The 70,301-nt window shown below is 38.4% G+C and overlaps 6 protein-coding genes across 14 annotated transcripts in view; 2 read left to right on the top strand and 4 right to left on the bottom strand.

The window, feature by feature from the left end:
- Window positions 1–1,432, top strand: part of LOC110015733 (uncharacterized) — a 4,089-nt gene extending 2,657 nt beyond the window's left edge. Inside the window, exon 1 of the mRNA XM_020706473.3 lies at window positions 1–1,432. This exon is cut by the window's left edge and continues 2,657 nt beyond it. Within this exon, the coding sequence (XP_020562132.3) occupies window positions 1–1,173 (1,173 nt within the window). The 3' untranslated portion in view covers window positions 1,174–1,432.
- A 24,130-nt stretch (window positions 1,433–25,562) lies between these two features.
- prss23 (serine protease 23) lies at window positions 25,563–28,721 on the top strand. The gene is made up of 2 exons (XM_004073207.5): window positions 25,563–25,803; window positions 26,982–28,721. The coding sequence occupies exon 2, from the start codon at window positions 26,992–26,994 to the stop codon at window positions 28,159–28,161; it is 1,170 nt and encodes a 389-aa protein (XP_004073255.1). The 5' UTR covers window positions 25,563–25,803; window positions 26,982–26,991; the 3' UTR covers window positions 28,162–28,721.
- A 1,654-nt stretch (window positions 28,722–30,375) lies between these two features.
- On the bottom strand, window positions 30,376–34,232 carry cfl1 (cofilin 1). The gene is made up of 4 exons (XM_004073140.5): window positions 34,099–34,232; window positions 31,538–31,848; window positions 31,390–31,466; window positions 30,376–31,307 (listed from the first exon to the last, which is right to left on the bottom strand). The coding sequence occupies exons 1-4, from the start codon at window positions 34,099–34,101 to the stop codon at window positions 31,195–31,197; spliced, it is 504 nt and encodes a 167-aa protein (XP_004073188.1). The 5' UTR covers window positions 34,102–34,232; the 3' UTR covers window positions 30,376–31,194.
- A 2,438-nt stretch (window positions 34,233–36,670) lies between these two features.
- atl3 (atlastin 3) lies at window positions 36,671–49,092 on the bottom strand. 2 transcript variants are annotated; one of them, XM_078954052.1, is made up of 14 exons: window positions 48,960–49,092; window positions 47,348–47,570; window positions 46,664–46,798; window positions 45,405–45,509; window positions 45,267–45,317; window positions 42,292–42,348; window positions 42,114–42,206; window positions 41,887–42,025; window positions 41,677–41,804; window positions 41,548–41,604; window positions 41,402–41,473; window positions 41,123–41,314; window positions 40,773–41,012; window positions 36,671–38,250 (listed from the first exon to the last, which is right to left on the bottom strand). In XM_078954052.1, exons 2-14 carry the CDS (start codon window positions 47,549–47,551, stop codon window positions 38,188–38,190), a joined length of 1,536 nt encoding a protein of 511 aa, XP_078810178.1. In that variant the 5' UTR covers window positions 47,552–47,570; window positions 48,960–49,092; the 3' UTR covers window positions 36,671–38,187. The 2 variants fall into 2 exon arrangements, with proteins under 2 accessions (XP_078810178.1, XP_004073187.2); XM_004073139.5 differs by having other exon boundaries at window positions 48,849–48,983.
- Window positions 49,093–56,293: 7,201 nt separating this feature from the next.
- si:ch211-145o7.3 (forkhead box protein N2) lies at window positions 56,294–60,466 on the bottom strand. Of its 5 annotated transcripts, XM_078954054.1 has the most exons (6): window positions 60,331–60,458; window positions 59,146–59,790; window positions 58,930–59,051; window positions 57,932–57,987; window positions 57,446–57,600; window positions 57,097–57,348 (listed from the first exon to the last, which is right to left on the bottom strand). In XM_078954054.1, exons 2-6 carry the CDS (start codon window positions 59,746–59,748, stop codon window positions 57,238–57,240), a joined length of 1,047 nt encoding a protein of 348 aa, XP_078810180.1. In that variant the 5' UTR covers window positions 59,749–59,790; window positions 60,331–60,458; the 3' UTR covers window positions 57,097–57,237. The 5 variants fall into 5 exon arrangements, with proteins under 5 accessions (XP_011478292.1, XP_004073254.1, XP_011478291.1 ...); XM_011479990.3 differs by having other exon boundaries at window positions 56,294–57,600; window positions 59,146–59,787; window positions 60,331–60,466; XM_004073206.4 differs by having other exon boundaries at window positions 56,294–57,600; window positions 60,331–60,462.
- A 1,206-nt stretch (window positions 60,467–61,672) lies between these two features.
- yif1a (Yip1 interacting factor homolog A (S. cerevisiae)) lies at window positions 61,673–68,178 on the bottom strand. Of its 4 annotated transcripts, none has more exons than XM_004073138.5 (9): window positions 68,039–68,178; window positions 67,592–67,648; window positions 66,477–66,721; window positions 65,590–65,694; window positions 63,914–63,992; window positions 63,770–63,827; window positions 63,517–63,672; window positions 63,206–63,299; window positions 61,673–62,329 (listed from the first exon to the last, which is right to left on the bottom strand). In XM_004073138.5, exons 2-9 carry the CDS (start codon window positions 67,620–67,622, stop codon window positions 62,171–62,173), a joined length of 927 nt encoding a protein of 308 aa, XP_004073186.1. In that variant the 5' UTR covers window positions 67,623–67,648; window positions 68,039–68,178; the 3' UTR covers window positions 61,673–62,170. The 4 variants fall into 4 exon arrangements, with proteins under 4 accessions (XP_004073186.1, XP_011478293.1, XP_078810181.1 ...); XM_011479991.4 differs by having other exon boundaries at window positions 67,592–67,645; XM_078954055.1 differs by having other exon boundaries at window positions 67,963–68,039.
- Window positions 68,179–70,301: the final 2,123 nt, after the last annotated feature.

Here is a 70,301-nt window from a genome sequence, read left to right as displayed (position 1 = left end):
TTCCAAGGAGGCTTAAGACTAGAACTGAGTGGCGTGTTGGCTCAGAAAAAGTCGGTGGAAGAAAATAATTCCAGGCTGAAAAAGAAAATCCAAAAACTTCAAGAGGAACACCAACAGATGATCGAATTAAAAGATGAAGTTGCGGCACAAAGCAAGGCTCTTGATACTGCAAATGCAGAAGAAAAGGAGTTGGAAGAAGAATATAACCGCATCCAGGCTGATATTGTGGCTCTTCAATACAGCAAAAGCCAACTAGCAGTTGAGAAACAGGCCTTATCGGAGAAAATCCAAGAGAAAAATAAGGTTTTGAAAAAGAAGGAGGAGATAGAAGCTGAGCTGTGTGCTCTGAGGAAAGTTAGCAGTTCTCTCCAAGACAGCATAGAACAGATAAAACAGGAGATTGAAAGAGAAAATGCTGAATTTGACTGTATCAGTGAGTCCAGCTCCAATGAGCTTCCTGACACAGTGATCTCAACTTTGTTGAGGAACGTTTCAGAAGAAAAACTTGCTGTTCAAAATTTAGAACAGGAGGCTGATGTTCTGAGGCGCACGCTACAAGACATGCAAGATTCTGTTCAGCAAAAACAAGGCTTAGAAATGGAACTGTATAATTTTTCTGCAGAGAAAAGGTTGGTGCAAGACAGTATTTCCGAGATGAAGCGTAAAATCACGAATCTTCAGAACACACTTGATGAATACAGTGAGATAAATGCTGAAGTTTTGTCAGAAAGCAAGACTCTACGTACTTTGCATCAGCAACAAAGGGAGTTGGAAAAAGAACATGACAGCATCCAGGCTAAGATCTCAGCCTTTCAAGTCAACAATAGCAAACTGGCTGCTGAAAATCAAACCCAGTCACAGAAACCCCAACAAACAAAACAAAAACAACAAAAACGTTTGAAAAAGAAGACAAAGGCAGAAGAACAGCTGCCTCCTCTGAGGATAGTTACCTGTGTGCAGCAAATAAAAGGAAACCAGCCAAACGAGGGGGCTGTAAATATAAAAGACCCATTTATGAAGAAGAGCGTATCACCATCTACCAGTACAGTTTGTTCAAAACTCCCTTCACTGCAAGACGTTGTAATCAGCTCAGATAGCACATCTTATGGCAATTTAACATACAGAGACATTTCAGAGCTTGATAATGACGGTGCTTCCCTCAGTGACTTCTAAATTCAGGAAACTGATGTAAATTTAGATATCATTGCATAATTTGTTAGAAGACTCAGAATTTTTATTTAGTTATCTTATGGGCTGTTTTATTTTTATTTTTACTTGGTAAAAATAAAGTTTTTACTTTTACTTTTTGTCGTATCTTTGATTATGTATTTGTCATTATCTTGAACTAGCAGTAGGTGTTTTAAATTTATTTTATTGTTTTTATGGTAATCCTCTGTTTTATTTCAGGGAAATAATTCAAAGTGGTAAATTCAAATTAGTGAACCATAATGTACTTTGTTTAATAGGTATTAGTATTATTTAGATGTAGGAATATCTGGGAATAATGTTTCAGATGCTTAGATGTAACGGGGGGGGGGGGGGGGGGGTATTTTACTCAAGGGTTTTTTTCTATAGCTGAAATGCACATTTTGAAAATAGAGTAAATGCTCAATAAAGTTTCTTAAACTTATTTAAGCAACATGCAAGCTCAGATCAACCCAGAGGAGAAGGTTCGGCTGGTACTTGTTAAGGCCTCGCCCGTTGTGTTGGCAACTGAAAAAGTCATGGCGGCCTGAAACTTTCAAGCTTTCATGGGTGCTCTCACCTGGCATGAGAATGGATTATGACTGTAGTACCAAACCTGTCTCCAGAAAATGTCAAACAACATATTGAAATTATACAAAATATTCCAAGTGGTATGACCTGTAAAATCTGTCTATTTGTAACATAAAGTAGCTGCTGCAATGTCAATTCAATTCAATTCAATTTTATTTATATAACACGATTTAAAACCAAAATGCTGTGAAGCATTAAACAGGAGAAATTCCTAATAAAACAAAATAAAAACGATCTTAGTACAAATTAATAGAAAACACTAAAGCAGTACAGTAAAAAGTAATAACTACAATTAGAAAACCAATTAAAACAAGATTGTAAAATTGAATATTAAGCACTCAAATCCATAAATATATAAAAATAAAATAAGATTTAAAGCAAATAATATAGCCAATTAAATAAAATTAAAACATTAATCATAGAGGAAATCAATGAGCTAAATTAGTTTGTATTGTGTTGATTAAAATGATTTAAGTTTAGGTGGATTTCTAGTACAATTGAGTTAAATTCTATAATAATTACAATTTTTAAACGAATTCAAGTTAATAGTTTATTGTCAAAGAAGTTGATTAAAATTATATTTAAAATGAAAATGATGGGCTTTTTAAATGTCCTGGCTGGGCTGGGGCCTGCACTCTCCGTGCTCCTGTGCCTCCCTGCTCTTTGGCGTCGGGGGGCTGTGGGACGGTCCTGCTCACTCTGGTCTGGGTGTCTGGCTGGACTGCTCGGCGGGCAGTTTCCCTCTATCTGCCATACCATGCCGGTGTCAGGGGGCCCTGGCTACCTCTGCCGCATTGGCGGGGGCCTTGGTGTGGGGACGGCCAGGCACTCTCCCCCTTTTTGCATTCCGTCATTCACCTCAGTGTGAATGATGATGTGAAGATTTTTTGGGGCCAAAAGCTATGTTTATTACACTTGAGTATGTGTGTGTGGACAGGCCCCGCCCCTTTTGACTAACCTTTACACCAGACAGTAATGAAGATAATCTCCAGCATCTTGTTGCTTTATCATTGCACCCCCCCCCCCCCCACCACCTCTGTAACCATCCTCCTTATCTCCCCTTTCCCCCCTTCCTTGTGCCTTACCGCCTGTCTCCAACTTCCATCCCTTCTTTCCTCTTCTTTTTATCCGTCCCGTCCAACGAAACAACGATACAAATGTAATCGATATAAATAAAGTTTAGCCTAAGTTACAAAAAGGGGTTTATACTAATACACACCTAGTGTGTTAGAAGATCCCAAACCCCTGTTGCAACTGTAAAATATGTCCAACACAAGAGGCTTTTAGCTCCTATCTGTCTGCGCAACTGTTGAACAGGACACGTTTAAAAAAAAATCCATGTGATCAATGTTTTGAATGTTTAGATATGATATATATCGGTTTGTATTTGTATGTGTTTTGAAGTTCTCTATGTATTTTTTTATTAAATCTATGTTCTTAAGATAAAAAAAATAGTTTTATTTTTTTTTTCTTAATGATTTTCCTGAAAAATGATTAGAACCATGATTTATACTCCAAAGCTTTTCGTCTTCAGGCTGTTTTTGTGTTTAATGTTGAACTTTTTCAGCACAGTGTTGGTCTGCTATGCAATAACTAAATAAAAATTGTAAATATCATGACATAATGCAAAAATATAAATAAAAATACATACATGCATTAAAAATAATGTAATACATACATATTAATAATAAATACGTATTTAATAACAAAACAAAAAAAACAAATAAAACATATAACTCTGCCAGAGTGTATCTTTTAGATCACTCTGCCAGTCCCAAGCCTGGAAAAAAAGAGGAGGGTATGTTTTGTTGTTGTTTTCTATTCCATGTCACATCTAAGCACTGCTTTGTTTCCCCTCTGCCAGCTCTGTGTCTGCCAGGTAAATGGGTGATGTAGACCTCCTGTGACTGTCCCTTCAAAGGAAGCAAGCCGAGTGGTTGAAAATTTCTCACTGTTTCTATTGCAGAGTGAGACTCACATTCACAAGTAAGCTTCAAACAGCCTGATCTCAATAAAAGTCAGTGGCGCGAGACTTGTCAATACTGTGGCTCCTCACAGTGAGAAGCCTCGGGTTCAAATCCCAGCTGAGACCTTTCTGTGTGGAGTTTACATGTTCTCCCTGTGCATGTGTGGCTTATCTCCTCACACAGACCAAAGACATGCTTCAGAGGTTGACTTAACACCATAGAGGTTTCCTCTTCTCCCAATCGATTCCAAACGAGATGAAGACAGTCCCTACAGAGGGACTCACCTCACAATGAGCCTTCTTCCTGTTTCAGGCTCTTGAAAACAGATGCTCTTGCAGGATTTTGAGTCTGGCACACAGACTTAGACACACCCCTGGACCCAACAGATGATAGAACAGCTGGCAGCTTCTTCCACGTGAGTCTCAGAACAGCCAAGCTCTCAAAGCCTCTGAACAAAAGAATGTGATGACGATACTGTATGTCAGGTTGGAATAGTACGGTGGCCGAGAGGTGCAGGACACGCTTACATTCAAGATACAACGACAACAAATCCCAGTACAAATGAACAAGTACTGAAACACAACAGCAAATCATGAAACACAACAGAAAATCATGAAACACAACAGAAAATCATTGTTAGGAATGATTAGAAACAGAATAGTTAGAAACTCCCTTTTTACATTTTATTATACTAACTTTTACCTTTTATCACATTAATGAATAATTATTCATTATTTCTGTGTGCAAGAAACTGACGTGGTTACGAACTAATACAATACAGTCCTTTCTAGAGAATAATGAATAATGACTCAGAGACAGTAACTTATCTTTTTTAGGTTTACTCCGCACAAAGACCACAGATTTGTACGCAGGGTTACAGACAGATGAACACGGTGCATTCAAAGTCCGAACAAAGGAGTTCAGAAAAAGGCCTGGCATATATACCTTGCATTTGCATATTCAGAACCTCATTCGATGGATCATGGTGTGAAAAACCCACCCACAGACTGTTGCAGGCTAGATGTTCGAAGGTCAGAGCACCTAAAGTGTCAGATCTCTCTGGGGTTATCACAGACATTTGCCAGAACGCATACACCAGAACACACAAAGATTAAAAGGGAGGATGTTAAAGGAATGTTTGCGAGACAATAGTCTTGGTTGTGCTCTGTCTGGAGTGTAATTTAATTTTGAGATGATAATACATAGTGAATCGAGTTTAAGCTATTAATGTGATAAAAGGTAAAAGTTAGTATAATAAAATGTAAAAAGGGAGTTTGTAACTATTCTGTTTCTTTTTTTTTTTTTTTTTTAGTTTAAAAAAACTATTCTGTTTCTAATCATTCCTAACAATCATGAAACAAATCTCAGAGTCCTGAAACACAAAAGCAAATCCGGTTGCAAATGACCAAATACTGAATGACAAAAAAAACAACCTTGTTACAAATGACCAAATCCAGAAACACAACAATGAAAGTGGAGAGAAAGGTTTCTAACAGAAAGGGACCTAATTTAAAAAAACAATTGTGTATGAATTTTTACTTTTATTCATTACTGTTTTTTTATGTGGACATTATAAATACATGAAACAGTCCAAACGCATTTTTACATTTTTTTACTGCATTAAAAAATACATATTACATACATATTATGCTTTCTGTTAGAAACCTTTCTCTCCGCTTTCATTGTTGTGTTTCTGGATTTGGTCATTTGTAACAAGGTTGTTTTTTTGTTATTCGGTATTTGGTGATTTGCACCCGGATTTGCTTTTGTGTTTCAGGACTCTGTGATTTTTTCTGTGATTTGCTGTTGGTTGTATGTTAAATGTAGATGTGTCTTGCACCTCTTGGCTGCCGTGCTCTACTGTGTGTTCTTAATTTGCCAAAAATGTGGCATGTTAACTATTTTCTGTTTTATTATTTGTTAGATGCATTTGTCATTTCTAAACAGCAGAACTAGAAAACATAATTAAGAAAGTGAAATTAATCAACCTAGAAATAAACAAAAAGGCGCTATATAGTTCATATAAGTTGATGTCAGTGGATTAGGAATGCTGTAGAAGTTTAGAATGAATGGGAAACTGTCTCTGGAGCATTTAAGCTCATGGACAGCAGGTCAGCCTGATAGTCAGTAGGCAACTGTATGTTAACAAATAGATGAGTTGCTATTTTATAAAATTATCCAATGGGTTGTGTCGTAAAAAAAGAAAAAAAAAACTTTCCACCAAGTTTCATTTTGGATCTATAATACAATGAAATAAAAAAAACTGAACTACCAACATGAGGTATGAGGGGATAAGTTTGTACTGTCAGCTTGTTTTTGTACTGTGAGTGACGCCACATGTAAACAATGTTTAGAACTCGCTTACAATAAACAGTTTTTCTAGGGATAGCAGGTTAAACTTCGTCCAAGCAGGTAAGAAAAAATAATGACGTATTTGTTTGCGATTGGCCATATTTTTGTGGGCGTTTTCTCACGTTATTCTGATTCACAGTAACTGGGAAATTACAGAAGTGACAAGAATAATTCCCACAGTCCATTGCTTTTTACAGTAAATTCCCACAATTCATTGCTGTTTACAGTAAGATACCATAAAGTCTTTGTACAGTAACTTAGTGCTGACATTGCAGTAAAATACTTCCTAATTTACTGAATACCGTTACAGTGTAAGTAATAAGATTGTAAATCATACGCTGCTTGTACATCTTTTGTTTATTTGCTTTAAATAGAACTATATCTTCAATGTATTTTATGTCTGCAAGTTTGTAACACAAAATACAGTTGACTCTTTATCTATTGACTCTTAAATTTAAAATATCATCTGAATAGAAGATGCTGGAATTTGAACAATATCAGAGATCACACCACGCTGCCATCTAAAGAAACATGAGCAGAGACGAGAAACAAAGACACAGATATCGATCAGCCCACTGCAAGAGGGCCTGTCCATAAATGAAGAAAACCTGGAGCTGTGGGGAAGATTCATGGGAAGTGGTCATCTGACCGAAATTACTCCCTCCTAAAGGGATCATTACTGAACCAGAACCACAAGGGAGAAGTTGCAGGCTTCATCTGACTTTAATTTTAATCAAGTGACTTTTCAACAAAATAATTATTGATAACAGATTTACAGATTTATATTGGGGACAATGTGGGGTCAGCTGTTTTTCTCAAGAGCACAATGACCGTGCAGCCTGGAATTTGAACCTAAAACCAGACAACAGTCAACAACAATCCCAATGAGCATTAGGCATAAAATGTGTGTCCAAAAGAGAAAGAAATTGGTGACCAAATGGCCCCCAAAGACTTTTCTCATCTTCAAGTAAAAACTTAACTCATCCTTAAAACCTTTGGACAAATATTCTGCAAGATAATTAGATAAAGGGGAAAAAATGAAAGAAAACTCTAACATTATAAAAAAAAAAGTGCAAAATCCAGCTTCATACATGGTAATGGCAGTGTGATGGTTTAGGTTTGTACAGCAGTGTCAGGACCTCAGCAAGGGCTACAATGAATTCAGTCCATGGAATGTGTTTTATTCCAGAAAATGCGGGAGAGTGTCTGGTCCTGTTTGTGGCCTCAAACTCAAGAAACTTGGGTTTTGAAGCAGAACAACAATGCAAACACAACAGCAAGTCCATTTCCTTTAAGAGGGGAAATTTAGCAAACGTTTCTAGCAGCCTAATAAAGTGTGGATTTGAAGTGGCGTGACTTTGATCCGGCTGAAAAACCCTCCAAATGTGTCTGGACTCAAACAAATCTTCAAAGAAGGGTGCGGCAGAGTCTTCCACAAACAAGTCGGGGAACAGATGCCAGTAAACACAAAGACTACGACAGATTCTGCCAAAGTTTGGAAAAACCTTCATTAAGTTTATGGAGTAATTACTTTTCCCACAAGCCAACGCAGGTCCAATCTGCTTTCTCCAGTAATAGTTTAAATTGGCCAATAAAAATTGCATTTTGTTTTTGTTTGATCTGTTTTTATGTAATATTGATCTTTTTTAAATTTAGTTTAATATGAGAGGAATAGCAAATCTAAAGGAAGTAGAGGGGAATTCTTCATCACATCACACAATGACAGTCGGATGTCGGTATTTTAGCATTAACATTCAAGGATCTTTCTTTTTAGTGCATACAGACCCTTTCCCAAAAATCAGAACACCGTGAAAACGTGTATTAATTCCCCTAATTCCATTCAGAAATTTTACTGTCATAGAGTATAGATTAAAGGCCCACTGTTAAATTAAGTATTTATTATGTGTTTATCTCACATAAATTGGGGTTCCAGCTCATAAAACACACAAAAAACAGATTTTCAATTTCAACTACAATACTGTGTCCACAGTTTTTCAGAACATGAATGTTTTAAATCAAGTTTCCCCAAATAATGATCTGCTAAACTTAAAGCGCAGCTTTCCAAAATGTCATTAAATTGGTTCAGTTTGGTCAAATATTGGGAAGACTTCAGACTTGACAACTGTGCAGAAGACCAACTTTGAGACCCTCCATAGTCTGGGTAAGGCACTAAAGCTCATACCTAAGGAGGCTGCTACAGAAATTTCAGAAATCTTGTTTTCCTGGGTTTCATGAGCTGGAACCCCAATTTATGTAAAAAATAAATAAAGACTTGAAATCAATTTAACAGTGGGCCCTGCATCTAAACTCTGTGAAAGTTTCACTTTTTGAACAGAATTATGGAAATGAATACACTTTTCCATGATATTCTCTTTTCATTTTTATATTGGAAAGGGTCTATATGATGGAAGTCAGCCAGACTCCACCATTAACGTGTCTCATGATCAGAGTTATTGTTTTATCATTATTTGTAAGCTAAGAATTTTGTGTTTTGTAGAAAAAATCTTGGCATTTGTAATCTGGATCTCAGGGATGATCAAACGTCAGGACACACAGCTCCTGCCCAGCCACCTCTGCAGAGGTCCGGACCTCTACCACCCATGTGTTCCTCCAGTTTTCTCCATCAGCGGTCACGCTGACCCATGTCTGTCCTGCCCAGCTCCCCCATGTAACCATAGAAAAAACATTCAGTGATTGCAACATGCAATGCGGTTTATGAAACACCTCTAGATCACTTGATCTATGATTTGCCTTAATTTGCTTTTAGTCTTTGTTTCATTCCTGTCCTTCAGCTAATCTCTGATGTTTCTCCAAATTTTCTTAGGTTTTGTAGGATTTTTGGATCTACTTTATTAATAACAGGCCAACACATGAGAAGCACTTGTGACAATTGCAAATTTGCTGGCGCTTGTGTCCTCTGAGCTTTGTGTTCATATGGTTGTGGGTCATGCTTTGGTGAGCTCATAACGAGGCAGTTGTCGCTGGAGTGTTTTGTCATGGCTCTGTCTTTTGTGTTGCACTACATCTCTCCTTTCATCAGTTGGTGGATGAAATCCAGCTCAAATACTAAAAGCTTCAGCTGAGTGCAAAAATGCACCATTCTGGAATGTAGTTATGAGCTTCACAGGGCTGCAGCTGAATTAGAGACGAAAACCTGTGGCTGATACACACAGGGAAGGCTCTCCTCTGGAAAAAAAGCAGCACAGCTTTCATGTTTCTGCATGAAAGCAATGTTTGTGTATAATATGAAGAGTTTGACAGGGACATTTGGTAAATGTAGTCCTCATTTCATGAGGTCACCCTGTCCGACCTGCAGCTAATTTATGTTTCAGTCTCGTAAGGAAATAATTTGCAGTCCCGTACTATTTTCCAGTGAAGGAAAATGGAAAAAGAAATTTTTAGAAAAATGCAGGACAAAAACCTCAGTGGATTCCTGATGAAGGAAAGAATGCAGCTAAAGAAGGTTTTTTTCTTCTTTTGGCTTCTCAGTGCTTTCAGTCAGTCAAAGCCAAAAGCATAAAAGTGCCAGAAGCAGTTATTGAAGAAGCAAGGTGAGCAGTGAAAACATGTTTTAGCAATTAAACACATCAAATAAACTGTAGTTTGATTGCTGAAAAGTATACACATAGCCGTAAATTAGAAGCTTGTTTTAGTTTTCCAACATCTTGCTTTGGAAATGTTGTTTTATTGATCCTGACTGTGAATATTCAGACTGATGTTGTGTTTCCTGTTGAAAAAGTGTCTCCAAATGAATCCTGCATGTATCTGTGATGATTAGCAGCTGCAAAGACGAGCAAACACTGCACATCTGGCACTTTCACAGCACTGTTTGTCATCCGGATTGCACTGCCAAAGACCCGGCTGAACAGTTTGGTTTTTTATTTAGTAGACTAATCAAAGTCAATTTTGATAGACATGTTTGATTAAACTGTAATGAACAATACTTCTAGAACAATACTTTTTCTTTTTTAAATAACATCCAACTAAAGACTTGCATTAAGCAAGATTTAAAGAAACTTGAAAGACTAAATCCCATATTTTCCCCCCAAAAATATGAAAAATGTAAAGGTTCAGAACAACAAATAGTTTGTAAGTAATTTAGAGAAATAAAATCACCAATACCAAAAAGTCGTAATCAAACATTTGCTCTACCTTCCTGGTTACCTAGCAACCACTTGTGGGCGTGTCCTGAGTGTTGGCTGAACATTCCTCTGAGGACTCAGGTGTCCCAGTCTGCTGTAACCAACAAAAGCAGCAGGCGTCTGAGGAGTCTGTACGTTTGCCTTTGAAACCTTGTCTCTCTGTTTATGATGTCACTGGGCTGGAACTGAGACAAGCAAATAAATGTTGGAACAAAACAAATGCTGTTAGTAACAAGTTTATGAGCGGGAGAGCAGAGCCAACCCCAAAGAAATGATGCAGAGCTTCTGCAAGATGTTAAATATAATATGTTTTACTGATTTTATGAAAACAAAACAAGATCTAGTTTAAATGCATAATATTTAGTGAATTTTTAAGAATTATCTTATTTTTTTTAATCTTTCTCTATTTGGGTATCTGATTTGTTTTTACATGTAATGATGAAGTTATAATATACCTACTGTCATTTAGTTTCTTTTTGCTGTTGTATTGAAGGTCAAATCATTATACTCCCACTCCCGTGTTCCACTGTAGAACAGAGTTGTGGTAGTTTCTGTACTAAATCATGTTTTTGCAAACTGAAGGAGTTCATGTTCAGGCCTATTAAACTGAAGAGTAAACTTAAAAAAACTGGTTTCCATTGTTGAAACTTTTGTTAATAAACTGCAGTCTGATGATGATGTTTTAAGCTTTTCATGTGGAATGAATCTTTGTGTTGTGAATTACCTGAAGAGGCTAATCTCAGATGTCTTTATTGTAAACAAATAGCTGAGCATCGCTTTTATAGCAAAAATAATATTTGTGGTTCATGTTTAAGGAAAAGAGTACCGGTTAGTTTCTTGAAGAATAAAACTTTTGTCTTTAGAGTTTCAAAGGAGGGGGAAGTTAGGTTGAACTCTTGATGCAGGTTTGGAGCTGACACGGGTGAAGTGAGGACATTCAAGTCATCAGAGCTGTTTGCCTGCAGGAGACGTTCACACACAGGAGTGACGGCAGGAATTTTCCCTCTGAGGCTGTAAATATTTGAACCTGTTTACTGAGTTCTTTACACTGGATTTGTTCCTTCGGTCAGCCGTCCTGAACGTTTTCAGCCTCTGTTTCCTCCATGGAAACAGCTTTGGGAATGTGATCCATCTGATGGTTAGTAGACACCCTCAGTCTGCTTCCACAGCAGCCTGTTCCGATGAGCTCTCTGTATTTAAACCATATTAAAGTCATAAAAGCTCAGCAGACAGCCACATGTTTTTCTTTTCCACACTGTGTAGCATCTTGGTTCTTCCCATATTAATGACAACTGCAGCGATGATTGTGGATTGTTTCGGTTCCCTAATATCTATAAAGATTCCCAGGATTTCATTTTATGCTTCTTGCATAATTTAATCAAACACCTAAGACATATTATCTGTTATCCTCGAGTTCTCATGTTTTGGTATAGATGCTTTAATCTACAACGGTAATTAAAAAACAACAACCATAAACCTTTATTTAGTTTTGTTTCGCTACTTGATTTTTGGGCCTTTCGAGAGGTGTAATAGAAATAATATAAAGAAGAAGTTTGGTAAAACCCTTTATTTAATTCCTAGAGATCCACATGAAAAACTGATGTGATCTGCCTAATCTAACTGGCAATTATCCCTTGTGCTATCCTAGCCACTTTAACGTTGGGAGTTGGGTCATCTAGACCCCACTAGACAGTGCTCTGAACCATTTTTCTTCAATGATTTGTGATCTTCACTGGTGTCCATGGATTACATGAAATCTTTCCACCTTTATCCACCTTTGTCATGGTAGGAATAACACGTCAATGTAAGGGTGGGGTCATCTAAGATAGCACAAGGGTTAACCTGAAACTTCTCATTTCAAAGTTCTACTCTGATCCTCTTTTGTATGTTAAAAGTGTTCCCAGTTGTCGTTCAGTTACTATTATGCCGTTTTATCCAAAATAAGAAAGCCTATGTCGTTTTCTAGGACATAGTTTCTGCAGAACGGAATGAATGAAATGAAGACGTTTATGGATCTAAATTTGTCTGCAAGTGGATGAATTGGAATGGAGCAGAGCAGGGAGCTAATGGCCGGATGATTTTAGGTTCTAGATCACTGGTATAATCTTTTTCCAACAGCATTTTTTCATCAGCTCCTGATTCACGACGATTTGAATAAAAAAATACTCAGAAATGCTATTTTAAGCTTAATTTTCTTTATATATGTCCTCCATCATGATAAAAATATCACAAAAACATGTTAAACACACAGTTTTCATTGGAGAGGGCCTTTAACGTGTTATTAAAAAGCAATAGAAAGGACTGTTGCAACCTTTGCATCACTCAAGCAGATGCTCTTCTCTTCGTTTCCACCACACGATTTTGTGGGATTGCTGTTAAAAGAAAGCCAAAAGACAGCACACTGTATGGAAGACTTCCAGGCTCGGCAGCAGATTCCCTCCCACACTCCAGCCAGGCTGGGCAAAGATATGAAACGCGCTCTCCATCTCTTTCCTGAAGGGTTTCATCGCAGTCGGTTTGCATTCCTGAGTTCATGTTTTTGCTAACTGCCTTTTTCCTTTGTTTTCTTTTCCTTTGGCAGCTCGTGCAGCCAAACCTAAATGACATCATGCTGAGGGGAAGTCAAGCTGAACACGTGCCCACGAGGCCCTGCAGGAGAACCAGGGACCAAAGGCAGATCTGGATGATCAAGTATTTATCAGAGAGGGAAAGAAGACCTAAGTCCTGGCACAAATGACATTTTTTTGGTTCTGTTTATTCCCCTATGAGAAACTGAGAACAAGTGAATGGTGTTTAAAGGCTTTGAAGAAAAATGAAGGAGCAAAGAAATGATTAATCTAGATGAAAATAGAGGCATAAAGCGCTGAGGAGCAGCCTGCAGAGGAGAAAAGAGGCATTCTTTGAGTCTTCAAGGAGCTGTTTCTGAATAGGCCACAGTGATTCAGGTGGCAAACAGGTCCAGCTGAGAGTGGAGTTGAGCCAAACCAGATTCATATCAGACGTTCATTTGACTGTTTTGGCTTGCTTGAATTTCAAGCCAATTATAAGCTTAAAAATCCAAAGGGGGGCCTCGTGGTAATAAATCCCCAAACTGCTTAGAGAAACTGTCTTCTTCTCCTTCACAGCAGGTCAGGTCACACAAACTAGGTTTGACAGCCCAACAAGGCGGCAGCATCAACATCTGTTAAATGCAGTTTTTATATGTGGACACATGCATAACGTAAAAGTCTGTTGTACCACTGGCCTTTTACAGGCTCAACTCAGTGCTGTCTTGCAGCATTACCTGCATAAAAAATGAGCTAAACGTACTCAGTGTGAACTTGCCCATCTGGACTTCAGCTGCCAGCACGGAGACTTTTCATAAACAAGTCAATTCAGACAAAGAATTATTGTGACCAGCTTTCCAAATTTATTTTCCTGCCCAAACTCCCCCTTTTTATTATCCAGACCAATAACAAAGCTGGGGAGAGAAGTGTTCAGAAGCTAATGAACATGACAGCTGGATCTCCAGAAGCTGAAAAAGCATGTAGCGTGTTTTCCTCAATGAATCATCTCGGAAAGTCTGAGCATGAGACCAGCAGTGAGCTGTTGGGAGCTGGAAAGGTGGCTGACCCCTGAACGTGAATGTTTAATGATAGAGCCACCAAAGCCAGACTGATATAATTCAAAGAGGTTACTGTTAGCTTTTTTATTATTAAAAGGTGAGATTTTTTTCCAGTTGATTCTTTGAATCTTTTTTTTCTTTTCATGAGCCACTGCCTTCAGCTGTGCTTTCTTATTCAACACTTTTATTACTTCAGAACTTTTAGCTGTTTCTAATATATTGGTTTAGCTGACGAGTTAGATGTGTTTTCTCCAAATAAAAAAAGTAAGAAAATAAAGGATGTGGTCTTTAAAACCGCGATGGCGTTTCACAGTAATCTTCCCCTCGTTTTCACGAAGCAACCTCAAATACCATTTTATTCTGGAGTGCAGCGTCTAACGTGCCTGCTTTACGGTCCTTTCTGGGTGGAGTTTGAACGCCGTTCACGTACCCACAGCAGCTTCCACAGCGTGCTCACACTGCAGTTTACTTTGGGATTCAAGACGGTGTATTTCTTCTATGTGGAACAGCCACCAGGAATTTGCTGCTGCTTTCATATTAAAAGATGAAAAATGTGTTCCGCAATAACACACAACAGCTCACCTCTCTGTTTTCTTTATTTATTTTCTGTTCATCTAAAGCTTGGTTGGTGAAATTCCTAGTATTGAAATCAGTTGTTTAGTATGCCTTATTTTTTTACTTTTGTATCAATACAAAAACACATTTTTAAGAGTAGAAAATGTTCATGTGATACATGCATCTGTTGACATTTTTGTCAGTATACCCCATACTAGAAAAAAGCATTTGTTTTTTTTGTAACCTTTGAATTTGACTTAAAATATTACTCAAAAGTTGTCAGAAAAATAAATAAAATATGTGTTAGTTAGATCATTTGCTTATAACAATATAAAAAAAGAAATGTGTCATTCTTTTCTTTTTAAATTGCGCCAAAGTTTTCGGAAAGGTACTTCTGTGGGATGACATGGCATCTCTCCTGATGCCGTACAGATTACATTTCTGTTGACTCGTCTGAACTTCTAGTACCTCCAGGTGTTGATGACCAGGTACCTTGTTGGAATTTAGTCATCTTCAGCAAAGCTGCAGTACAGGCTTGCTGCACGATTTGGCCGACTGCTCAAACAATCCAGAACCAAATTTTCCATCTCTCAGTTCTGCCAGTAGACCCGCCTCTGCTGCCAGGCCCGTTTGTGCTAAATGTTCTGAGTCCAGAATGCATAGAGGATGGAGGGAACATGAAAACACTAACTTCTCATCTTTTGGTGATGTGGAATTGTTTGCAATTGTCCCAACTATTCATTTACTGTACCAGATTAATGTATTAAGTTCAGATGGCTTTTAAAAAAAACCTTACACTCTCTTAAAAGGGAATTAGTTTTTTCAGCTCAACTTTTTAGTTCTGCTGCTGAGTTAATTAGATCTTGTTTCAATGACAACCGTGTTAAATGAAAGAGGAGCCTGAAGTTCTTCTGAAACAGTCTGACTACTTGTCACATGTCATCTTTTGCAAGGCCTGATAAAGTCTCATTTAAGTAAACTTCAAATTAAAAGTTTCTGCACTATGACAGATAAAACCCAGTCTGATCCTGAGTGTAAGAATCAAGTTAATCAAATAAAAATTGTTCATACCTTTTAAATCAAAGTGAAGTCTCATCATGTGAAGTTTATAAAGCTCAAATAGGAACCTCGGGTCCAAGTCGGTATTTCTGAAATCCTTCTACATACAAATACCAGCATGATCCCAATCAGTGTGGGGTGTAGTTTACCACTTTTTTCAACGTTTTTATATGAGCAGACTCTTTTTGAGCTCAGACAGGCTCCTGCTTACCCGGCACTTTTTGAGCTGTAAATTTTCATCTCATTGGTGGCTGGCAGGAGGAATAATTAAACCCAGCAAGGACATGTCAGCACCAGATGAAAGAAAATTCCAGAACTGAGGATTCACTTCATGACACACTGCTTCTTCTGTTTTTCCCCTGTTCTCCACACATTAGGAAGCCCATTTCACTGAACTCTGCTCAGTCCTGTGGAAACACCAGGTAAAGCCATCATTTTGTTGCCTCCTGCCTCTTTGCTGGATCAACAGAGCAATTTTCTGGTTCTTCAGAAGAGCCGCTGTAGACAGGAAAGCACTTTGAACTTTAGATTTTGTCTAAACGTTTTATTTAGTTTTTGCTTGTTGTGCCGTTCTGTCAGTATAAAAAAATGGGCATGCTTTCTATCACTTTCTAAAACCTTTGAGGAGATTTTGTGTGGGATTTATGAACCTTATAAAGAAAGACGACTTGTGTCTGCACAGTTCGTTGGATGATGTCAAACAAAAAAACAAAAACAGAGTATGCTATTTGGCTGTAGCCTAGTGGATTCCCAAGCTAACCCAATTTTTTTCCCTGAATTAAAAAATAAAATAAGAAGAAAGTACATGTACTGTAAGTCTCTTTGAATAAAGTTCTGTTATGTGTGGTAAACAAGTCACACAAAAAAAACAACAAAAAAAACAGCAGGGTTCCCAGGAAATAAAACAGAACAGGAAAATGAGAAAATAAAATAGTAAAACCATGAAGCTTTACATAGGTGAAAAGAGCTTTTTGGAAATTTAGGGAGACCCCCAAGAAGAATTAGAACCCCAAGCTATCTGGCACTGGGCCAAGATCAACAACAAGGGAGAAGCTGAGGGAGAAGTGCACATCGGTCATGACCGTCCAGTATTTTACGTCGCTCAGACATTCAATGAGGGGCTTCAGAGAAAATATGTTCAATGAAATCAGACATGACTGTTTCTCATTTGCACGACAAATGACTGTGGCCGATGGAAGCATTTATAGAGAAAACATGATTGATCCAAGAACAGAACCTTGTGTGGCACCGAAATCCAGGATCTCTCTTTTTATACGCGATTACAGGATCCAATACAGGTAAGAAATCTGGAAGCGAGAGGAAAGCAAAATTACCTGAATCAGAGACTCAACTGTTTATTGAAAGCTTTGAAGAGTAAAATACCAGAAGCATGTAAAATGGCTTGGACAAAAAAGAAGGTTTAAAAATCAGTCAACAACAAACACACTGAAGTATTGTATTTCCTCAATTTTTAGAACTATAGTTGTATGCTATGCTGATCTGACACATGCTTACGTTTTCGATTTATGGCTTGTGAGGGAGCAAACGTATATAATCCCATCCCTGTCAGGCTTTACTTAACTTATATTTAAATATGGGTATCATAATCCAGTTCATAACATTTCGTTTGAGTTATTTATACTTTACCAGTCTGAGTTCATTATGAGCAAAACTTTTTCTAAATAAAGCCATTTTCAAAAAGGGGAATAACAAAAAATAAAATGTAAGTTGCTGAGTGCCAAACTCACACGCACAAACACACAAAAGTAATTTTTCACTGAGATAGCACTGAACTGAACATGCTCCTGTTCACACCCCTTTCATCCCTTTCACTCTACATTCCTTCTCAACCACAAAGATTTTCCTCTTCATCTCCGAGGGGATATACCTTACACTTAATGTCTCACTGAAGCTTTTATCAGAGGGTTCAGGAGCAGGTTGGGTGGGTTTTCTCTCTTGGATGACACTGGGGACATTGTGCTGACAGCCTGACTTGTGTTCTTGTTGGGAAATTCAACAACATTCTTGAAAGCACTGTCGCTGTGACTGGGAACTCTGTGTTCAGCACCCATGGAGCTCAGAGAAGCACGGAGGACTGTCGGTGCCATGTTCTAAATTCCACACGTTGACAGATCAGAAAAACCTTTAAGAAATCAAGGTCAAAGGATGACATGAACACTTCAGCCAACACGTCCCAACAGCCTTTTGCCTGCAGGATACAACCTTTACTTTGTGTTCACTCAAATCTATGAAAGCTCTTGGCACCAGTGATAAACGGTGTGCAGCTCTTACAGAAACAAGATTTATCTTGATAGTGTGTAGCTGTTGGCTACATTCAGACAGAACCGATAGGCTGCTGTATAGAAACAGAACTGGACTGTGAGGAGTTATTAGAATCATTTATTATTGACTGAAGAACCATGTAATTAAACCAAACAAAATTCAGTTCAAGTAAGAAAAAAATAAGAGATCAAGCAGCAAAAGCAGGGCTGTCTAGTGGTTAATTTTTATACAATCAGCTTGATTGAGTATTGTTCCTCCATAACCTTTGCAAGAGCACTTGGTGCTTGACATTCTCACCATCTTGCTTTGTCTGAGCGTAACTTCAAACACCAGCCGAGCAAGGAGGGAGGCAGATTATGTTCACTCCTACAGGGTTTTTCTTTGCTCGTTAAAAGGCAAATACTGCACCCAGGAATGGAATTTGTAATTTTCTCCTTTCTCTTGATGTTGTTACTGCTATTTTTAAGACCTCTAATTTAACTACATTAAGGAGACAAGGTTACTTCAAAGATGTGAGCATGTTTTCTTTTTGTAAAAAATAGCAAAGATGCACGAACACTTGTGTTTGCACAAAGAAGCAGCTGACAGAAATATTTAAGCATCCTTATCTTAAGAATTTCCACTGTTCTGTTTAAAATATGGATCAAAACTTGTATTCAGAAGACACTGCAGCAAAGTTACAAGATTGACTATGTAACCATCATTCGCCTCACAAAGATTGTGAAATAGTGTCAAATAAGATGATTAAGATAAATTATAATTATGCTGTTTTTAGCCAAATTCAAAAAACATGTGTCAAGGACATCGTTTCTGCAGAACAGTTGGAGTTCATTAAAAATTTGCCTCCAAGTTGTGGGTGAGGTTGTTGGCGTGGAGCGAATCCACCCCCACATCCCATCACCCATCTGTTTACACACTCTCCCACTAGCTTACAGTCCCACATACCACCAACCGAAAGTTATCGGAGCAACAAAAATGTCAAGCAGTATTGGAGCTATCCAGCCGTTCAGTTTTGAGCCGGATGCCAGCATGGACGAGGAAAACAAAGTCGCCTACAAGTGGATGCATCAGAATGGCGCAGAGCAGGGAGCTTGTGGCCCGCCCAGCGTATTTTCTGTCACAGCTACAGGCTATTTGTGTCTACCACTGATTCACCACAATTAAAAAAAAACTCAGAAATGCAATACAGAGCTTAATTGTTTTTGTACAAATGTACTCCATCACTACAAAATGCCAAAAGAACTTGTCAAAAACACCCAAAACAATGTTCATCGGAGTGGGTCTAGGGATAAGTCCTTTCTTTCAGTGAGTTTGAAGACCGCAGAGTTTAAGCTTTGCCTTGACAAGCTGATTGTGTTTCTGTACACCGCAATCACACAATCATCATTATGTGTGATTATATTCAGCCCGTCAGATCCTGTCAAATACAGCCGGTCCCTCAGTATATCACTATTAAAAACACATCTTTCGATGGTTTGGTTCAGCACCATCTTCGTTGTGAATCACCTCAGACAAGCTGAATTCATAACTTCTCGAAAAATGATCAAACAAAAGATGAAAAACGGGAGCTTTCAATACAGGAAGACGGAAGATTACACATCCCTGAGTGTAAAGGACGGATCTGTTTGTGTGGAGACAGCACGGTAATGAAACAATATTACACAGGAAGAGACTATGAAATAAAACACCATAACAAGTGTACGGACGTAAGGACTTTGTAAAGCAAAGCTTCAAAAGGTAAAGGAGATGAAAAAACTCCTGCGTCTGAAAAAAAAATCTGCGTCTCTGAGTCAGCTTTACTGTGGCATAATTTGTTAAAAGCACTTGGTCAAAATTTGCCTAGATAAAAACGCACAAGTTATCAATCCGCAAAAACAGTTGATAGACAGACATACTCTCCTGCTGTGGATGAGAGCAGTGACACTTCTGATACTGCCCAGCAATCAATCTTTATTTATGGTGGGGTTTCAAACCTGTGCATGGCTTTTATGAATGAATTTAATACACACACAAGAAAGGAAGCTTCATTTAGGTATTCAAAAAATTCAATTAAATGAGCCTGCCTTGGGACTGACAAGAAATGGTGCTCCCCTGATGTAGAGTCAGGTGAGTGATCTGGTGTGCAGGATTCAGGTGACGATCTAGATGCAGATGAGCTCCAGTTTATCCCATCATAAAACAAGAGGTGTTAAGCAACCGTAAGAATGGAGCATATTACAAGCTCCATTAAATGAGTGCTTTACTTCATGAGAAGTTTGAATCACTCCCAGTCTTTTCTGGAGGAAAGATTCTGAATAAATGTTTTGCAATGGGAAGGCAAAAAAACAAAAACAACAACAACAGAGCTCCAGGATAGAAAGTTTCCTTGTGAGCTGAAATTTCTGTGCAACTTACTGAGCTGCAACCTGCAGAGTCAGGGGCGGAGCCACGTCATCACAGAGATGTACGTGGAAGTGAGGCCAATCAAAACCAGGTTGTGCTTGTGGGAGACTCAGATGCCGCAACTAAACTTGGTGCATTGCCCGTGCTGCCAAACCACAAAATAACAGATCTGTCCCGAACTCAACATCAAATTTAACCAGCAGATTTGCTGAGTTTGAAGCTGGGAAATACAGATTTGAACTGCTGGGAAATTCATTTGGGGTTGGCGTGGAAATTGCACCAACCACCTCAATATATGGCTGATTAAAATCTAGTATAGGCGCAAACTCAAGTTGAAGTAGGACTCTATGAATCTCTGTGTCTGTTTACACACGTGTAAAAAAAAAAAGAAATCTCTTGATACTTGTTTTTAGCTCACATTTCTTATCTTTTATAATAGTAGCCTTGTTGGTTCCAGATTCCTTATTTTCTCAAAAGGTAAGTTAGTTTCCATGCAAAAACGTTCATCATGGCCTGTGTGACCATACAAGGTGGTAGAGTGTTCTAATAATGTTCCCTTTGGATTATTTTGATGTGGAAAAAAATCAATGTGCTGAATGTGAATGGATTTGTCATTCATTCTTGTTTACTTGTTTGTTTGCACACAAGTGTATTTAACACTTGATTATCTTGTGAGAAATACAAGGAATCTGTAAAACTTCACCTGCACTGTTCAGTACCAGTTGATCCTTTTTTTTCAAACATGTTAGTTGTTTTTGGCATATTTGCATTTTTCTTGCAAAGTTGAAAATATAAATATATACTGTATATAACTATATTATTTACTGTCATTAATATTATTCCAGCCGGGGATGTATGTGCCTGACTCTTTTTCTCATCATTCATGTCATATATGATTGATTACATGGGCTTTTATCTTAAGAATTTCTGAGGAAGTTGATTAAGAAGCTCCAGGTTTTACTGTATCTTTGTTGATCTTCTTTCTCTTTCGGCTTTTCCCATCAGGGGTCGCCACAGCGAATCATCCTTTTCCACCTCACTCTATCATGGACATCTTCTACCCTAACATTAGCCAACTTCATGTCCTCTGTTAAGACATCCATGTATCTCCTCTTTGGCCGTCCTCTTGCCCTCCTGCCAGGCAGCTCCATCTCCAACATCCTTCTACCAATATATCCACTATCCCTCCTCTGAACATGTCCAAACCATCTCAGTCTGGCTTCTCTGACTTTGTCGCTGACACAGGCAACATGAGCCGTCCCTCTGATGTACTCGTTCCTTATCCTGTCTAACCTGGTCACTCCTAAGGAGAACCTCAACATCTTCATCTCCGCTACCTCCATCTCAGCCTCTTGTCTCTGTCTCACTGCTACCGTCTCTAACCCATAGAGCAGAGCTGGTCTCACCACTGTCTTGTACACCTTTCCTTTGAGTCTTGCTGGCACTCTTCTGTCACACAACACTCCTGACACTTTCCTCCAACCACTCCAACCTGCCTGCACTCGCCTCTTCACCTCTTTTCCACAATCCCCATCACACTGAACTGTTGACCCCAAGTACTTAAACTCCTGCACCTTCTTCACCTCAGTCCCCTGTAACCTAACGCTTCTACCTTGATCCCTCTCGTTCAGACACATGTATTCTGTCTTACTACGACTGACCTTCATACCTCTTCTTTCCAGAGCAAACCTCCACCTCTCTAGCTGTTCCTCCACCTGCTCTCTACTCTCACTGCAAATTACAATGTCATCCGCAAACATCATTGTCCAGGGAGATTCCTGTCTTACCTCGTCTGTCAGCCTGTCCATCAGCATAGCAAACAAAAAAGGACTCAAAGCTGATCCTTGGTGTAGTCCCACCTCCACCTTGAACTCCTCTGTCTGACCTACAGCACATCTCACCACCGTCATACTTCTCTCATACATGTCCTGAACTACTCTGACATACTTTTCTGCCACTCCAGACGACCTCATACAGTACCACAGCTCCTCCCTCGGCACCCTGTCATACGCCTTCTCTAAATCTACGAACACACAATGCAGCTCCTTCTGACCTTCTCTGTACTTTTCCATCAACATTCTCAAAGCAAAAATGGCATCAGTGGTGCTCTTACGGGGCATGAAACCATACTGCTGCTCACAAATCTCCACCTTCTTCCTAAGCCTGGCTTCCACTACTCTTTCCCACAGCTTCATTGTGTGGCTCATCAACTTTATTCCTCTATAGTTGCTGCAGTTCTGCGTGTCACCCTTGTTCTTAAAGATTGGGACTAGAACGCTTCTCCTCCATTCCTCAGGCATCTTCTCACTCTCTAAAATCCTATTGAACAACCTTGTTAGAAATTCCACTGCTGTCTCTCCTAGGCACTTCCATACCTCCACAGGTACGTCATCAGGACCAACGGCCTTTCCGCTCTTCATCCTTTTCAGAGCCTTCCTAACCTCATCCTTTCCAATCTCTGCTACTTCCTGCTCCACAACAACCACATCTTCCTCCCTTCTTTCCCTGTCATTTTCCTCGTTCATCAGCTCCTCAAAATACTCCTTCCATCTTTTCTGTACACTCTCTTGGGTTGTTAGCACCTTTCCATCTCTGTCCTTAATCACCCTTATCTGTTGCACGTCCTTCCCATCTCTGTCTCTCTGTCTGGCTAGCCTGTACAAGTCCTTCTCTCCTTCCTTTGTGTCTAACCTGTCATATAGCTCATCGTAAGCTTTCTGTTTGGCCTTTGCCACCTCTCTCTTCACTTTACGCTGCGCTTCCTTGTACTCCTGTCTACCTTCCTCAGTCCTTTCTACATCCCACTTCCTTTTAGCCAACCTCTTCCTCTGGACGCATTCCTGTACTTCCTCATTCCACCACCAAGTCTCTTTACCGTCTTTCCTCTTTCCAGATGACACACCTAGCACCTTCCTACCTGTTTCCCTGATAATCTCTGCTGTAGTTTCCCAGTCCTCTGGAAGCTCATCCTGACCACCCAGGACCTGCCTCAACTTCTGCCTAAATTCCTCACAAGTTTCTTCATTCTGTAGCTTCCACCACTTGGTCTTCTTTTCTGTTTTCCCTCTCTTCTTCTTCCTGACCTCCAGAGTCATCTTACACACCACCATGCGGTGCTGTCTGGCTACACTCTCTCCTACCACCACTTTGCAGTCATTAACCTCTCTCAAATGACCTCGTCTACATAGGATGTAGTCCACCTGAGTACTCCTACCTCCACTTCTGTATGTCACTCTATGTTCCTCTCTCTTCTGGAAGTAAGTGTTGACTACAGCCATTTCCATCCTCTTCGCAAAGTCCACCACCATCTGTCCCTCCAGATTCCTTTCCTTCACACCAAACCTGCCCATCACCTCCTCATCACCTCTGTTGCCCTCACCAACATGCCCATTAAAGTCTGCTCCAATAACAACTCTCTCTCCTCTGGGAAAACTCTCTATGACCTCATCCAACTCACTCCAGAATCTCTCCTTCACTTCTAACTCACAGCCAACCTGTGGCGCATACCCACTGACTACATTCACCATCACCCCTTCAATTTCTAACTTTAGGCTCATCATCCTGTCTGAGACTCTTTTCACCTCTAGAACACTGTTTACAAACTCCCCCTTCAGAATCACTCCTACCCCGTTTCTCTTCCTATCAACACCATGATAGAACAGTTTGTATCCTCCAATACTACGTGCCTTGCTGCCCTTCCACCTTGTCTCCTGCACACACAGTACATCTACCTTCCTTCTCTCCATCATGTCTGCCAGCTCTCTGCCTTTCCCTGTCATTGTGCCAACGTTAAGAGTCCCTATTCTCAAACCTATGTTCCTGCCTTTTCCCTTCTCTCTCTGGCCACGGACCCTTCTGCCTCCCCTCTTTCTTCCACCAACAGTAGTCAAATTTCCACCGACACCCTGTAGGTTAACAGCATCGGTGGCGGTCGTTGTTAACCCGGGCCTCGACCGATCCGGTATGTCTAAAGTGTTGTGGATGATTCGCATGGTTATTTTGGCAATTTTTTACGCCGGATGCCCTTCCTGACGCAACCCTCTCTATTTATCCGGGCTTGGGACCGGCACAGAAGTTACTGGCTTGCAACCCCTGTGGCTAGATTTACTGTATCTGTATATTTACTGTACTAGATTTACTGTATCTTTGTTGATACTTCTTAATAAATGTTGAGATTCGCAGACAAAGTGAGCATTGAATGGTTTAACTCTGAATCTTTCCATTTGACTGAATAGTGTAAATTAGAGCCGTACATGCTGGACTTTTACTGGACCATGGAAAGATTATCCTCATTATTCAAAAGTGAAAGAAAGCTCTCCCTTATCTCTAGTCCTCAGCTTGTGAAGTCATCTTTTTTCAGGCCTCAAAGTTCAAGTATTTAACCATAACTGTTTAATAACAAGAGGATTTACAGTCAGACTTGCCGTGTGAGTAGTACTGGTGTTTTTTAAAATTTCTTTTCCCTATAGTATAAACAACAACCATTAATGTATGACACTTTAAACTAAAATCGATTCCATCAAAGCCTGTACTTAACCCTTGTGCTATCCTAGGCACTTCAACATTGGGAGTTGGGTCATCTAGACCCACTAGACAGTGCTCTGAACCTTTTTTCTTCAATGATTTGTGATTTTCACTGGTGTCCATGGATTACATGAAATCTTTCCACCTTTATCCACCTTTGTCATGGTAGGAATAATACGTCAATGTAAGGGTGGGGTCATCTAAGAAAGCACAAGGGTTAAAGTCCAACTCCAATCGTGTTTTGATCTATTTTAAAAGCTTTCCCAGTTGTCTTTTAATTACAATCATGCCATTTTGGGCTAAATAAAAAAACCCAAAACACTGTTTTTTTTTACATAGAGTTCATTAATAATTTCCCTTTGAGTTGTGGACAGGATCATTGACGCAGAGTAAGCCCACCCCCATTTCCCATCATGCCTTTGTTTACACTCTCTTCCACTAGCTTACAGCCCTTCAGAACCCAAAGCTAATCTTAGTGTTGCAACAAAAACGGCGAACAATAAGGGCGTCATCCAGCCGTACAGTTTTGAGCCAGATACCAGCTCAGACCAGGAAAACAGAGACGTACACAGATCTATCTGTTTTCTAGTGGGTGCAGTGGATCAGAATAGAGCAAAATAGCTTGCTGTAGTAGCTTCCATGTCACACAAACTTTTTCCAGCATCACTTTTTTTGTCTGCTCCTGATTCACAATGATTTAAATAAGAAAACACTTAGAAATACAATTTTAAGGTAAATTTTATTTATATACGTTCTTCATTGTGAGAAAAATGCTACAAGAACGTGTTAAAAAACATTACTTTCATTGGAGTGGGTCTTTCAGCAGGTGCAGCCCCCCATTACAGAAACCTGGGCGGCGCTAGGACCGTGGGAAGGAGCTCATGACGGGGAGAAAACGCTTCTTTTCAGTCCCGGTGCTGCATTTACGGTCCTGCGCCTGACCTGAGCAGCTCACCGAGGAAACTTCAAGTGCTCCTCTCATTTATGCAGCCTGTAAACGTGCAGGCAAACGGGTCCCTCTGTGGAGAAACAAGGGGAGAAAAGTGCATGTGTCTGGAGATGATGAGGGGAATCTGGAGAAATGATCCTGCAGGACTCAAATGATGCGGAGGACAACTTGACTGGGATGTAAACAAGGACAACAATCTCTAAACAACATGTAAGGTGTTCAGTTTTCAGGTTTAGAGGAGACAAATGAACATGTTCTGGTTAGAATTTTGGTTCAAACGAAGGAAAACATTTTATCCACAACCCAAGAATAACCATAAAAAACTCGAATGAGGATGCATTTTATGCAGAAATGCAGGTTATTATTGAAAGGAACTTTTTTGGTTATTGTTGCCAGTTTTGTAAATTGAACAAAATATTTGAGTTTGTCATTAAAATCTGAGCAAATAATCTTCTTTTTACTTCTCTGCATGGAAAAAAATCAATAATGCCCTTATGAATTTTTTCATTTGAAAGATTAATGTTACCACAGTCATATAAAAACTTTGGGAAACTTACTTTATTACATTTTCTTCCTGGCTCTTCTATTTAACACATTTATAAATAAGTCAGAGTCCTTTTTATTGATGTTGGAAAGCGAACAGTGAAGCTCATTTTGAATCCTGTTTTTTAATAGACAGTTGGCATAAAAACAAAAAAATGCATCAAAGATCTAAAATATTTCATTATTATTGCTAATTAGATATAAATGATATAAAATGTTGTTTTTGACCCCCCGATTTCTGTCAAACACAGAAATGAAGCTCTTTTCTTTTCTTTTCTTTTCTTTTCTTTTCTTTTCTTTTCTTTTCTTTTCTTTTCTGTAACACTGTCTACTCATAGGTGTTTGAACAGGCCACACCTTGTGTTTTAATAGTTAGAAACTGTGCTTTGTGTTTTGCCTCAACTTGCTGGCTTTTGGTATTCTTACACACCTGCTGTAGTCGTGCCATCAGAGCCCAGGGACCCACGCTTTATAGAGTGGATCAAATGTCTCATTGTTACTGCTAATCTGCTCTGAAAAGCCTCATATGTGAGGATATACATCTCTTTATTTTTTTCTTTAGTTCACTCAAACGATTGTTTGCCTCCTTAAAGCTGAAAGAAAATGCGGGAACAGAAGTTCTTTTGTTATGAAGCTACAGCAGATAAAGTTCAGTTCTGCGCTGCAGTATTAAAAGTTTGTAAGCAGCCCAATCTCTCTCAGGCACAGGATTTACAATCAGCAGTAAAAGATTTATGAGGGATTATAATGTATGTGCTGTGGGGCTGCCTGTTTGGGAAGGCTTTGCCCAATTGTCTGCTTAGAACATGGAGCCATTTTCCTCATCTCTGTGATTTTTTTTCCAGAGTTTCCGTGATGATGATGCCTCGTAAGATCTCCCTCCTAACTCACCTGCTCCTGCTTTTCCAGCATCTTTTACCTCTCACCCTTTCCCTCCTTCATCCTCCCCACCATCCACCCATCCACGTCCCCGCGCTGGTCCATCACACGCCAAAGCCTCTCACCCGCTCCAGCTTCAGCGCCCACACTCAGCTGGACTTCAACACTCACTGCAACTCCAGCTGTTTCCACAGAGGAGAGCAGGACGACTGGCGGAAGCAGCTGACGGAGAAGCTGGCCTTTGAGACGCTGTACGCAGACGGCTCCCGTACCCTCACCACGGTGGACGTGGAGGGTGACGATCACGACTTGGAGGAAGATGCTGGCTTCACGCCAAACATGCTATCTTGGAGGGGTTCGGCTGTAAAGCTCAGACACAGACGCATAAGGCGGCAGATCTACGGAGCAGACGGACGATTTAACATCAGAGGAGACAACTTCCTGTTGGATTATCCTTTCTCCACGGCGGTGCGCATCTCCACTGGCTGCACCGGTGTGCTGGTGTCTCAGCAGCACGTCCTAACCGCTGCCCACTGTGTGCATGATGGGAAAGATTATGTTAAAGGCGCACAAAGGCTCAGAGTGGGCTTCCTGATTCCCCCATCTATCAACAGCACTCAAGCTGACTTAAATTTGGCAGTAAAGCCTCTGGTTCGCTGGGTGCGGGTGAGACGTACACGTGTGCCAAAGGGCTGGATTCAGGGCCCTCAAGAGGTGAGCATGGACTTTGATTATGCGCTGCTGGAGCTGCGATGGCCTCACCGACGTCCCTTCATGCGCCTCTCAGTGGCTCCTTCCTTAGATGATCTGGCAGGGAACCGCATTCACTTCTCTGGCTTTGACAGCGACAGGCCTGGTGAGCTGGTGTACAGATTTTGTGCAGTGGAAGAAGAGTCCAGCGACTTGATATATCAGCACTGCGACGCCCGCCCCGGAGCCAGTGGCTCTGGAGTTTACGGACGTGTGTGGGACAACAGCTTGGAGCGCTGGGAAAGGAAAGTTATTGGCATTTTTTCTGGCCACCAGTGGCTGGAGATAGATGGAGAAAACAGGGATTACAATGTGGCGGTGCGCATCACCCCGCTAAAGTTTGCCCAGATCTGCTACTGGCTGCATGGAAACAGGGTAGACTGTAGCCACGACTAGAAGGGTGTATAAAATACAAGAAAGCACAAAGTCACTTAGAGAACAGGGGAAATGTCCCAATCTCTCTGGGTTGAATCCAAACAGAGCTCTTGTCTGCACCAGTTAAACAGATGTTCTTCCCTTCTGTGATGACTTTTACTCTCTATAATGCACCTTTTAATGACTCTCCCTGTGAGATCATCTAAATGACATCTTTTACTCACATTCAGCTTTAAAACACTCGCTACATTTTCACAGTTGTAGTCAAACTTTTACATGTTTTCTTCTTTTTTATGTCAAGACTTTTAGATTATGGTCCTCTGTGAGTTACTGTAATCTACTGAAAACACGCTCATCTTTTTTCTTCTCTTTTCAAGGAATCATTTGGTATTTTTAAGGGTTTTCAATGATAATCAACTGCTTCTCTACAGAACTGATCTAATTGTAGTTTATGAACATCTTTTAACATTGAGATTTTGGTCTAAAATGTGCTATTCTCATGGTGGATTGGGGAAAAATACTTGTTATTTTATTTTGATAAGAAAATCTTTGATATATTTTAATAAACAGATTTATGTGTTTGTGCTGAGCCTTTTATTTTTATTTTTGGAGGAGTTCTACTGTCACCTTGTGGTTTAGACAAATACTGCAGCTCTACGTATGTGTTGCCAGGTAAACGAGAAGAAAATATTACATTTCAACTCTGCGACAAACAAATGCTACTAGACACGTTTAAAAAGCACTAGAACACAAAAATTCCAAATTCTACACATTTTTGCTCCAGCGTCAAAAAAGTGTAGTCGCCAGTGGCTGCAGGTGTGTTTACCTGGACTGACTGATGGTTTGAGGGAGTGATGTTTAGTCATGTGGTAAAAAAAGAAGAGACAAAATTAGTACAACAAAAAAAAAAGACACTCTAAAAGGAGCAATAAAGAACACAATAAAATAGCAAAAACGTTACAAGTTCAATTATTATTGTAACATCCAAAGACGACGTGAAGCTGTTTATTGAAATAAAAGAAAGGTGTCAAAAATCCTTAAGTGACTGCAAGGTTTGGTGTCACCAGACACCCAGGTTTCAGTTTCAGTGAGGCCACTGAGAAACCACACAAATGGGATCCAAAGCTCCAGGAAAAAAAAAAAAACTTGAACACTTAATGTCCAATTATTTTTTATTCTCTTTTTATTAGGTTAATTATTATATTTCAACACTTTTCAATCTATTTATTTCACTTTTAATGTGTGCTTTGATCTACAGTGTGTGCGATCTGATGGGTGTGAGGAGCAATAAACTGCCAAGTAATTGCTCAGGGATAAATAATGTATTAACCTTGTGCTATCTTAGACGACCCCCACCCTACACTGACGTGTTCTTCCTACCATGACAAAGATGGATAAAGGTGGAAAGATTTCATGTCATCAATGGACACCAGTGAAGATCACAAATCATTGAAGAAAAAAGGTTCAGTGCACTGTCTAGTGGGTCTAGATGACCCAACTCCCAATGTTGAATTGCCTAGGGTAGCACAATGGTTAAAAACAAAACTTCTGCTGGGACTTTACGATGTTTATGAATAAATAAATGAATATGTTTAGGAATAAAGGTGGGCGATGACTCTGTCTGAAAATAAGGTTGAATGGTCAAAACAACCAAAGATGCTCACAGACAAACTATGAACACTCATCACAAAAAACGCCAGAGTTCTCTCAATTCCAATATTTCCTCACAAAGAACACAGGCTAACTTTTTCAAACTGGTTTAAATGTATTTTAAACTGAAGGAGGATTGTGTTTCTGGATGAAAGCCTGCATCTGAATTTCCCATCATGCTTTGGGGATTGAAGAAATACTTGCAAAAGATGTCCAACCATATAGGATAGGGAATATTTGCCTGTCTGGGTAAATTGCTTCCTCATTGATTTGCATTAGACTGGAAAACAAAAAGCAATTGTGCAGCAGATAACTGTTGTGCACAACCTGATGGGACAAAGTGTGAAGGGTGCTGTTCATAAATCAGATGATCTGCAGAATGTTAGTTTTTATCAGAATTCAAAGTAAAACTTTCTTTCTCTGTCACCAGTTTTAAAGAGAATGTCTGGATTATAAACAGGAATAATGCAATGAAAAATATTTTAACCTTCTTTTGACATTCAATTAAAACTCCACTAAATGAACTCCAAATGACTTCTGATCAAAAAAGTTCCATAATTTCTAGCGAAAAGAAGTTACAGAAAGTCAACCATAAGTGCTTTATTTATTAGAGATAAGCAGACAATACAAAACATCAACCACTCATTATTTAGGCTTAATTCTGATCATTGGTCCTCCGTATTCTCATCAACAGTCGTCTTCACATCATCAACGTCACATCATCAACGTTCTCAATCTGAGGAGGTTCTGGTTTTAACAAAAGTGAGGAATGTCATTGGTTTACTTCTTTTGAGGCCAGATTTTCTGACCCACAACCGGGAAAAGAGAGGTTTTGGAAATAAGTTCAAAAAGAGAAAACACGTAATGATAACAAGAAAAAGAAACAAAAGAGAAAAATGATAAATGTAAGATATGGGTTATATCGGTGTTCATACATATTAATTCAAATTACACCGAGTCACACTTACAAACGTAACCATTAGTTTGGCAAAACAAAATTAAATAAAATTAAATAATTGGAGCATATAAATCAGGAATCAGTGTCTGCATAACTAAAAGGTTTCTGCCTGTCCCTGTCTCAGCAATCATTCAAATTGTACTTGGAATAAGCAAAACTGCGTCTAAACATGGTAATTTTGTGTATTTCAATGATTTTTTCCTTCAGCAATTTTCTCAATGATTTCCCTTCTGTGCATGTAGTTCATCTTCTAGAACTGTAATGACCCCCCCCCAACAGCTTATCTTTTTTTTATTTGTTCCCAAACCCACACATCACATCCTCCCCAAAAAGTCCCACAAATGACGCCGGTTCTTCATTAGCCCCCCCTTATCCTGCCAAACTGGAATGACTCAACTGAACTGATGTGTCTGACGGGCCTCGGCTGAGGAGCAGTGCACTTTCATTTATAAAGGGGATCCTTCCAGGGTGACTACTGATGAGCCCCCAAGCTTTTCTGCAAGGGTGTGTCGGTCCTTCAGGTCCTCCAAACCGTTCACCTGCCACTCGTGCTTAATGCCTGAAGGAAAACGGGAACACCAAGAGGTTTTCATTGTTTAAAAAGATTAAATAGTTGTGTAGAATAAATAAAGATGACTCACCCTCAAACTTTCTCTTGATAGCATCTTTTGAGCTAGCGTAGATCATCTTGCTCTTCAGAGGAGCGCTATCTGGAGCCCTAGAAAAAGAGGCAGAAATAATTACCTGATGTCAGTCAAAGATATTCATGAGACGAATGGGCTCACTCACCAGAAGATAAAAACCAAGTCCTCCTTCTTGGTTTCTTTGGTCTCATAGGTGGCGTCGTACAGAGCGTAGCGGCAGTCGTCCGGAGGCAGCATCTTCACAAAGTGCTGGTACGGGTCCTGAACGGTGGTACCCAGGTCCCCCTGGAGGATCTCTTTGCCATCGTCCAGAACAATGTTCTTGAGGTCTGAGCTCAAGCAGAAGAGAACGGCCTTCTTCCTCCTCCTCTTCTCATCTTCATTCGCCTGAGCTTTACGCACCTTCATGTCGTTGAAGATTGCGATAACTTCATCTGTGACTTTAACGCCAGAGGCCTGGAGAGAGAACAGTCGCTTTACCGACAGGCTTAGGCCAAAGTGTATTTTTCGGATCCACTAAAACATTATTTGATTCTGCATCTGTTTTGGGACTTTGATTACGTCTGAAGATAATTTTGTAAAACATTTATCAGCAGCTCTTTAACACTTTCTTGTCTAACCTGCTGTAGGTTTATATAGACCAGCAGCGACTATGAAAGCAGACTAAATGCAGATATGAGAGCTGCAGAAAGGCTTGCAGGCTTACATGCAACACTTCTAAGAATCCGTCTTGGCAGGACAAATCACTAGTGGGTCTAAACATTTTTAGCTGTGTTCAAAAATCATAATTAAAAAAATAGAACCAGTGGAACTATTAGTCATCTTTGGCATCAGGCTAAAGACATGCAAAACAAAAGTAGGGAACATAATCCACCTTTCTTCTTTAAAATCCTTTATCAACATTAGAAATAAAATGACGGCCTACCCATCTTATAGATTTTGCAAGTTTTAATTATGCTGTCTGTCCATGACCTAAACCACACGGGTGGAGTTAGAAGTTAAGCATTACGGCATGTGGTTCAGTCCAAAAACAATGGCACGTCTGTTCAAGTGCAAATGAGTCACTTTGCAAAGTCATGGCTGCTGTCTCTAATAGTGTTTGGAATTTTTTAGGAGAATCTCTCATATTATGAAGTCTCGAGAATAAAAACCGTCAGCACTTTTAATGGAAGATAAAGAGAGCATAGTGAGGCAAAAACCAGAAAAGTCAGTGAATCCCCAAAGCACCACCTGCAGACATTGCATGTTTGCTCAGAGAAAGATAACAAGAATTATTTAACCAAATAACAATGGAGACAACATTTTGAATCGATTCTTTTTTTCTTGACATAATACCTCCACAGCTCAGTTCAAATGTTCCAACTTTCAAATATGGACTCCATCTATTTCTCACGTGTGCATCAATAAAAACAAGTGATAAGATTTTTAAAAATGGAAACGTAAAAGTTCTCATTTGTAGGTTTTCAATTTTACCTTTGGCCTAAAATACATCAAACAGGTTTGTTTGTAACAAAAGATAACATTTTTGTTGTGTAATAACCAGTCTGCTCTGCTCTCATTCAAAAAGTATTCAACAGTTTTACAGGTTTCCAGCTTTATTGTCCTCTATAAGCCTGTAATTCCACAATAACAAGCAAAAGAGAAATAAAAAAAATGAATAAATGTGTCCATTTCTTAAAAAAAATATGTCAGCTGTTTGGTTGGCAGGCAGGAGACAAAACAAACGTTTGTGTTTTTATGTGTTGCATTGATCCACAACAACGCAAATAATACCACACTGAGCATCCCTCGCACAATAAAAAAAAATAGCATTAGGCTTCCATTGGAGCCTTTAGCAAGAGTTACGTAATGCTGGCAAAGCCAACAAAAGCTTTCTATAAACTTACAAATTGGAAGAAAAACAATAAAATGCTCAAAATCAGCTGTGAATTGAGCAAATGACTTCAGACAGAAATCAACAACAACACCTTTGCACCAATTTAGGGTGGGGCCATGAATGCAGCACGCTCACATGAGCGCTAGCCTGCTATAAAAGGAAATCAGCCCCAGCAGACCAGCGGTTCACGGGTCTCTTCTAGCGGCGAAGTGTTAGCCTTAAAATATGCGGTGGATAAATGTTACATTATGGCTTGTTCATGTAGCGTTTTAGACTGTAGTAAATAACAAAGCACGGAAAAGATAAATTATAAAATCTCAGCTAATAGCAGCAACAATGAGCGTCTTTAGCCGGCGTTAGCTAGTTTAGCTAACTGTAGCAGCTGCACCTCACAGTACTGCGCAGTTCAGACTGGAGGCATCATCAAGCCTCGCTCCAGTATTGTCATGGCAACCGGTCTTTCACCTCTTTTTTGCCTTTTCCAATGAAGCACGAAGATGAACGAAATGGCGCCAGTGTTCTTTGAGAGGGCTGCTGGTTTCTCTGCCTTTATTATAAGCTTCTGGTTTTATTGAAATTATAAAACATGATGCAGCAGCGCCCACTGTTAAAATAGTAGATATCTAACTTCAGAGCAGATAGCCATAGCGTCCGTAACCAGAATGAGACTCCTGCGGCACACTACTGGCTTTCCTTATGTCACGATTAATTAATAAACAAAAAAACTTAATAAAAATAAAAATAGCAAAGCAAACCCAAGTAAAAGCAGGGGGAAACTGTGCCTCAAACCAGCAGGCTATTTAAAACAGACTCAACTACGTGAAACTCACCATTGTCGGAGCTGTGAATAGATCTGCGTCTGGTAGAAATTGAATGGGGTGATGCTGAATTCTGTTACGCTCACTCACTGAGCGGGAGCGCGCATCGAAGCGCGTGCGCTCCTGGTTAGAGCAAGGTGCACGAGAGAAATTGTTTCTATGTAATCTTGTTTTGTCAAAAACACGTGTCTTAGGTTATGCAAGAAAAAAAAGTTTTTTATTTGTAAAACTGGAAAAAGTAATAAAAATAAACGATTATGCTTGCAAAAAGTGATGTATATTTGTGTATATTTTATTTAATACTTTTTATTAAAAATATAAAGGGAAAAATTCTACATATTTTTAAACTCAATTTTCTTTGTTATGGATGCAGCAAAAACAATCGTTAGGAGCTTTGTGGGAAAATTAGTTTTAAATTGTTTTAAAGCGTAGCATATATTGTAGGTTCACTGTAAACTTGCAAATATTAAATATGCCGTTTTAAGTGAATACGTGCGGGAACATTTGATATTTAGACGTAAGACGTAAGAAAGGTTTTTGGGACGGCTGGAAGCTCTCCAATCCCGCCTCTCCGCGTGCGGCCACGCCCCTTTGTTCCATTTTTGTTGAACTCACTTCCAAATATGGAAGCGAACTGTGCGCAGCGGCGGCCAGTGAACGCGCCTCGCTAGCAGCGGGAGGAGGTGGGCAAGCGACGCTGATCACCATAAAAGGAAACAAGAGCCACGAAATTCACCGTGAAAGACTTTTATTCAGCGCGGCGTGGCGGGTAGAGACCCAAGCGGCGGAAGAATGAGAGGCTGAGGAGAGGAAGGAGGGACAAGATGAGCGGACAGAATAATGGGTCACTCATTTGTACCGAGGAGACAAAGACGAATGTTTTTGAGACATGGCTGTGAACAGAGCCGTATGTCTGCCGCTGCTAAAGGCAGGGGTTGATAGCGTAGTGCTTTATTTAGTGTAGCACTATTTAAGGCAGTGTATACATCACCACAAAATTTGATATGTGGTTATCAGATTTAGCAGTTTACATCAGGTTTACATGCACAACCAGACAAAAAAATCTCTGGTTTACATGTCTCAGTCCATTATTGGAGTTTTTGGTGAACGCAGAGGTCCAAGATTCAATGTTTGTTGATTTTATTGTTCAATCTGGTCATTCCTGCAGAATCACAAAGCCTACACCTCTCTACAGAGCTAGTAGGCTTTCTATTCTTTGTTTATACATCCATCCCACAAAAAGCCAAAGTTGGTTTTATTTGCTTTACGGATCATCCATCCATCCCTTGACCTCTTATCCCTTTCCGGGTCAAGCTTGCTGGTGTCCTTCCCGTTAGGTGAAAGCTGGGTAAACACATATGGGGCCCACACACATAGGACAGGTTGCCGCTTTGGTAACCCTTTTGCTATCCTAGGCACTTTACCATTGGGAGTTGGGTCATCTAGACCCACTAGACAGTGCTCTGAACCTTTTTTCTTCAATGATTTGTGATCTTCACTGGTGTCCATGGATTACATGAAATCTTTCCCCCTTTATCCACCTTTGTCATTGTAGGAATAACACGTCAATGGAAGGGTGGGGGGGGGTCATCTAAGATAGCACAAGGGTTAAAGCGCCACAAAACCACTTCCAGGAATGGTCAATTAAACTATCACACAGGGTTTTGGACTGTAGGAGGTAACCAGAGAGCCTGGAGAAAACCCGCACATGCACGAAAACTCCAGAAAGGTCCCAGCCGGGAGTCAACCGGGGCCTTCTCACTGTGAGGCGAGAGCGCTAACCTCTATACCACGTGCAGTGGGTGGAATGTAGGATGCTTCCATTCAAGGATCATTTCAAGTGCAAAAGAGCAACAAAAGTGACTAATTTTGAATAAATACATGTAAAACATAGAAAAATAAATGAAGAAAGATCCCCTTCATCACAGCAGTCATACTGGAACCTGACAACATTTATAGTTAATGGTTGAAGTTTTTTGGGTCTTTGGTACATTTTGTTTTTGTTTTGAAAGTCGACTAAGCATGCCAATAAAAAAAAGACTATTTGAAAAGTTACACCACAGAGACAAACCAATTAGTGTGATATAAAATAGCTCAAATTTGACTTAAGATAGCAACCAAAAAAAAAAAAAAAAAAAAAAGCCTGGCCTTAAATGGCTTCAAAGAAGTAAAAGCAGCTCCCTGTAGGTTATGTTATAGTGTGTGTTGAAGACCTGAAATGTTAGGAGGTGACACACGTTTAGGGGATACATTTATACTCAATCTATTGACCTCTCAACCCCCTTTCCCATCTGTTTCCTGTTTCACAATAACCATGTGGTTTAAAAAAGTTCATTTACTGTTGTTACTTTAATCAATTCTAACCACAATCATATTTTTAACACATATAGAAAGATTTGTTCTTATAAAAAAATACTCTAAATAAATGTTTACATTTAAAAATGTGGCATACAGCATTTTTCGAATACTACAAAAGTTGTTATTCATTCACTCTTGGTTCATGTCATTGCTAAAAGCAAATGTATTTATTGCTGAAATAATGGACCAACGTTAATTTTCCTGGGAAAAAGAAGATCCATCTCCATTTACCAGTGCCAAGCTTTATTTATTCAGTATAAAACAGCATTTATCACTGCTACAGCAGTCTGCATGAGATGATTACAATGGCAGTTACAGCCACACTGCATGCCTGTATGACTTTTGAAAAGGGCTATGTGCAAAAAGCACCAAAGAGGAGAGGAAGTGCAGTTTGAACTGACATCCTGAAGGTTTCTCCTCTTGTGGAAAGAGAAAAGTGCATCATGATGGTCGAACATTTTGATTTCTACAAACATATTTTTGGCCCGGTTTCAGAATCAATACCACAACAATGCAGCAGATGCAGGAAGAAAGCTTTGTAAATCTGCATTCCAGCTTTGTGTCTGAGCGCTTAAAGTTAAAGGATAATTGGTGCAAATAACCATAATCTTTTTATATTCCAACATGCTTCATTGCGAGTATAGAACATGTCACATGACCAAAAACCCGCAGCTGATTGGTCCACTGACTTATGTGTTCGAAGAATGAGGGCAGCCGAACAAAACTTTTGTTTTATTTACAATTTTATGTTGGCCAGTTGGTAAACATTGTTTACTTCTTTTACTAATTCAATTTGAACAAAGTGACCTATACTATATAGAATATTCTTTGTAATAGTTTAAAATAATCTGTAATCAGAACATCAAAGTGTATTTGAATGTAATCAAAAACATTGCAGTTTTCTAAAAAGCACCATGACGCAGCTGTGGTTTCATGCACAGCAGAAATGCATGCTGGGTTCTTATTTATCTAAATATCATGTTTGTCATTTGTTTTTTTTCAGGTTTTATAATTGTTACTGCAGTAAAGGTCAGGGTTACATTTCACAGCTGAGGCGTTAAGGCATTAACTGCAGAAGACAACAGAAACATATCTAAAGCTTACTCTTTGGTTCGGTCATTAGCTTAACTTTGTAAAAACCTTTTTTAAGAGTGACGTTTTTACAGCAATTTCAGTTTTATTTCATATTAAAACTGAAATTTGTCGCAGAAGATTTCCTAAACCTGCAGTGCTGCTGAACACAAGTTTTTGGTCGTCAAAAGCATGAATGCTCATTGTTTTAGTAGATGCTTTTTATTTAGAGCAAATTAAGAGGAATGTTTTAAATTCAAGAAATAAAGTATTTATGTTGATGCTTTAAAGCAGTTTAAAGGACGACCTTTGAAGTTTCAAAAGGCACCCTGACCATTCATCTCTCACCACACATCCAGCTAAGGACGATGAATTGACCTGAAAAAGAAAACAAGGCGTTTTCCTTTTTTTGACATATACATGTAAACACTGACTCGTCCTTTGAGATGAAGAGTAAAGTTCTAGAATAAGGGCAGTTTGTTCTGCAGACATGAACCGACACGCTGAAGTCCCTTAAACAGGATTCTGAAGCTGCATAATAGAGATGCTGGTGACCTGGCGTTGTGCTTCTACCGATGTAGTTGATGCATGATAAGGCTTTAGTGTTGAAAGTGTGCTTGTGTAGTGTGCTGCTTGAATGAGCCCCCACACTGATGTCTGAGGGGGGGGCTTCTAGTTGGATTTCTTCAGGTTTATTGCGTTTGCTCCTCTTGACTTGTTCAACACCACAGTGGCCTGAAAAAACAAAACACAAATACAAAATCTTGCATCAAGTTTTATAACCTCTTTTTATGTTAAAGTTAAATATAAAGATACGATTCTCCCCCAGGAACACTAACACACACAACACAAAGCAGTGTTCATTCATGCTACCTATCATAAGCCGTCTGACTTACTGCCCGCCATGTAAATGAGGGCACAACTGTTACTCACCGTGTAAAAAAACCAACACTAGTGCTGAAAAAACACATGCAGATCATCTCAAAACCTAACGCATGACGACTGTTTGAACCAGTTTTAGCTCTGTCAGTTTCACAGCATGGCTGAAAAGAAAAACTATGCAAACTGCAGAGAAAAAACAGGGGAAAATGGCAAACTAGCTTTACCCTTTTCAGTGAAAATGAGTACTAACATAAGAAAAATGAATGAATAAATAAACTGCTAATTTGTTATTCATCTTATTGTATCCTTATTTGACAGTGTTAATGTTTATTTTTCTTTAGCATTAACAGAAGACCTGCGGCTTTATTTTTGTTTCATAAACATGCAAACGTGAGCTGGTGTTGGCTAAAAGCAGTCCAAAACAGAGGTGTTTTATTCCAGCAGCTTTACACAAAGCCATAAATTGAAAACCTACTTTCATCTTTAAATATTAAGGCTATAGCAAAGGTAACAGATTCATTTGTTTGCATTGTTCACCCATTATCTCCAACAGGTCAAAAGGTTTTGTTTTACCAGCGATCTTCTCCAAATCGCTTCCATACTTTTTACTATAAGAAAAAAAAATGCTTATTCTGTTTGTAAATTAGGAACTAAACATAAAAATGTCTACAACCAGACAAGAAAGAGGCTTTTGTAACATCCAAACTGGAACAGTACTTCAGAATCTATGGTCCCTGAACTCACCGGTGCGTTTTCCAGCTACACCAGCTGTTTACCACGGCTGTTTCCATTAAAACTTTTTGAAACCTTCGATTTCAAAAAGTTTTAAGCTTTTGACATTTTTGGTTTTAAAAAAAAACAGAACCAGAGTTATGACACATAATCATGTTTTCCATTGGAATTAATCCTGAGAGCTTATCAGTGGAGCTTTGCCTGCTTTTGTAGCAATTTTCACATTGTTTTGACCTTGTATTTGTTTTGGATTTGAACATTTTCATTTTGTCTCTATATGTTTGAACTTTTGTTATAAAACATAAAAATGTTTGTGATTTTTTTTTCAGTAAAAAAGACAAAAGTTACCACTAAGAAGAGTTACGTGTTCAATATAAAATTATTGTTTATTGTAATCAAACACATATCTGTAAAAATGAAGTTGGGGTCGTACTAAAAAGATGAATATCAAGCATTGCCACAAAATAATGTTTTAAAGATGAATTAATAGAGCAAAATGTAAAGTTTAAAAAATACATTAAGGTACTAGACTACTAAGGGTTAAAAAAAAACCCAGAGTGAACTTTTAGACTCCTCCCTTTTTTTTATACGCTTTTAAAAGTGTGACACTTTTCACCGATTCCTTCAACTGCATGGGCAGCTCTCTTTCCTAAACCATTATTTAAATCAGTGTTTTTCAACCTTTTTTGAGCCACGGCACACTTTAACCTTGACAAAAATCCCGCGGCACACCAGCATCCAAAAAAATAGATAAATGAAAAAAAAAAAAAAAAGCTCAGTCTGTATTGATCTACAGCCGCTCTGCAATCTCACATGCATTTTTGTGATAATTGTTGCAGAAAACGCTGGAAGCTGCAGCTGTTTTTTCTAAAAGATGTATTAAAAATTAAGTCAAAAGATTCAAAAACTGTTTGATGTGTGTTCGTTGTTTTAAGACGTTAAGAGGAGAGACTCATTGTGCGCTAAAACAGTCACTTTACTGCATCATGGGAGATGTAGTGCCCGTAATCCGCCGACCGTAGAAAGACTTGCGTCTTTGAGCTTCATGGTTTTGTTCACTTGTTCCAGTCTGATACCAGATTCTGTGGAAAGCTACGCCGCTAAAGACGAGCTTTACTTGGTATTTTTGTTAGAACAGAGAGACTTTTTTGCGCTAAATCGAAACAAGGAAGTGAATACTTTAACCACTTCTGATTGGTCAGACTGATGACATGTGATTTAGCCTTCAAGAATAATTGGTGGAGACAGTTAAAGGGGCGGGACTTTTCCTTACACACTTATAGCTGCAGCTAAATCGCGGTATCCCGTTATTCTAATCAAAATGTCTTTAATAGAATCATATAAACACAAAGAAAAAATAATTTTATGATATTTCACATTCTTAACTTCTCAGTGTTTTATCAGGGTCTGTTTGGATGAACAAAGAGCTGATTTCCTGGAGATGGAAAATGTTTTTAGATCAGTTAATGAGGGCAATTTCTCACGGCACACTTGACCATCTCCCACGGCACACTGGTTGAAAAACACTGATTTAAATCAATCATACGTTGGAGTTTTTAAGCACCAATTGCTCCCTCTAGTGGATTTAAAAGGCACATAACAGTGACGACAGCAAAACAAGCGGCCAGCCCGTTTCTTCCTACCTGCTCCAGAACAACACCTGCAGCTTGGTCGATGGCCACACCCACACCCCGGTACTGGCCAGAATAGCGGATGAAGGCCCAAGTCAGCATGGCAATCATGATCAAGCCCAAACTGTAGTCACACGCCAGGGCGAAAGTGGACAGGCCGACAAAGAGCAAGACGCCCGACAGCACGTAGAGGAGGCAGACCAGGACGAAGAGCACGGCAGGAGTCCGGAAGGCGCTGAAGATGTTTTTAGACTACGAGAGAAAACAGAGCTGATGCCGGAGACCAATCAAGGGAAAATGGGAGCAAATCATATTTTTGTTTCATTATCTCCACATAAAATAATCCAAACGAAAAAAAAAACCTCATTGTGCTTGCTCAAGGACTGCCACATTTCTTCCAGCTCTTTTTGTAGCTGCGCTTGGTAACGGTCGCAAAACTCCTGCCCGCCCATCTTCTTTGTGGATGAAAAGGCGTGAATAGCCTCTTTAAAGAAGAAGCTATGTTTCTCCCGCAGTGACTCAGGAGCCACGTATGGGAGGTCGCCCCCACACACCTGTTACAAATGACACATGTAGCCCAAGAGTGAGCTGAAAGCCAGTTCATCATCAGATTATAATGTGTGTAAGGTGTATAAAGTCACCTTCTCCATGTTCTTCTGATACTGATCTTTAGCTGCTGCCACTGCTGCCAGGTTGTTGGCCTCCGCTGTAGCCTTGAGGGTTAAACATACATGTTTACATTGGGGTAAAAAACATACAACCTATTCAAATGGGATACTGTTCATACCATAAGCATCGTTTTTGGTTGAGGCAGGTCTTCTCCCTGATAGATCTTTATGTACGCCTGGTTACACAGAAATGAAAGCACATGACAATCGGGTTCTGCATCAGCAGATTTGCGAAGGGGATTATTTACCTTGAAGAACTCGAGCAGGCCTCGACACGTGACTTTGTTTCCGTTTATCTCTTTCTCAGTCAGCCAATCTGGATGCAGCAGTTTAGGAATCAGACTCTGCAGCTGCTCTTTGAATTCTGGGGACACATCTGTTGAGAGAAAAAAAAACCTCCAATCACTGCTCTGCACTGTATTCTGAATATTAGAAATGAGGTCACTTTAGGATTTTACCACAAAGTTGTCCCTTAAAAGCAGGGCTGGTGGCAACCTTCAACCCCGGATGAGGCAGCAAAAAGCAGGAGATGTTGGTGAAGCAGGAATGGATGTGCTCCCTGACTGTCTGCAGCTCTTCGTGTTGGGTCTCCTTCACCTATGAGAGGAAACATTTTCAACCCTCATTTTACCAGGGAGAAAACTATCAGTGTGGAGAAAACTGGTAGTTTGAGAAAGAATGGAACCTGTAATCGCTTATCCAGGAAATCGTTTCCACCCTTGAAGCCGTACTTGTACTCATACGGAAAACTCCAGTCTCTCACCAGAAACATCAAGGACTGGAGGGACAGAGGAGCAGCACTGATGACCAAACGTTCATTGAAAACAATGAAAAAGTGTAACCTGACATGATCTCTCCTGTACCTGGAAGGGTTTCTGAAATATCTCGTCCAAGGCAAGACGCCCATACTCTGTGAAAAGCTGGAAGCAGACAGTAGCCATAAGCAAAATAAAAGTAAAAAATGAGTGAAATTGCTCACTAAAGTCTGTAATTATCAGTCTAGACTTTTGATTTTAGATTGGACAATAAAAAACTTTTGATTCATACAATTAATGATAGTTCCTCATAATCAGAAGAAGGCTAGAAATGACTTGTAGAACTTTTTCCCCCATTTAAAATACATCAAACAAATCTCCCTATAGTAGCAATTATAAAACACATACACCTATTCTGAGCACATGCCTTGTGGGAAATTTGACACATTTATTATTTCAGGGTGACATAAGATCATCTGGTTTCTCTAATATAAAAGCACAAGGTTGGTGTTTTCTAATAGTGTTTTTCATGCAATGGGATCCCATAGATCACTATTGTTTTAATTGGCATAGAATTTCATAAAAAATAAATTGTTTAGGATTTCTCACCTGAAATAAGCCATGCAATTCTGCATTTTTAATAGATCATATATACATGTACTTTATTTGATTTTACATTAAATTATCAAAAATGGTTTGCAGTTTTCTGCAACAGTCTTTACACCAGTGATGCAAACCTCACCTGGATCTGACAGTCAGACCATGATGACCATTAACACAATAACAGTCAGTCACATCTAGATAAAAGCCACTGATTTCTGCAGAATTCTGCAGAGATGACTTTGAATTAAACAAAATGTGCTCATTTTTCATTTATAATCCCGAAATTACCAATGCTGCTGTTTAACAGAATCTCTTAAAGCTTTCACATATTTTCTGCAAACACATTAATTCCTCTCGTGTGAGGAATTGCAAAAGAAAGAGTCATAAAGTCACGCCCTGTCTACTTTTCTACAACATAAACGGAATAGTAGCGGGTCACTGGTCTGATGCTACAGTCACAGACCGCTCAGTCAGAAATGACTTAACTGTGCAGACCAACGTGTGTGGAAACAGGTAAAATAATATAAAGAAATGAATTAAAGCGAAAACAAAAACGTGATCTGGATCACATTTATCCCTCATCACTGTGGGAGTTACGTTCTAAAAATAACCAGTAGTCATTCTTTATTTTTTACAATAGTTATAGATGTTTTAAGGATGTAAAACCCCTCACTTCACATTTTATACTCTTTTCTCTGATAGAATGTATTTGACATATGACATATCTGACAGATATGAACATTTTTATATTTTCTTTCCTCTCAAACTCAAAGTTTAAACCTTCATGGAAAAAAGTGTAGTATAGACTGAAAACAAAGATAATCTTTTCTAGCTAAACACATCCTATACAGTACAGCCAATCAGGACGCAGAACACAATGCACTAGAAGAAACACAAACATGCTAAATTTCACAGGGACCAGTGTATAACATTTTAGGTTGTATTTTATATGTATAACAATTTAGGTTTATGGAGAATCTATTCATCAGATTAAATCTTTACTGTAGATTAAATTACAGTAGTAATTTATCCCAACTGACAGCAGCTTTTTTTTTAATAACACAGATATCTTGGACACAGAGTTAGAAAATCTACATTAAAGACCCACTTCAATGAAAATCGTGTTTTTAACATGTTCTTGTAGGTTTTTTCTCATGATGGAGGACATATATAAAGACAATTATTTCATTTCTGAGTTTTCCTCATTCAAATCATTATAAATCAGGAGCAGATAAAAAAAAATGTTTAAAAAAGCTTCTAGTTGTTACATATAAAATACAGTTGTACAATCAACTCCTTGCTCCGCTCCATTCAGATGCATTCACTTGCAGACAACTAGATTCCGTGGACATCTTTGTTTTGCTCATCCGTGCTGGTATCTGACTCAAAACTGTACGCCTGGATAGCTCCAATATTGGTCGCCATTTTTGTTGCACTGCTAATGTTAGGTTAGGGTTGTGAGGGGCTGTAAGCTAGCAGGAGAACATGTAAACAGATGGATGACGGGATGCAGGGGCAGGCTTACTCTGCACCAACGGCCTGCTCACATTTCTAATGAACTATGTCCTAGAAAACGACAAATTTTCTTATTTTGGCTAGAAACAGCATAATCATAAATAAAATACCACTGGGAACCATTAGAAAATAGATCAAAAAAAGATCTCAGCTATTTCAATTAATGGTTGCTTTTGTTTTAAATAACAAAAGACAGATGCACACGGAGAAATGCAACAATGTACCGGTATGTAGGTGAATATTTTGGCTTCAGTGCTGAAAAAAATCCCAGCCTCTCATTACATAAATCTGTCTATTTACGAGTACCAGACAAACAGGTACAGCAGTGCAGCCACAGACGAGTTTGTAAACCATTTTAGACGGGAAGTGTTCTTGGAAATGGCGAGTCATTCTTGAAGCATCCCTGCTCCTGTTCTATGATGACTCACTTGTCCAAGGTGGAACCAGCTGCACCCTAAGACAGCAAAAGTTCCTCCTCTAAACCTGTCAAAAGGTGAGGACTGCACCGATAAATGTGCAGCATATTTTCTTTGTTTTGTTTTATTTTAAATTTCTCTAAACTCTGATATATTTACAATTTAATTATGACTGCTGGTGTTTCAAAAAGATTCAGATGAAGCTGGAGCGACAGGAAAATGCAGCCTCTGCAGGATGTGGCACTAATCCATCAGCTTTTCCTTTAGATGACTGAAGCCAGCCCATCGAGCTTTTGATGTCAATTCAAAAAAGAGTGAGGTGACACAATACCTTGATGTACAAAAAGGAGCAGTTGTTGCGTCATTCTCAATATTTTAATTGTGCCCAAGCTATAATTCTGCACAACCCATTTCTGATTTAAATGAGGAATTTATGAAGGAAAATGTACATAAAACCTGAAATCCCATAATAAAAAGCAAAAAAATACACAATTTTGTAATATGAAGAAAATACAAACTAGTGAATTTTATTTTTGCCATAGAGCGTACCTGCAGCTGCTGCAAATCGTCCTCTTGAACATTTTGCGAGAGATTATAGATCTGCAAATGAAACCCACACATAAATTCAGGCAACAGCAGCAGACAGGAAAGCTTTAGCATTAATAGCAATCAAAGCACATCCTCCACCTGTATTGAACTGGTCATGGTGCTGAGGGCAAAGATGGTGGCACAGTCCCTCACGGTGGACTGGTCATCAAACGCTCCCTGAGTATCCATCAGGACAACAGCCACCTGCAGCAGACACAAGAAAGCACACCCACAATGCTTTGTGTCATCAACAACAGCTGGATGGATGTGCTTCTTTTGACACTTAAGTGAAACTGCACTTAAAAAAAAAAACAGAAGGTATGTCACAAACAAAACAAGTTCCAAGGGTTTGACTGATTTGCTTTTTTCAGAATAAAGTTACAGTTTGGATTAGTGCTGCACAATATGAGGAAAACTCGAGATTTTCAAGATTAATTAATTTTGCGATGATGACATAACTTATGAAACATAAACAAATAGCAAAACAATCAAAAACATCATTTCCATTTCACCCCAACAGTGTGATTTAAATAAGAGTCAACACAACTTAATTTTTTCTCCAAATGAGCCTCGTCTACATAGGAGCCGAGCATCTAACATAAAGGATTCCATCCGATTGGTCAAATGGATACAGGGATTTATTTGATTAGTTGAAAACTTCAAGCTGTCATGAGATTGTTTTACCACATTTAAGGTAACCATTTAGCGCAATTTTCGGCGTCTTTTGCGATATGTGTATTGGACAGCTTGATATCGTGATAACGATAATTTGGTGATTTATTGTGCAGGCCTAGTTTGTATTAAGAATTGGCAATGTGTTTAGGGACTAAAATTTTATCCAGAATATATTCATTATAGAGCTCCAGTTTACAAAAGTTTGAGTAAAGAAAAAAAAAAGAGAATTAGTTATAAATTACTTCAGTAGAAACCTTCCAGATCATTAGAAACAGATTGTTCCAAAAGGCCAGGATGAATAGAATGCAGAAAATTCATAGCAAAATCCAGAATACTGTGTTTATTCAAATATGGCGTTCATACTAGTTTAGTTAGTTAGTTAGTCTGTCAGTTCCTAACTTTGTTCTACCCATTTTAACAAATAAACCCTGTTTTTTTCTTTTTAAATCGGTAGGTAAACATATTGCAACATTTTAACATGCTAACAGATGTAATAGACACTAAGTTTTAAAACAGCAGCCTTTTCTCAGTAATAAATACATCTGAGTCTAGTGAGCATTTTCCTTCTGTGCTAAATTTAACATTCTAAACTAAAATGCATAAAAGGTTGTAGTGCAGTTTAGCTTTTTAAATGAAGCTTTCATATGAAACTGCCACTGTGCTAAATACACATGCAGCAGTACCTCTGTTCCATCACTTTTTTGAACCACAAAGACCTCACTCCAGAGCTGAATGCCTGTCGTTTCTGGTTCTGAACCACCTCGCCATGAAAAACCAGTCAGGGGCTCATCATCCCGACCCAGCCAGTTCTTGTCCTCCTGTGGAACCACAGATGACTATCAACATCTGTCATGTCAAAGTCACAACTACTTAAGAAGTTAAAAAAAAAAAAACAACACATATTTTTGTCCTCTCACAGTGTCACTGTAGCAATACCAAACAACACATTTTATTAGCCTCGCTGACTCCATGCCAGCCTAGGTCACCATTTCCCAGCAAATAGGTTGACTGAGAATAGAAACCATAATAACAGATTAGTCCAAATTTTATCTCTTTTCAGTTAGGACACTCCTTCAGAGGCATCAAATTAAATCTCTGTTCGTCAATTTAGGCAAGCAAGTTTGTTTGCATGTTACAGTGAGGATGGGCCATGCATGTGCATGTGTTTTCATTCCACAGACGTGTTCAGCGACTTCCAAACTAAGAATACCTCTGACATCACAGGAGGAGTTTTTCACTATAATTCTTCTGCACCAAAACACCTGTTCATTAATCGTAGAATTTCCCAGCATGCGTTAATACAAAAAACATTTTTTGGGGGGGAAACATGAAGAGTATGACGTCAGAAATAATGGACACTGGCTCACCTTTCTGTGCATGTACCGAATCATGAAATCAAGCAGGAAGCTTTTTCCCTTCCTGAAAGCTCCAGCCACCGACAGAACGACCACGTGTTTGTCCCTGACCTCTGGAGCCAGCAGAATCTGGGACAGAGCTTCTGTGTTCAACTCGAAGGAGTGATCATCCTTGGATACGGTGATGATCTGGACAGGGCCAGGTTTGATTCCCATTCTGCTAAAGGCTTGGTCCCTGCAAAGTTAGAAAAACCATTCGCGTTTTTTTGTTTTTTTTCCAACTCCCTCAGGTTCATTCTTTTAAAAGAATGAGTTAAAAAAAAGTTCCAGTAATGTTAAATAATTTGAAGAATTTACTTAGGATCTCTGAAAACAAAACCATTTTTTCAGTTCGTTTTAATCATATCAAAAGAAAACACACATCTAGTGTAATAAGTAAGAGAAAACTGCTGATGTCAAATAGAACAAGAAAAAACCCCAGCATAACTGTGGTTCAGAAAACTGTCTTTGCCCATAAAAACACTGAAACAGAGCAAAGCTTTTTAGCACAAGTTCATGCAAAGATGTGAATAATCGCACTTAAAAAGCTCTTTACTCTGTGAATATAATTTTGTCTGTGGCAGCTAATAGTTTGAGAAGCACTGATCAGACAATTACATTCATCTATGTGAAACTACTAGCTGCAAGCAGATGGGTGTCATGCTGCACCGCCTGCAGCAAATGATTCACCATGCTGTGGAGAAGTTTGTCTCATTTGAGATGGGATCAAATCTCAACTGTTGGTTTCCAAAGAAATTTTTTATTTTCAGAGGAAGACTTTATACTTAAAAAGTGTTCAGCTACAAAAACACTGAAACGTAAAGTTTGCTTTGATTAAAGATTCTGGGTTCTAAACTAAAAATCTGCCGCATTTGACACTAACTAAGTGTAGGTCCCATTGGCAAAAGACTATTACATAGTATAAAAACTATCATTTTACGAATTTTATGAGCAAAAAAAACAAACAAAGTTGAAGTCGACAGAATCTGATTGAAATTCACCAAATCTTTCACATTTCCGTTCTAAACTCAGTATTGTTTAGTCATAAGTAACTGTTCACAAAGCCAATGATTTCCACTGACTAATAAAAACAGCACTTTCGTTAAGAAAGTTTTTGTGTTTACATTTGTATTTGTTATTTTTGCTAAAAAAAGCTAGTACAAGCTGTGTCAGCCAATAAAAGTTAAGACGTTGCGTAAAGACTAGTTTTGACTAAAAATCTTTTTTCGAATGGGTTTAATGCACAAACTACAGCCGTTTACGTAGATTTTGAGCATAAATGCAGAGCTAATTGTCAAAAGTAAGAAATAAAGCTAACACTAGTGCACAGCAACGTACTCAGACCAAAACTAAGCGCTAACTTCCCTTAAAAGTTATAACCGCTAAATAAAAACTTAGTAAAATATTTTGATGTTTAAACATCGTATGAATATACCACACTCTGCTAGCTTAAGTTGTATTTGACACACTTTACCTTGGCTGCTTCAACACGAGTTCATGGAAGTCTGGAAACGATTGAATTTTTTTCGGTGACACAACTACAACCATGAGAACTTTTCTCCACCTCAAAACGCTGAGCTCTCACCTTTGACCGCACGCAAGCTGTGATGGGAAATGCAGTTTCCATGAAAGCTCGTTCTTCTGCTTTGACCTCTCAATAAACTACATAACCCACATTATTGTCCCTACACCTTCTTGGGAAATGAAGTTTAATTGCGGAACGATGACAACGGAACCACCTCACAGGGTTTGCAAAACAGGGGCTGGGTGTTTGCGTTTATACAAATCATATTCACGATTCTTTTATGCATGAAACGCACTTTGTAGCTTAGCAACTGCTTTGTGTTTGAGGGTGTGGAGTAAAAATAAAATTTGCGTACAGCACCATCTAATGGTGAAAGATACATAAACCCTTACCCAAAAGGAACATAAAGTAGCGGTCCTCTACACCCAAAAAACAAACAAATAAACCAAAAAAAAACAAACAAAAAAACATAAAAATATAGCCAAAACACCATAGGAAAAAGTAAAAGTTTATTTCAAATGTAAGTAATAAGACATTTAATTTCAAGAGGAACTGAAACTTAAAATTGAAAATGATTGTCCTTTATTCAAAGATGATAATTAAGGCTGAAAAGTGAAATTAAATGTTTATATTGTAAACTCTACATATAATTGTTATAAAATTTAGATAACTACATATTTGATGAATTAATGGCAGAGAACTATAATTTTTTAAATGGAGGAGAAATCTTACAAGAAATATTCAGAACAGTGTGTGTCTGTGTGTGTGTGTGTGTGTGGGGGGGGGGGTGTTCATGGAAGACTGAAGTCTGTTATTAAAATAATCAACAATATAATCACAGGGTGCATACGAAATCTGAGTGGGAGTTTGTTTAAAAATATCAATAAAACTTTCTGCCACTTCAGGAGTTATACAGGACTTATGTGCCATTTCCTCACAGTTCTCACTGAGACTTCCTGCTGGATTTCACTGGTGACATTAAAAAACACACAGTAATGGTCTGATATGGCCTAGTCAATAACAGAGGACACGACGGACAGGCCGTAGGTAATGCCAAGGTGCAGAGTGTGTCCTCTGGTTGTGTGACATGTTGTTGAAATTCCATCAGGCATAGATATCACCATTTTTGTCAACATGTAAATTAAAATCACCAGTTATTAAAATCCTATTGTATCTGATGTTAAGTGATGATAAAAATAAAGAAAAATCTTCACTAAAACAAGAAGGAGGTTTTTAGGAGAGACCACAGCACTGAGACAGGCTTTGTTAAAATAGTAAATGATGTTAGATGTAACCTGGACTGTCGGAAACTCTCAGTCCTGGTACTATGGATACATGCTCCTCAAAGGTCTTTGAAACCAATTGTGGGTCCCCCAAGGTTTAATTTTAGGCCCACTACTTGTGGACAGGTGTCTTTTATGCAGATAAGCGTTTCAAACAGACTTTAATACTTATTAAGCAGTGGAAAATAGAAGAGCTTCTTAGAGAAATAGCAACTGGTCTGTGAAGAACAGAATTCTTGATTGTTTGTTGGAGCAAAATAATTATTTTCTGCACTGTTATGTAAATAAAGTGTTTTAAACTTTCATTCAATGTGAATTCCTAGATTTGTTTTTTACATTGTGTCTCTCTCATCTTTTCACTTCACATGAGAAAATTTGCAATATCAGTGACTGATCAATTGTATCTTGACAAATTCTTGTGCCAGCAGTAATCATTATTTGGTGGAGTTTTGTAAATAGATACTTCGTCGTGGTTTTAAAATTTTTCAAATCATATCCTTGTTTGATCGTATGATTTAATGCTCTAAATCTAAATCAGTATTTTTGTGCATTTACTAGCACAAGTTGATTTGACACATGGTCTGTAACACTGTATTCTTTATGTCCAGCTGGTAAATAATCTATATTTGTTGCCACTTGGGGACGTCATCAGGAGGCATGGGGATTTTTTTCATAGCTATGCTAATGACACTCATCTCTACATCGCTTTGTCTCCTGATGACGAAGAGTCAGTCAACATACTCTTAAAATGCATTTTAGACATTAGGTCATGGATGGCAGAGCACTTCCTACAGCTCCACCAGGACAAAACAGAGGCTTTAGTGATCTGTGCTGAAGACAAGAGAGAGATTGTTTTATCTAAACTAAAAAATTATAAAACTTCTCAGTGTGTGAAAAAATGAGCGTTATTTTTGACTCTGAGATGATTTTGTTCCAGAAATTAAAAATTTAACAAAAACAGGATTTTATCATCTTAAAAATATTGTCATTTCACTCTCTTGCCAGCACAGAGGTGCTAATGAATGCTTTTATTTCCAGCAGATTAGATTATTGTAATGCCCTGCTCTCTGGTCGTCCCATGAGAAAGATATTGAACCTTTAACTGCTGCGAAATTCAGCCGGACCGCAGGCATGCAGACGAGGACCAGGGGGCGGGAACACATTTCTTTATTTTTCATTTCTTTATTCACATTTACCATTTTATACCTGTCTAATAAGGTTTATTTATGTACTTATTTGTTCATAATTCTATTTTAATTTTTTTAGTCTTTTTACATTTTAGTTGTAACTCCAGTGTTTTCCTCAGAGGGATCCTCCACATCAGTGACTGACCCTTCTCAGTGAACGGGGTCACTGCAATGGGATCTCCCAGGTCTGGCTCTTTGTTTAGCTCTGGGGGCTCCTGTGCTTGTATATTCTGAGAAATTGAGTTGGGGGTCACTGATGTGGATATGTCCCCAATATATCGTTTCCCCACTTCAGTACAAAGCCACATTTCTACATTGCATCATTTTAACATTTTTCTTATCAATGGATGTGTCTGTATGTGTGTGTTGGGGGGGGGGGGTGGCCATGTGTGTGTTTTAAACAAAATATTTGTGTAATGTCTTGTCCTATTGTTTTTAACTTTGATTATGTTATTATGTAAAGCCTGTTGAGTAGGTTGCGTTGTAAAACTGCTACACAATAGAATTTGATTTGATTAATGCGATTAACACTTAAAGAGGTCTAAAATTATTTAATTCTCACAGGTTAGCCCACATCAGCCTGCTGCCTCCCAATATGAGCACCTCAATAATAATAGGAAGTCCAACCCCTCTAGAGGTCTTGAGTTTCAGTGTCTGGACTGTGCATAGACATGAGCCCAACTCTGTGTCCCTGGTTCCTCTCAACCTCCTGCTCAGGCCTTCAACTGATGCCTAAACCAGTTTGCAGCAGCACCTTCTGAGCTCTCCTGGTGTTGAGCTTCTCTTTTGTCTTTCTACATTTCAGGTTCATTTTGGTTTGCTCTTGTTTGTGTGATATTTCACTTTTGTTTTTGAAATAGCCAGGCTCCCTTATTTTGTTATTTACAAATCCCCCTTCATTTGTGTCCATGTTTTATTATCCCTGTTTGTTGGTGCAATACTTGCAATAAATGGCCTAGCTGCCATTTATTGCTGATCCCTCACAGGTATTTTTTTTTTCTTCATGTTACACATTCATCCCTTTTTACGTAGGCAGCATAGATTGAAAGGGATGAAGGATCTTTGAACCGCTCTTGGTCTGGCTCGTCACTTAGGACCTGTCTGCTATGGGTGACTACAGCAGGGGCATTAGCCCCAGACATCTTTGCTCTTAGGACCACTCAAGCTCCAAGACCCCTCCACACCTTTAAAGTTGGTTTACTGAAGGCTCTGTATATATATTTGTATGTTTGTCTATAAATCTCTTTTCAAATTTTGTTTGACAACTTAATCTCTCTATGTATTTTTGATATTTCACGTGTCACTATATTTCTCTGTAAAGCAATCTCTGTATGTAGATATATTTATGAGTCTATATTTTTATTTGTTTTGCCAAAGACAAAATATCCTAACATATTTGTATATACACTGACCGAAAATATAAACGCAACACTTTTGTTATTGCTCCCATTTTTTATGGTATGAACTCAAAGATGTGAAACATTTTCCACATAAACAAAACAACCAGTTCTCTTAAATATTGTTCACAAATCTGTCTAAATCTGTGATAGTGAGCACTTCTCCTTTGCCAAGACAATCCATCCCACCTCACAGGTGTGCCATATCAAGATGCTGATTAGACAGCATGATTATTGCACAGGCGTGCCTTATACTGGCCACAAGAAAAGGCTACTCTGAAATCTTCAGTTTTGTTTTATTGAGGGGGTCAGGGAACTCAGACAACCAGTCAGTATCTGGTGTGACCACCATTTGCCTCATGAAGTGCAATACATCTCCTTGGCATAGAGTTGATCAGGTTGTCTATTGTGGCCTGTGGAATGTTGGTCCACTCTTCTTCAATGGCTGTGCGAAGTTGCTGGATATTGGCAGGAACTGGAACACGCTGTCGTATACGCCGATCCAGAGCATCCCAAACATGCTCAATGGGTGACATGTCCGGTGAGTCTGCTGGCCATGCAAGAACTGGGATGTTTTCAGCTTCCAAGAATTGTGTACAGATCCTTGCAACATGGGGCCGTGCATTATCATTCTGCAACATGAGGTGATGTTGTTGGATGTACGGCACAACAATGGGCCCCAGGATCTCGTCACGGTATCTCTGTGCATTCAAAATGCCATCAATGAAATGCACCTGTGTTCGTCACCCATACCATATGCCTGCCCATACCATAACCCCACCACCACCATGGGCTACTCGGTCCACAACATTGACATTAGAAAATCGCTCACCCACACGAGGCCACACACGCTGTCTGCCATCTGCCCTGAACAGTGTAAACCGGGATTCATCCATGAAGAGAACACCTCTCCAACGTGCCAGACGCCATCGCATGTGAGCATTTGCCCACTCAAGTCGGTTACGACGACGAACTGGAGTGAGGTCAAGACCTCGATGAGGACGACGAGCATGCAGATGAGCTTCCCTGAGACGGTTTCTGACAGTTTGTGCAGACATTCTGTGGTTATGCAAACCGATTGTTTCAGCAGCTGTCCGAGTGGCTGGTCTCAGACGATCTTGGAGGTGGACATGCTGGATGTGGAGGTCTAGGGCTGGTGTGGTTACACGTAGTCTGCGGTTGTGAGGCCAGTTGGATGTGCTGCCAAATTCGCGGAAACGCCTTTGGAGACGGCTTATGGGGAGAAATGGACATTCAATTCCCTAGCAACAGCTCTGGTGGATATTCCTGCTATCAGCATGCCAATTGCACGCTCCCTCAAAACTTGCGACATCTGTGGCATTGTGCTGTGTGATACAACTGAAGATTTCAGAGTGGCCTTTTCTTGTGGCCAGTCTAAGGCACACCTGTGCAATAATCATGCTATCTAATCAGCATCTTGCGAGGTGGGATGGATTGTCTTGGCAAAGGAGAAGTGCTCACTATCACAAATTTAGACAGATTTGTGAACAATATTTCAGAGAGCTGGTTATTTTGTGTATGTTTAAAATGTTTCACATCTTTGAGTTCATACCATAAAAAATGGGAGCAATAACAAAAGTGTTGCGTTTATACTTTTGGTCAGTGTAAATCTATTTTCTTAATTGTTATATTTGTACTTTTCAAAACAAAGATCAAGAGTAACTGAACAAAGGACAAGTCAAACAGAAATAAACCAACTAAATTAATACAGAGCAGTTAAAAAAGAATATTTATTGTTAATTGGAAGGTTGAGAAACTACAACATTAATAAGGAAAAGAAATATGTACAAATAGACTTGGTTCTCTACTTCCAAATAAAAAATATTCTTTAAATCAAATTAATGACAACTTACATTTGTTTAGTAAAAAACATTAACATTTTTTAATATTCAATAATTTAATATAAATTCATTTAATAAAGCTGTCAGACCTTTAAAAATGGTTTAATCCTACCTACTTCATAAAATTGAATTTTATGTGAGTCTAATCAATGTTTATCTACTATAATAGTCATTTTCCCACTAGCTAATGTTATCTAATATTTACACCTATGTTTACCCGCATGCATTGCGGCTGACTTTAACGGCGTATTCTTCTGATTGAACCCAACTGAACTGATGTGACGGATTCACTTTCAGTGTGTCCAGCAGTTGAGAAGAGGCGTCCGGCTTTGCTTTAGGGCAAATGGTCTTATGTTTTCCTCTCCTATTGGTTGTTTTCTTAGGTGCAGCTCCAATAGTAAAAATACTTTTTGGTGATTCAAAACAAGTAGAGTCTGTCATTTGGTTCAATCCAGAGGCACTTTCAGGTCTATCAAATTCCATCTGTGTTGATGTCTTCTGTTGAGCTGCACACACAATTGTCTCTGCTTGGTTGCTGATTCTATTGGTAGCTAAGTTGGACAGAAAGACCATCTCTACCAACTGAATTTCAAGATTTTCTCTTTTCTCCTTTTGGTTTCCAATTTGATCTTCCATGTGTAAATTTAGATTGTTGATTTCAAGCAGTTGTTTTGTGACCATTTCTGTCTCTTTTAAAACTGCCTTGTAACCCTCTGAGTGGCTTGGTTTCTTTTCACCCTTGAGGGACATTCTGGATCTTCTCCTCAAGTTCTCTGATTTCCTTTCGACTCTCTTGTCTAATGTGACGCTCCTGCTCAATACTTTTTTCAGAAAACAACCAATCTTCATCAGCCTGAAGTGCCTCCTGCTCATATTTCTTTCATTGATGCTCACTAGATCAGCGAATATAGACAACAATGCCTTTCGTCCGAACAGTTTTTACCAAAAAATGTATTTAAAGTTATTTTTAAATACACCATCAACGTTTTTATCTTCAGAAGACAATGGACTCATAAATAATCGTCACAAAGCGCTCAGAAAAATTAGATTTTAACTTCGTGAAATCGATGTCATATCAGCCATTAAAAAAAAAAAAGAAAAAGTAGTGAGCACAGTGTCCAAATTGTTTTTAAAATTTAGGGCACTATATAGTGCCGCACTAGATAGTTTTTTAGTAGTTAGGGGTTAGATGCATTTAATAGGGGTTTAATGCGGACACAACCTTAGCTTTATAAACTTTAGGTTTATGAGCACTATAAACCTGCTGCATTTGGAGCCAGCCGTCTGCCAGTTCTTGTGACAAGTTAACTAGGAAGACTTACATACATCCCACTTTTAATGAATGGATTTGATTTTTATAATACAAAAAAAGTAATAGTACAGAAAACTAACTAAAATTGTTATTCTAATAATCTAGAAAAAACAATAAATAATATGTAAAAGAAAATTTTAGTGCATACTTTTATCTTTATCTGTATTGAAAGTAGTATCTGTATTTCTTTTCACAAATTGTAATTTTTCTCTCAGTTTTAATCACCTTTAACATACTTTTACTTATATTATGTTTTCAAACCAATCAGAAGGGTGACAAAGACATACTTTTTTAATCCTCTCTCTTTTATCCACAAGTTGTCCTTTTTTATGTTAAAATAGTAGACATAATGCTTTTTAAATACTCTATTATTTTTATTGTTGGAAGTGTTTGAAATAAACAAACAAAAAAGATTTTAATTCAAAAGAGCAGCAACTCATTGTGTTAAATCAAAAAATAAGAAATCATGTGAAGTAATTCATGAACAGAACTTTAATGCACCTTGAAATACAAAATGCTTAATTGGATGGCAGTGAATTTGTCTAATTAAATATGGTCAAATTGTTAATTTACTACTGACATGCCCTAAAAGATGATATACTTGGCTTTCTGATTGACTAATGACATGAGACTGGGACTTTGTAACATGAAAAAAAAACATATTTTAGGAGTTTCAACTCAAGCAAATACAATCTAAGGAATAAAAAACACATAGAGAAGGAAACTAGCATAAAGATGAACAGAATTACAATTATTACTAATTATGTTACTGTTAGCTAAAATAAAGGCCTAAATAAAATGAAAGTATAAGTGCAACTAAATCACTTCAGTGCATTTTCTACTTAAAATCAAAATATACTCAGTAAATATGGTTTAAGATTAAAGCTAGTTTGAGAGTGAAGGATTTTTGCCTCCCCTGAGAATAAAGTGGATCATCCTAAAACTTCAATACATTTACTGTATAAATACTTTTAGATTTTGGAATTAAATAGCACGATAAGAAAAGAAAAAAAGGTTTTGCTATGATAAATTGTTCATGAGCATATTAACCACATACTCAGTCCTGATCCATCAAATGCATGCTTCTTACACATGTGGCATCCCTTACAAAAGGAAATACATGATATGCTGTGTTGTGCACTGAAAGTGGCTGAATACCAGAGGAGAACTGCTGTTACCTCCATCTTAGTCCATCTACAGACCAATATCGTTAAAAAGTGTCACACGGCAATACATAATTCCCGGGGCAGTGTAAATATTTCTGTTAACAGTGTTTTTAAGTTATTGCAAAAGGGAGCTATGAGCTAGTAGCCACCACCTGCCAGGTCCAGCAGGGATCCAGCAGCCTCTTGAGCTTCAGCATCCAGCTGAAGGATCTCCACAGTTTCCAGATCCAGCTCAGAGTCGCCTGGCAGCACAAAGTACTGGAACTCATTAGACTGGTAATAATGCAACTCAATGTATCCGCTGTCAGACAGTGGGTCTTTCTCCATTTCTCTGCTGACCTCCTCTTGCTGGTATTCATCCGACTCCATGGCGACAAGTTCCTCGTGATCTGGGGTCAGAGGGCACGGCTGGTTTTCGACAAAATCTGGGTTATCAGTGATGAGGATTTGGGATGAGGAAGAGGAGGAGAGGAGCAAAGTCTGAGAAAGAGAATCTGCAAAAAAACAAAATATCAAACTTAATTTCGGATAACAAAACTGTTTCATGAGCTAACACATGAGAGTTTAGTGTTTAAATCATAAAACTGAAGGAACCTGTGCGAAAAAGAAGCAGCTAGGCTAGTCTTCAGTTACCAAGGTAATAGACGGTGGTTCCCATGCCAACAGAACACAAACACAGGAATGTTGGGGAGGCTTTCACTTAGGAGAAGTGAGAACTACTGGGCCGAAGAGCAAGAAATCCAGCAAAACAGAGACTTGCACAAAGTCAGACATTTATTTTTGCAAACCCTAAGAAGGAACATGAGCCCTGAACCTCACACTGACCTGAGATTTCCACCATGTCGCACACTGCAGGCACTTCATAGTCAGCTCCTTCCAACCTGCATAAAACATGACAAGACAGTCAGACACTTACAAATGCTGTAGTTTTGCCCTACTCAGTAGCTTACAAAGGTAAAAAAAAGAAAGCTATGGTAAAAAACCATCAATTGTTCATTTATAAAGTGTTTTATAAACTGTAAGATTCTTCCTTTAGTCATTTCTATTGTTCAAATCTTAAAGTAGTTTTCCCTCTTAAACATCAACCTGAAAGATGCTAGATTTCAGCTCAAAAACAGATGAGTACGATTTTCCTGGAATATTAAACTAGAGACAGATGGATGAATCGCTGGGACGACCCCCAAAAGGGAGAAGCCAGAACATTTTACAACCCGATGATTCTAACTGCACGGCAAAAATGTTCAATAACCCTGAAAAAAAAGAATTTGATTCACGAAGGCTGCTTTCACACCAAATAAACCAGTTTATCAGTTTGATTCACAACTTCACAATTTCATTACCGTCTACCATTTGCTTCAATTTAGTGTCTGTTTATTTTTCAATTTACTTTCAAAGCAAATTGTATTTAGTTGAGAAGATATTTTACATATCTAGTGATGTAATGCAGAGTTTTCCTTTAAAACAAGACAAGACACTAAATGTTTTTTTAAAAATACAAGAACTACTTAAAAAAGATAATCCACTCATGGCATTGGTGAATGAATAGCTTATTTTCCAAGTAAAGATCAATCAATCAATTGATCAATATTTAATAGTTTGAGCTATTATATTTGTTGCTACCACAATCCTTGTATACATTTTATTGCATTTTCAATTTTTTACATTGTTTTTTACGTGTACTTTCGAGCCTAATTCTAGATTTTGGAAGGTTTTAGAATTCTGAAAGGCTATTAAAATTCTTGGAGGAAAAAAAACCCAAAATATTTATGTGTTTATGTTTTAATTGGAGAAAGTGTAACTGCATAGAAAATAAATCTACTCACAGTGCTGGCTTATTTATCAGATTGTTGCTGGTACTGTGGAAGCTGTGGGTCTTCTTCAACACCTTCAGCAGTGCAGGACGATACTCAGGACATACACACCAGAACGACCCCTTCCCCACCGACTGCAACACACAAACACAGGCAGAGATATCCAAACAGTTGTCGTGGCAGCCATGACAGTTATTGATTTATTTAGATTAGATTTTGCATCGTTACCTGAGTTCTGTCCCTCTGAATGCGACGGAAGCTCTTGCTGAGGGAAAGGTTGTGTCTGACAGAGTTCCTCCAGCCTCCGCTGGCTGACCTGTAGTACGGGAAGTTCTTCACAATCCATTCATAGATGTCCTTCACGGGCAGCTTTTTGTGTGGAGAATCTTCTATTGCCATGAAGATCAGACTGCTGAAGGAATACGGTGGCTTTGATGAGGCAGGAGGAGGAGGTGGAGGAGGCTCGGCAGGTGTGCAGCTCTCCTGCTGGGGCAGAGGCATCATTTTGGCGAGGGGCTGCAATGGGAGCAGGTTGTTCCTCTGATGCAGCCAGCTGAGACAGGTCAGGTCATCTTGGTCAGGTGTGGCGTCCTGACTGACGACTTGTGCGTTTTGTCCTTCGGGGATGTGAGACGTGGTGCCGAGTGAAAGAGGGGAGGATGAGTGTGGAGACCCAGGTGAAAGCGAGGTAGGGGATGGAGGGAAAGAGATGGGTGAAAGAGGGAGGGACATGCAGCCATTTGTGAGGGTTAAAGAGGAAAAGGGGAGAGACCCTCCCAGAGTGGTGGGATACCGGGACAAGGATGGCAGTGTGTGAGAGGTGCTCTCCATCTCTCAAGAGGAAATGTCCTTTGTCATCCAGCTGGATGGCTGCTGAAAGATGAAAACAGATCTCCTCAAAAGTTGGACTAAAATCCTCTAAAAGAACTAGTGAGGGGTTCATCTAGGAATTTCTCATTTACAAAACTTTGAAGTGCTTTTTAAAGCAAAATATGGAACAAGACCTTTTTATTTAACCTAATAAATTATAGTTTTGATGCAAAAAGGCAGCAGACATTATTGATTTAGCAGCTTCAGTGACATGTTTTCCAGTCGTTCCCCTCTGCTGAGCATGCAGTTCAAAGTCCTCATTTCCATTTTCCACCTCAAACAGGTGCAACATCTCACAAAAAGGCGTCTCTTTTAACTTCATACTGAATGCCAAGACAGATTTATAACTGAGTGTTATTAGCACGCGGGCACATGGTTTAACAAAGCACGTCAGCGGGCAAATGGCGAAGCAATATTAAGTTTCATTTGGCTATTCAGGAAAGACGCGTTTTGGTTCCACAGGTGACCTCGTGGCTTAACAAAATAAAAGAATTTAAACATTTTTTTTTAATTATTATTTTAATCAGACTGCAGATTACCTACACGATCAGCTCTCCTCGCACGTCCAGAATACGCTGCTGCGAAAATAAAAGGAGAAATCCTGATGTGAAAAGTAAAACACGCTCGATCTCGTCTGGCTGCTACTGCTGCTGTCCGTGGTTTCCACGGTAACCAAAAGGACGCTAAGCGTGGAGCGCGCTCCCGAGCGCAGTCTCGCAAAGGCAAGAGAAGAGGGTGCTTTTTATAAAAAAAAAAATATTCCTAATTATGTATAATACTTACATACAATTAACCTATATTCACACATAAATGTACTGTCATAGGTCTACAATGCTCACTACTTAAATGCCATATAATGTAGAGAAATACTTTCATGAGTAAACTGTTTATATTTTAACATTAACATGCTCTGTAACTGTCAGTGCTAAATTTTCGGCTTTGTGTCTTTTCTCAGCTGACAAAGTTTAATAACAGTTTCCTAAAAATTTAAATTAATACATATTAAAACAACCAAAAACACTTGAGATGCTTGTGTAAACACCAGGGCTGGGTAGATCAATTCGATGACTCAATCTGAATCTTTCTGGAATGAAGTGTAATGCTATATTGCGAGCTCCACCTAGTGGCTAAACTGAAACGCCCTACAGGAGAGACAGGACATTTATTTTTGTAGTGAGTCAATGTAACCCTTGTGCTATCCTAGGCACTTTAACGTTGGGTCATCTAGACCCACTAGACAGTGCTCTAAAACTTTTTTCTTCAATGATTCGTGAACCTCAATGGTGTCCATGAATTATATGAAATCTTTCCACCTTTATCGTGGTAGGAATTACACGTCAATGTAAGGGTGGGGCCATCTAAGATAGCACAAGGGTTAAAGCCTCTACAATGTTAATGATCTGCTCTTTTTTTTTTGTTTGAGCTTCTCCTGTTGAGAAATCATGTAACATTGTATGGTGAACAATCTCATTGGTTTATTCTTTCCCTAATAGTATTTACAGTATGCATACTGTATCAGCTTAAAATTAATATATTCAAAACATAGATTATTCATGTATTTGCATACAAATGTCTAAATCGTTAAACCATGTAAATTCAAAATTGAATCCAATTGAGCTGATGGAAATTGACAAAAAAATTGTGATCCGAAGTGATCCAGGCTCTAGTGAATCAAACTGAATTGATCCTGCAAAATTTTGACAATAGTAATGGTAATCATTTATGTTTTTACCAATTCTTCTTATGTTCTTACTAATACCACAGGTTAGCCTATTGCTTCTTTTTTACTAACATTTGTAAAGATACGTATTGCATTTTCTCTAGATATAAGTACTGTAAAACATTCATGAAATAACTGCAGAAGATGTTGAACATGGGAAGCATATAAAAGCATAACCACAGCTCGTTTATTGATTATTCTATAAAACTTCAAACATTGTCATGCTTAGTCAAATTTTAGATAAATAAAATTCAGGATGAATAAAGAAAAGAGGGGATCCAGCAACACTTTTAAATCAAGAAACTGCACTTGAGCTTCTGTCCATGTGCAGTGTACACTGTGAAGTAAACACTGTAAAGCATGTCTGAGCTTAAATAGAAACTAGTTGTAATAATGAAGCAGATCCATCACTGAAAGCCTTGTGTGCTCAATGATAGTTGGACAAAATCATTTGACTGAATTACTAATGAGTCAATGCAGACGCACTCAAATGTGCCACACTTCCTTCCAATTACAATTATTTCATTATGAACAAGCATAGCTGAAAAACAATTACACACTGCTGTTGCAGGTTTACAGACAGACTTGAAAACGGCAATTGTACTCCCTTCCTCTTTTTTGTGTTCTGTTCTCTTGCTCTGGCAATCAGTAATGACATCACAGTCACCTGACCAAATGAGATGTTAACCAGTATATAATGATTGGCTGAAAGATTGCAGTTGCCACAGTTATGTAAATGCGGATTTGAGGTTTGGCACTTGATCCCATTCCCATCGAGTCCGAGGACACAGACGTGAGAATCTTCATTTTCAGGGATCGAACCTTTGAAGGAAAAGATATAGATTGACATTATTGATAGAAACAGTAAAAATAAACACATGGCTTTTAGATGAAAAGCTAATAGACAAAACAGAAAAGTTTTACAAAGGGCTACATGCCAGTCTTCTTGGCTGACGGCAGAAGAATTCCTGAGTCTCTGACGGTTGTCTACTGCAGTCACCATAGCAACTAAATGCCAGCCCATTTGCTCTCACTGCACTCGATTTAGACTCAAAATATATTACCCTGAAACTCAAAAGTAAGGTGACAATATTAGGTCAATTACTCTCCCTTCAAAAAAAACCTATTTGGTACAAATAAATCCAAAATGTTCATTAAAACGCTGAGAAGTTAAGCTTTTTAATGGCAAACTTTTTGTTTTTAAAAACAAAAGATTTACAACTTTACAACAAAAACAACACAAGAATCAAGTCTGTGTGAATTTGTTCGACAGGAATACAAACCCATTTTAAAAATCTGTAAATTAATAATAATTTCATGTTTTGTTTAAAGATCCGCTCCACTGAAAATTGTGTTTTTGGTGTTTCTAACATGTTAATGTGGTATTTTTGTCATGGCAGGACATTGATAAACAAGACTAAGCGTAAAATTGCATTTCTGTGTTTTTTTTTTTTTTTACTAAAATCATTGTGAATCAGGAACTGACACAAATAAGCTGTTAAAAAAGCATATGGTTGTAATGTAGAAAACACATTTATTATTATTCTTTTGGCTAAAAACTGCATAATTATTATTAAAAGACCACTGGGTGCTTTAGATCAAAAGATAATCATAGAGGGTCTTTAAATTGGTGTTTTGGTCTGTTCTCTTTTTTGATTATCATGTCTCAGTTCTGTCAATAATCCTAAAAGTACTTACAATGAAGAACATTATTGCAAAGGATGACCAGGCGAGGGCCACAAAGTAGCCATCACTGCCAAAAAGCAAACCGCACGTCATGGTGAAAATGATCCTGGAGGAAGACATGAACAAACACGGTCAGTAAGCATGGATCATTTCATAAACGCTAAATGAATTTCAAAGTGTCATCTTATAAAGTGCCAACATTATTACATTCCCTTTCTGTATGCAAAACCTTTTTTGAAAAGGAAAGCTACATTAAATGTATGCTTGCAAGTTTTTGTGTTTTAATGTTTGATGTGAGAGATCTGCCTTATTGATTCACTTACCCAACATATTTGTATCCACTGTAGGCGATGAGATCAAAGGTCGAGAGGTCGCTGTGTACCGTCAGAAGGTACAAACTTAGCAACATGATTAAGACCTCGATGATGACCCACACCAGGGCAGTACTGGCACACAATCCAAGAACCTCAGGACTGAACCTTCACACAAAGTAGACAGACACGCACGCCCCTGTTAAACTGCTCGGACACGAACTTAATAGAAGCGAGTCCTGTTGTAGATGAGGTGTTATAGTACCTTTTTTGAATACCGAGGGCCATTCCAGCAAGTAAAATGTAGGTAATGAAAGCCATAGCTAAAAGATACAAAAATATGATGAATGCATAAACAAGCAGCAGGATAGATTCAGAGAAATATGAATTAGGAAAAAAAAAATCTAACTTGGTATGTAGAGATCAGGTGCGTTCACATCCTGTCTTGGGGTCAGCGGAGTGTCTCTATGGTAACGGACATCCCAGTCCTAGGGAGACAAAAAAAATAAAAAATAGCATTAATATCTGTAATCAGAAACTACTATAAATAACATGATGATGACTGAAACATACACCTTGAAACTTCCCTTTTCTGTCACTTTGCATTTACACAATAAAGAAAAATGCTGGCAAATTCAACCGTCAGTGGTTGAAGAACACTTAAAAAAAAAGGACATTTGAAGAGTAATTTATAAAAAAATACTAATGTGAACCCAGTTTAGTAAAATCACATAACTATAAACTAATACTCAAGTAAAGCTAAAACAACAGTTAAACAGCTGAGCTGACAAAGGAGTGGAAGAAAAGTATAACCGGTCTTTTGAAGAGACGTTTCAAAAGTTATGTTTAATTGCCTAAAGCTTTATTTAAGATTCAGACAACAGAATACACGAATGTGCACTAGTTCTTATTAACACACGTGCACATCCACATGGCATAAACTTGCAGTTATACCATCGTCATCTTTAGAGCTGTTGTGAAAGCGCTCCCAGTGGTCTTTTAATTATGATTATGTCATTTTTTGCCAGAATTTTAAAAAAAACAAAGTGTTGTTTTCTAGGAAATAGTTTCTGCGGAGTGGCAGTAGTTCATCAGAAATTCACATCTGTGTTGTGAGCAGGACAACTGGAGTGGAGCAACCCCGCCTCCCTTCCCCATTGCTTTTTGGGTCCAAAATGTAAGCCAATATCTACATATTTTCTTAGAGTTGCATCCCGCTGCAGCACATAAGTGTTGATTCTCCCTCATTTCTCTACTCCTGACGCACACCTGAGCACCAAAAATTGGGTCTTTACATAACTTTCAAGAGAATTGAAAAAATGTGGACTAATAGTTGCAATGATGTCACTGTAATGGTCATTACTCCACATTCCAATCCTCTCTGGCATCACTCATAGGTTTGGGAAGTTTAAAGTGAGAAAAAAAGTTTGCCCCACCCAACTGAAAACATGAGGGACATGACGGAAATGAGGGATAGAGCTGGACATAGAGCAGTGAACGTTTTGAGTCCAGCCCCCTGCCAGTCAAAGAAACACGTCCATAAAAACACACAAGCATCAAAAAGAACAAGTTTAATGCCAAGTTTTCATAAATAGAGAATAAAAATACAAACTTCAAATGGATTTTTGAAAACTTTGTGTAAAATTTGTCTTTTTAAGATGGAAGGAGTCAATGGGACTTTTTTTTCTTTTTGTAATCATCCTATTATATGTGTTTTTAAAATAATTGAACATTTGGTATTTCCTGGTTTCCTACAAATCTAGAAACTGGACGTCATGGCTAGGTTTACTCTTACACTTAGATCTAGTTCACATGCTATTGAGGAACAGGTTTTAGTGGTTTTGAAAACAAGAAACAACTTTTACCTCCGTTTAGACTGACTGAACTCACATCTACTGTATCAGAGTATTTCTACACAAGAGTGGAGACCCGATAGATAAAAAAAAAAACTAGAAATATTCCTCCTGCACTCCTCTCGTGTGATTACATTTTTGGAAAACATTCCAGAGATAGTAATTGAAGTCCCAGATGTTTGTTATTTTTCCATAAACTGATGTAGAACAGAGTCTGACAGGCTTAGATTACCTGGTGTGTGTAGGGGAACATGAGGATCATAAGTTTCTTCAGAACATATCTAGTGTCCACTGCAAAGAAGTATTTCAGTTTGTTCACGGACATGAATCTGCCGATCTGAAAAGCAAAACATCATCACTTTACCAGATTAGAATTAAGCATTTGTCAGATGAAACAAATAAAGCAGAAACAGTTATTTCAAAGAGTTGAAAAAAATATGCAATGGAGGAACAAAATGTTAGCAAAAACAGTAACTTTTAGACATAATCGACAAACCCAAAAGCTTCCAAAACAAAAATTACTCTTCCAAAAAAAAAAAAAAAATTACTGGCTTTTTTTTTTTTTGATATCTGTAACTTTAAACACAAGAAGTTTAAACAGATTGTGGCAAAGCAATTTTATCTTAATACTGTGTTTTTCTGTAGCTTAAACCCCTTACACAGTCCATTTGCCAAAAAGAAACATAAAAAAAATTATACGGTAGATTTCTACATTTTGGACAACAAACCTTCATTTATTCCAAGCGCCTTTTAGGCAATAAATGACGGACCCAAGAAAAGGCCAGGAATGAGATGACCCGTGATAAGACAATGTGTTCTGGTGTGGTTATTCATGAGAAGAAAAGTATCAAACTAGAACAGTTTACTTTTTTTTTTTACCAACACCCCAACATTGTCGAGTTTTGTGGGATTTTACACTACAATTTTAACGTTTTATCCCAAAAAGTAAAACTGGAAGTAAAACTACAGAAATGTAAAAAAAAAATTAAAAAAAGTCATAAAGGCCTCGGTTAGACATTACAAATTATGGAAAGCGGCCAAATTAGCAACCCACCATTTTTATTTCAGAGCCAAATACAGTTTCTAAATGAGCAACGATTGAATGTTGTATTTTCTCACCTCTTTGTTTACAATTTCTTGTCCACGATTGGCTAAGGAGGAGCCGTACATCATTGCTGCACTAGCCATTGGATCAGCGAACAGATTGTTCATTCCTGGACCCCCCTGCGTGTCATTTGGAGGTCCTTCCATGTTATAGCCAGAGGCATAATAGCCCTGACTGCTTGGTCCAAGTGCTGCTGAGCTGGTGTCTTCAAACAGGACAGGATCACCTGTTGGAGGAGCTGGACGAGCTCTCTGTTTGGCTGTAGATGAAGCAACAAAGTAAAGTATTTACTAAATATGGAGTATTTCTGCAACAACACAGCTAATACTTCTGAAGTCTACTATCAGAACTACAGGCATTGTCTGTTTAACTGCTAACTGCATTATGTTGTCTTCATTGCAAAAGACACAAATACATTATTCAGGAATATTTCTGATCTCACAAAGCTTTTCTAAAATCCAAATTTGAAAAAGAAAAAACAAATCACCCCTGAGCTCAATGACGTTTTAGTAGAAATAAGTAATGTAATTAGGCAACCAGAAGGATCTTGCTCTAAATCAGCAAAACCTCTAAATTTTAATCATGTCTTTACTTAATGGTCTATGTTTTACTGAATTTCACATCTGTTTTTTTTTTTTTTTGTAAATTGAAAAAAATTGGACTTTGGACAAGTCTGCTCTATGAATAAGGGTAAAACAGAGGTTTTTGGTCATTGTGGTATTTCAAAAGAAAAATAATGTAAATGTATAGTTTTAAGGCATGTATTCTTCACTCAAAACGTAAAAGGCATCAGGTCAGATCGTGTTGCTGCCTAATATATTGTTTGTTTAGTTTGAGGAGACCATTTTTGACATTCAAATGTAAGTTTTGGAGTTAGTTATGTGTTCATCGTTAACAAACAAAACATAGCCCTTATACTATATTACTGTTTTGAAAAGTTGACTTCTAGTTAAATACAAATTTAAAGATTCCAATGATAGTTCATTGCATTCAGCCGTAGTTTTTTTAAAGGGAGCAAATATACAGGAAGTTTGTGACGAAGGAAGCAGAAGTGAGTGTGTGTACATAAATGTAAACTATCTTAACAATGTATATATTGTCTTTATGTAGTCTCCTTTCAAAAGCTTACTTGCGCGGTATCCGTGATGTGACAAGTCCATATTCTGATGCCTGCTGCTGTGGTCTGCTTAAAACAAAAACAATGACATAATATTTATTAGCTACATTCTATTCCACTTGGCTTCAACTACTACGTCTTCAACATTTTAAGCTATGCAAATGGCATTTTTTATGTCAGAAGTTTCCAGTGAGGTAGTATTATTCCAAGATAATAACAGTACGCAGTTCGGAAACTTATTTTATGACGCTAAAAATCGTTCAACGGTATTTTATACTAATAGCTGCATTGTGTTAGCAAGCTAGCTAGCTGTGTTAAATAATCTTAACATCGTTGGGAGTTTATTAGACAAGCAAGAGAGTCCAGATAGAATATTAACAAACCTTATTTTAATCATAAACTTCTACTTTCCTAAGGTAAGTCATATTTAAAAAACACAAAGTTTAATAAAGACCTTACCTTCCTTGCTAACGTCTTAAGCTAGCTACGTGGTGTTCGCGCTGACCCGCCTACTTGCTATGATTGGTTGAATCCAGGGTGCCTGCGTGGCACAGCTTTTTCTGTTTTTTTCAATCATATAGTTTAAACAATCGTTGCTTACTGTGGTTGAATAAGCTTGGACTGATGGCATTAATTATTACGGATGATGCTCTATTTGATTCCTTGATGTTGAGTTTGTACGTTAATGTTATGTTCAATAAAGCATAGGGGGGAAAAAATTGTTTAAACAATCAAGGCATGTTCCTCTTCAACCGAGTCATTATATTATGTTGGAACGGCAGCAGAAGAGCTCAGAGCAAATCAACGATTTTAACTATTACATTTAAAAAAATATAGAGAAATAGGAAAATTAAAACAAAAGAGAGAGAGAGAGAGAAAAAGGGCTTGAGAGGGAATAAATCTGAAAACTTTAACAAATCTATTAAATACGAGTTTTCTTTGGCATTTTTATGTTTCATTTATTGTAAGATTTTGAATATAATTTAAGGTAGTTTAAAAAGATGTTTATGTTGAGTTTTACTTTTATGAATTTGCAGTTGTGAATAAAACGTTTCACAATAGCAATGTGTTGATTCTAGATTTTGTATCATTAATAAGGTTTATTTTCATTTTAATAGCATTTTTTTCTGTCAGACATTTAGGAAAAGAGGACCAGAATAACATAGCTACTTCTGACAGTGTTATCTAATTTTTTTAATCTGTCTGTCTGTCTAATTATTTTTAAGTTTCAATTATCCCATAATAATTTAGCAGTTAATTTCTAATTTGCAGTTATATATTAGAGAGTAGTTGTGATCAATTTTAAAAATCTAAATAAGAAAAAGAAAAGACATCTTTTATTGTGTGAAGCCACATTTATAATGGTTCCACAACATATTTGGGGGGCCTTCTAGCTTGATTCCAACTATTCTGTTTAAAATTTTATGGATTGGGATTTATGATTAAAAAGTGACTTTGGTCATATTTAGGAAATGTTTGGAAACAAAATCTGATGCTTTGAAGATTTACTTGTGTTCTTGTAGACAGTAGAATCAGTTTATTGCCATGGGAGGGAAGGTCTCACATTCCTAGAAATTTAATATGATCTATGGTGAAAATATTCAATCACTACGAATACAAAAAGTTATCAAATCCAACATGAATGACTGTACAGATGAACAGAAATCAAGTATGAGTGTATACACCTTTTGTGCAAAATGTGGCCAAGAGAACAGGTAAAAGAAAGTGAGAATGATTCATATGTTTTAAAGAGCAGTTCGGACATGAGTGCAGCATGCTCCAGGTTTGGACTATCAGTCTGTTCTTGTTCAGACCTGAACTGTACAGCCCTTATCAGATCATCTCTGCTCATTGTACGTAAGCATAAATTGACAAGGCATGAAACGTAACACCAACCAGGCACAAGAGTCAAAACGTGTAGAGTTGGTGTGTTTGTGCGTGGGTGTGTGCCTGTGGGTATAGGTGAGTAATGTGTTGGGGATGAGTAGACTGCTGGGGGATAAGAACTTCCTTTATCCCACATTCCTGAAAGAGAAAAAAAAAAACTTTGAGGACACGTGTGCTATAAAACTAAACATGAAGCAATCTCTTACTCACAGTCACCTGAAAGGGAAATAAAACGGGCAAATAAAAGATAACAGAGAGAGCCCAAGGGTATATGAATGTGTAGTCAGAAAAACAAAAGTGGCTGACATTTGACATGCATCATTTGTAATGTGATGATATCCATATTTCCAGACCTATAATCATCCTGTTCTAACCTTTAGCCTACATTTATTTAAATCCAGTAGAATAAACAAATCATGCATCATGTTTGCTCTGAATATTACTGGGTAATGTAAATCAGCAGTAAGCCTCAGATAAAAAGGTACAATACTATACTACTTTGACTGCATCCATTTGTAATCTTCCCTGTCTGGTAAAGAACCGAGATTATTTAGCCGTGTCTTAGTATTACAAATGTCCAAACTTTTAACTCAGTGAAAAATGTTGCAAAGCAGAGTTAAGGTAGAGGTGTTAGCAGTAACATGAGAGGTGGGTGCGACAGCCACCAACAGGGGAAAACAGCCGATGCCGGGAACGCTGTTCTCCTGGGGATGCAAAGTCAGCAGCTGTTGTATCAAATTAACCTCACCAAAGACACACACACATAAAAAAATAGTTGGAATGGATTGTAAAATGAATGAGTGATCCTAATTCCTTTTAACTGAATCATTTCCAC

This window comes from Oryzias latipes, chromosome 10 (genome assembly GCF_053564925.1).
Source record: "Oryzias latipes strain Hd-rR chromosome 10, Olatipes_Hd-rR_3.1".
NCBI lineage: Eukaryota > Metazoa > Chordata > Actinopteri > Beloniformes > Adrianichthyidae > Oryzias > Oryzias latipes.
This window is presented reverse-complemented; position numbering and strand designations above follow the sequence as displayed.

Excerpts from the sequence above, each read along its gene's own strand:
- si:ch211-145o7.3 (XM_011479990.3), bottom strand. The coding sequence starts at position 59,748 with ATGGAGAGCACCTCTCACACACTGCCATCCTTGTCCCGGTATCCCACC. Across the intron at positions 57,988-58,929 it reads CTGATAAATAAGCCAGCACT|GTTGGAAGGAGCTGACTATG; the intron begins GTGAGTAGATTT and ends TGTTTTATGCAG. Across the intron at positions 57,601-57,931 it reads CGACATGGTGGAAATCTCAG|ATTCTCTTTCTCAGACTTTG; the intron begins GTCAGTGTGAGG and ends GTTTTTTTGCAG.
- atl3 (XM_004073139.5), bottom strand. The coding sequence starts at position 48,922 with ATGGTTGTAGTTGTGTCACCGAAAAAAATTCAATCGTTTCCAGACTTC. Across the intron at positions 41,474-41,547 it reads AACCAAAAACGATGCTTATG|GCTACAGCGGAGGCCAACAA; the intron begins GTATGAACAGTA and ends TTAACCCTCAAG. Across the intron at positions 38,251-40,772 it reads CAGGTGTTGTTCTGGAGCAG|GCCACTGTGGTGTTGAACAA; the intron begins GTAGGAAGAAAC and ends TTGTTTTTTCAG.
- yif1a (XM_004073138.5), bottom strand. The coding sequence starts at position 67,622 with ATGGACTTGTCACATCACGGATACCGCGCAA. Across the intron at positions 65,695-66,476 it reads AAGAAATTGTAAACAAAGAG|ATCGGCAGATTCATGTCCGT; the intron begins GTGAGAAAATAC and ends TTTGCTTTTCAG. Across the intron at positions 62,330-63,205 it reads TTGCAATAATGTTCTTCATT|GTTCGATCCCTGAAAATGAA; the intron begins GTAAGTACTTTT and ends TTTCCTTCAAAG.
- cfl1 (XM_004073140.5), bottom strand. Across the intron at positions 31,467-31,537 it reads GACTTGGTTTTTATCTTCTG|GGCTCCAGATAGCGCTCCTC; the intron begins GTGAGTGAGCCC and ends CTCTTTTTCTAG. Across the intron at positions 31,308-31,389 it reads TATCAAGAGAAAGTTTGAGG|GCATTAAGCACGAGTGGCAG; the intron begins GTGAGTCATCTT and ends GTTTTCCTTCAG.
- prss23 (XM_004073207.5), top strand. The coding sequence starts at position 26,992 with ATGATGATGCCTCGTAAGATCTCCCTCCTAACTCACCTGCTCCTGCTT.